Source organism: Stegodyphus dumicola, chromosome 5 (genome assembly GCF_044657685.1).
Source record: "Stegodyphus dumicola isolate Sdum_Otavi_A_Nest chromosome 5, ASM4465768v1".
In the NCBI taxonomy this organism is placed as follows: Eukaryota; Metazoa; Arthropoda; class Arachnida; order Araneae; family Eresidae; genus Stegodyphus; species Stegodyphus dumicola.
This window is the reverse complement of record NC_140772.1, coordinates 79,181,019-79,253,107: the sequence shown is the minus strand read 5'-3', so window position 1 is coordinate 79,253,107 and position 72,089 is coordinate 79,181,019. Positions and strand designations below refer to the sequence as shown.

At 30.4% G+C, this 72,089-nt stretch overlaps 1 protein-coding gene across 1 annotated transcript; it reads right to left on the bottom strand.

The window, feature by feature from the left end:
* Nucleotides 1-22,974: 22,974 nt before the first annotated feature.
* Nucleotides 22,975-67,479, bottom strand: LOC118190207 (uncharacterized). The gene is made up of 7 exons (XM_035360882.2): nt 67,267-67,479; nt 66,441-66,602; nt 54,775-54,857; nt 48,813-48,957; nt 37,313-37,462; nt 32,209-32,382; nt 22,975-23,228 (listed from the first exon to the last, which is right to left on the bottom strand). The coding sequence occupies exons 1-7, from the start codon at nt 67,370-67,372 to the stop codon at nt 23,152-23,154; spliced, it is 897 nt and encodes a 298-aa protein (XP_035216773.1). The 5' UTR covers nt 67,373-67,479; the 3' UTR covers nt 22,975-23,151.
* Nucleotides 67,480-72,089: the final 4,610 nt, after the last annotated feature.

Below are 72,089 nucleotides of genomic sequence, written 5' to 3'. Positions count from 1 at the left end.
AAATAAAGCTCATTATGTCGAAAATGCACCGGGATTCAGAAAAATCTTGAAAATTTCTTTCAGAAAATAGTAGAAATTGAATATTCAAAAAATGATAGCCAAGAAATAGCAATATCTATTATCATTCCTATCTTAAACTCTATTCAGCTGATCTTAAGCCAGTCTATAAGCGTGAACGTTAATCTAACCCGTAGGTATGGAAATAGTGCCTATTATTTTACATTCAACACGAAATTGAGGCTTCCTTTAAAAAAGGCTGTAAATTTCTTAAGCAAAGGAAATTTTTTCTGAAAGAAATTTTCAAGTGTGCTCGGTTACTCGTTGATATGTAAGTCTTGAAAGATCGTATTAGAAATGAAATGATTTCCAGGCCTTATTCTTCCAATTTCCTCTATCCTCTGTGGAATGTTGTACACACCAGGGTACCTAGGTGCCAGATCTTCCCCTAATCGAATAGAGTTATACGTTCCTAAACAATGCATAAAACTTAACCTAAACTCAAAATAATAGATTTTTTTAAGAATAAATTAGCAAAAATAATATCTGAGCTGAAATAATGAGTAAAATGAACTTTGAGAGTAAGAGAGGTAATAGAGCTGTTGAACCAGGAAGCCGTCGACCTGGTGTGATTGCTGAAAACATGTAACAATAATGAACAAGATGAGAGGATTTTAGTGCTTAGAATCTTCTGATTTCCTGCACATCGCATTCTGTGAGCAGAGCTCAATATAGATTTCTGTTTCCGTTGACGCTATTCTTGAATAGTATTATATAATTTGTTTCACTAATAGAAACAAATAATATGATACTATTATGATTATGTAACAAAAAGCAGGATTACTTCAGTTATTAATCCTGCTTTTTGTTACATATGTAAGCGGAAGTGAAAAATTATTCAAACAATAACAAATATACAGTAAACGATCTCTGAGTTTCAGTTTGAGTTCCTGTTCTTGAACCTCGCTAAGAAATAGATTCAAGAATTTCGTACTAATTTTTGGAGAATGAGAATTTTAATATGCATAAATAGCTTCCTCTCTCCGGATATTGCACAATATAAATACAGAAAATAGTTTGTTCTTCAAGTTCATTAAACTTTAGGAACACTGCAAGATACTACACTGCTGACCACCGTAAATGCAACACCCTGAAGGAAGCATGCAAATAACATGAAATTTACGACATGCATTAGCGGAGGTGAGATATGCAAATGATTAGAATTTAAGAGCAGACGCACATCAAGCACGCCTGTGGCGCCACTTCAAAGCGATATTTAAGGCTTGAAGTTTTCGACGATTCGGCAATTGTGTTTTTCTTGTGGTTTTTCAAAAAAAAAAAAAAAAACGATCAATTATGTCTCGTAGTAAATAGCGATCATCGTTTGATCAAGTATCCGAGTTCGACAGAGGAAAGATAGTGGCCTACCGAGAGTGTGGATTATCTTTCAGGGAAATCGGTAGTCGTGTTGGACGAAACCAAACAACTGTAATGAGAATATGTGACCGTTGGATGCAGGAGGATAAGACGGACCGACATGTTCGATCGCATCCACCTCAGTGCATCACTTCGCGTGATGACAGGTACATTGTGCGCATGGCAGTGACGGATCGCTGTCCCATCACGAACCATATCACAGCACATTCAGTTTGTAACGCATCATCCAGTGTCTGCGCGTACCCTTCGACGTCCTTTACAGCAGAGTGGTCTGTCCGCAGGACGTTCACAGCTTCCTCTACCCTTGACGCAGAACCACAGACGTCTCCGCCACCAATGGTGCGATGAAAGAAAGATGTGGACGGCAGAATGGAATGAAATTGTCTTTACTGACGAGTCACGCTTCTGTCTGCAACACCACGATGGTCAGATTCAAGTCTGGAGACACCGTGGAGAGAGGATGCTGAACAGCTGCGTTATGCACCACCACACTGGTCCTGAACCGGGTATTATGGTATGGGGCGGTATTGGATATCACTCTTGCACTACTCTAATACGCATTGCCGATAAACAGCCAGCTCTACATCTCCGAGGTGTTGGAGCCAGTTGTCCTTCTTTACCTTCATGGCTTGCCCACAGCCATATTTCAACAGGATAACGCGCGACCACTCGTGGCACATATTGTCCAAGGGTTCTTCGTCAATCGCCGAATTGAATTACCTTCCTGGCCGGCTCGCTCTCCGGATCTTTCGCAGATAGAAAACATGTGGTCCATGGTTGCTAAACGATTGACCCAGCTTACCTCCCAAGCTGCCACACCAGATCAACTTTAGCAACGTGTGGAATCTGCTTGGTCTGCTGTACCCCAAGAACACATTCAAGGTCACTTTGAATCAATGCCGAGGCGTGTGGCAGCGGTGATCTCCAACAACGGGCGGCTACTCTGGCTACTGATTCTGGAAGGAACCACACTTCACAGAAGTCTATAAATTTAATCATTTGATACTTGGTCAACATGTTATCCATTAAATAAATTTTGTTGTGATATCTCTTGTCTTTCTTGGTGTTGCAATTTGGGTGGCCAGCAGTGTAATAAACATTTATTTTGTTTCCTCTGGATACTGTGGAAGTTTTAGAAATAAGAAGGTAATGCTTCAAAAAATGTATTATTTGGATTTTAGGAAAACACATGAGGGCTATTTTCCGAGAAGAAAGATTGCTTTCGTCGAAAAGATTCTTTAAAGATGTAAGCCACAAATCTTGTTGTTAATCTAAATATGAATTTCTTTATTTTCAATCAAAGTGCAGTTTCAAAAAAGAATACAGCCTTTATTGGAATAATGAATATTTTACAGCTTCCAAATCTCAACAAGAAACACTTTTTTCACGTTATTAGAAAAAGAATCGATTTCTAGGAGCTTTAAAAAAAATTCAGATTTTCACAGGACAAAGCAATTTTAAGGGTTATTTAAATTGATTTCCGCTTGCTCCAAACAGGTTATACAGCGGTGAAGAAAATCTTTCCGCAATTATTGATTATGTGCGCTATGTTAAAAAACGGATTTATTCTTCAGACTACTTCAAAATACCATCTCAATATCTTAGCCATCCTTTTTTTTCTGAACATTAAAGTTACTTTTTTTCTTCGTTTCAGACTCCGATTAATGTATTAAGAGCTTTAAATTTTGTTCATTTTTTATGATTCATCTGTCTTTTGTTCCCTTTCAATTATTTTAATTTTGTAGCAGTTTGTATATATGCATTTACATTAGTACCCTAGATTAATCCTGTAAGCTTTGTAGTATATTTTATAATCATTTTCCCCTAAAATAAAATTATCTCTCCTTTCCTTAGGTTCGCTATAATGAAAACTAATATTGTTTAGATGCATATGTCAGATAAATTTTATATAATTTCCATCGTATTGAAGTGCAAACTTACATATATTTCTTAGAATATTTTATGGTAAAAATAGAGAAACAGAAATCTTCCTTAATATTCTTTACAGTTAAAGTCCGATTTTTTATTTATTGGAACGGAGGTTTCTATTGAATTCTGTGAAGAAACCCCTTTAATTTTCTGTAGAACCTTTACGGAGTTACGTATAGGGATTCTATCGAGATATGTAGAAAGCTATCACAGAGAAATTGTATACGCTGCAAAGGTATAATTTTGTTATGTGCCTTTTAAAGGGACACAGTAACACACAAGATTTTCCTATCAAACTGACCTATAACCTAATCCAAAAAAAATCATTGCGTTGTGTAGTAACCGGATTAACCCTGAAATAAAACTAAGTAGTGGACTGGTGAAAGACATGAGCACAAATAAACATACCATTGACTGATCCAGTAAAATATGAGTATTTATTTAACTCTTAAGCAATTTATATTTTAGAGAAATTTTAATCAGTTAGGGAGAAATAATTGAATAAAATAAAAGGTATACTTTAACAAAATAAACTCACAATTTTCTTCCAAAACATTCTGCAATATGAAACATTATATTGAATTCATACTGGTAAGCATAATCATTTACATTGTATGATAGAATAACATACCCTCCCCGGGGAGGAAAAAAGAAAATAATATTTAATAATTTACACTTTGCAAGAGCATTCCACACAGAATAAGCATTTATGAACTTAGTTACATAAACAAAATGATACTAATTTCTTATTGCACATTTTAATTTTTGAGTTTTGAGATGAGAGAATAAACCGGGTAAAATATTTAAAAGTAAAATCAGGCTTTACATCTTAACAGACAACTTATTCCAACAGCGTAGTAATGAAACCCAATTAATTGCACCTGATATTAAAATCTTAACGATAAAAAAAATTTTACTGCTTTAATTAAATTATTTAACTAATAATATATTTCCCTAGCCATTCTAATTTACTTTATCTCAGCAATCAGAATTTTAGGAACCGCATAACAAGAAAAAAAATTTCTTAAGTACAGAAGAAATAGTGTATAATAAAATAATCAACCATTAACTATTGAGAAAAAAAAAATAAAATCACTTAGCTGTGGCTTCTAGAAAGCCTGGTTGGTGAGATGGTCATCCAAAGAATTTCTTAATTTAACAGGTCACAACTTAAAATCCAGAAGGCTTGTAGAAAAATGGAATATGGAATAATGGTTCTATGGAAACTATTGTCATTGAATTTCTTGAATTAAAAGCGTAAAAATTACTTAAAACCCAGAAGGCTTGTAGAAAGTTCTATGGAAACTATTGTCATTGAATTTCTTGAATTAAAAGCGTAAAAATTACTTAAAACCCAGAAGGCTTGTAGAAAGTTCTGCGAGAGTCCATTTTTCTTGAATTTCTTAAATTAGAATCGTCACCAGCATTGCCATCGGTTGAAGAAATTTTAGTTGGATGAATTCTTGACTCCTTAAGGACTAGAACTGGAACAAGTTATCGATAATTTTCAGCAATAGATAGCATCCTTGAAGATGGCTCTGCAACAGGTCATCAGTTTTGACGAGATTTTTGGTTTTGTCTGAAGATCACTGAGTGTTGGACATAAGCCGTTGTTAAACTATTTCATGTGGGTATTCACAGCAGATAGAACATTTGAAACTTATTGATTGTAAATTAATTTGAAACGTATTGTAGTTATTTATATGCCTAAAAGATTTTAGACGGCAAAAGTTTTATACTCAGATTTCTGTCAATAAATTTGATGTTCAAGGACATTGACTATACCCAAGTTTCTAAATGTCATACACAAGCAGAGCATATATGTTATGTGTCTCACTTGTCTAACCTTCGAGAAGCTATGTACGATTCATTTGCTTTCCTGTACTAAATATAAATCAATTCTTAATTCTCATATGTTAGACAAATATCTAGAATATAGTTTCGGATTCCTAATCTTTATAAACAGAGGCAAGAATATAGTTTACCAACTAGCAAGCTCGATATCTTTCTAAAAAAGAAAAATGCTCCCTTTTCATGAGTGCTGTAATGCAAACAAAGGTTTCTGTCATTCAGCGATTTAGTAAACTCTTAAAAATGTGAAGCTTACTTTAGCGAAATCAGTATTCGCAGGTATATTGATATTATAAATAAATTAATGTATAATTATTACCGCACATGATATCGAAATAGTAAGACAAAATTCGAATCAGTTACATTATGAAATCAATTAATAATAATAATTATTATTATTTTTTGTAACTGGAAAACTTTACACGGTGAGCAACTGACACAAAATCATGCCCATTCGAATTTCAATATTAAGGATACGGTACGCATCAGAAGCGAGAAAAATGCATTTCGAAGAAGGATACGAACAAAATGGACAACAGAAATTTTTTACAATCCATAAAATTATTCGCTGGATTCTTGTTGTCTGTAAACTGAAAGACGTAGCAGCAGAAATTACATAAACGTATTTCTCAAACCAAAGGTTGCTGACTCGATTAATTATCTCGCAGAAACATTTTTGAAAAATAGAAAAATTGAATGTTTTATATTTTGTGAAATTTCGAGGATGTCTCAAAAGCTTCAATACATGAAGGAGAGAAGACAGAATGATATAAAAGACCCATACATCATACTTACCTGTCATTTGAACAAAAACTATCTCTCTTCGTCACGCTCATAAATGATAACTGTATGCATAATATTTTCCCGAAAAATAAAATATAATAATTTATCGCTCAGCTTCGAACACCGATAGTTTTAAACGGTCACTACGATTTCTCTCTAGTGAACTTTATTTATTCTCAGATATGGCATATCGTCCGAAATAACAACTTATTTGAATAGATTTTGAGTGATGGAAAATTATAAGGTAGAAGAATTCCGTCAAAGACTACTTACTTATCCTTCTATTATGATTGGTTTGGCTTATTGAGATTATGGCAAAGCACACTAGGGCTATCTGCCTAAAGGGAGGGATGCCTTCGTGGAGGACTTTCTAAGGGAAACACGCTCGTAAACACGTTACACATGGGAAAAAGGCCCATGCAGCCAGCCCGTTCGCGGGATTCGAACCTCGAACCTATTTACCAGTGTTCAGCGACTTTACAGCTCGGCCGCTGATGAGCGTCTTCTATTATGAAAAAAGGTGCTCTGATCGATATAGTAGATAGGACCGTTGGCCCAAAATATTAACTGAAAATCCTGTTCAAAGATTTGGTAGCAGGAGAAGAGGAGTTGGAGACTCTCGGATCGAAACCAGGGAGACATTTAGGGCTGACTTTTACGACCAGTTGTGAAATTCTAGTGCCCTGCCTATTTGTGCCTGTACGTCTCATGAAAAAAGTTACAATTAAGAGAGACGAATGCTTTAAAGTCATCTTGTCCGTCAAAAGTGATCATAGTCTGATCATATAACATTGCTATGTGCTGGTTTTTCTACCTTTTTCCGTATCACGTTTATCATGACTGCAGTGTTATCTTTGGTACCTGTTGGATCAAAAGGAAGAGAATCCTCCACACCAGTGACACCTGTTTGATCTTCTCAACACACTCACTCGCTTATACATGACTCATATACTAGCTACCGCCCTGATTTCTTATCCAAGAAGTTAATATTGAAAATTTGAAAATAACTGTATAGTTTTACGCTTTCTCTAAAAAAAAAATCTGATAATAGTTCAATGCTTTTGATTGATACACTACTGCAAAGACGCCGCAATCCTGACAAACTTTTTTCTTTGAATGTGTTTGAAGCTTTTGTGCTGACGTTCGTAGCTCACAAAATAGAGGATAGTTGTAGTAAGTCACTGGATAGTCAATATAGTTGTAAGTTACTGCCATAAACAAAAATGCATAACAAACAAGGATATTGTCATGTGTTAAGTTAGAATACAGTGCCACCTATTGGATAGGGAGAGAAACTCTCACTTGGCCATCTGGATTCGGCTAAGCAACATGCCAGAGCATGTATTAGATCTGAATAGTTAATTACTGTAAATAAATTAGTTAGTTCTTTTGCTATACAGTCCACTTATTAGCTTAGAATCATAGTACATCATGCATTCAATTTTAAATGTAGCTTTTTATGGTTTCTCACTGAAAGGTCCTATATTATAATAAATAATAGTTTCATTTATTTTAATATTTATATTTCTCGTTGAAAAGTTAATATTGTCGGTAGATATAATAGCTGTACAAATAACTTTGACTTCGTCTGAGTGATATTTATTTAAATCTTGAGAAAGAGCCTTGGCAATATTGCTGAATTTTATAAGAAAGATGATTTGCTTCATTAACATTTATCATTAAAATTCGAATGTTAAATAAAAAATAAATTTTCAAATCCTTGCCATAAAGGTTTTCACTTTAATTTCAATATCACATTTATTCAAGACTTTCAGTAACTTGCGGAAATAAACAGTAAATTAACTAACCTAATTTTACAACCTTTTCTTACAATTTACTTGCCTTAAAGAAAAAAGAAAATTTTAATTTCTTACTAAAAACAGAATTAAGAAATAAAGCCTGTAAAGATTGGAACATTTACATATACTTATATTATGGAGTGTATACAGGACTTTGGATAAAATACAGGTAGATTTCTGAAAATCTAATTTTCTAAATAATTTTACCTCCAAATTTACTTTAAAAAAATTAGTCACTAAAACTACTGCGAAGTTCAACCATTTCTACAGTAGAGGTATGTCATTGTTCCTCCTCTGGCTAAAATAAATTGCTACTTGAGATTCCTAATGACACTGTGTAAATAAAGACTCATAAAAGAAAATTTTCCTGTTACTCTTAATGCCTAAAATTTATTAGAATAATTTAAACCTCAACTATCTGCTTTCGGTACTTAAGTGAAATTAGTCAGTAATTCGAAGTCTTGCAGTTTACACTATTTTGTCAAGAACATGAAAGTTGATTTCCAGAGTTGATTTCAAGGACATTAAAAGGAAATCGGTATCAGAAGCCAAATCACGTCACCCAAGGATTTCTTGAATAGTCACGCCCTTTCCTAGAAAGAATTCGCATTCGAAAAAGAAATATGCAGTTGTAGGAAATTATTCTAATCAGAAAGGTTAAATTGGATTACTCTTTTAACGGGGACCGAAGTTGTTAGAAAGGAAATTGGTAGTTTACCGCATAATTCAAGTAAAACGGCTTCCCTAGAAGATGTTAGAAAAGTTCTATCTCATTATCTGGGAATAGAAAAGTCGCGTTATCTAAATAACGCTGGGAATAGCGCACCACCTTGGCCTGTGACGTCACAAGATGGACGTCGTTTTTCTTATTCGTTGCCAGATTCAATTTGCTTTCCTTACATTAAAGAGATTTTTTACGAGCGAAGTATTAAAATTAAGAGCAATGAATGGCACAAAGGATTATAGGGGGCGTGCTGATTGCCTGGTGTAGCAATAAAGTTCCGAAAATAAAGTAAAATTAATTTGTTCGAGGGGGAACGATGCTTTTAATTAAAATTATCAGCATCGTACAGCAGAGCTTTAATTATCTCGATACCTTATGAACGTTCGGTCGAATAATCATTTAAAATAGCTACAGAATCTTGGTTACAGTGGGAAAAAAGGAAAATTTGATAATCACAGAACTAATTCCAGGATACATTTCAAAACGGGGATCTTTTTTTTAAAACTTTTATGCTTGTGTAGAAGAATAGAAAATTACATCAATAATTTTCCTGCTCCTTTAATATGTGCCGAACATTAAAGTGAAATAGCGAATTCGAAGTTCAGTTTCCAAGTAATTTTCTGCCTATACATAAAAATTTGTGCAATTTTCATTTAAATTATTACTTAAGAAAATTGAAAATAAAAGAAAAGTAATAAAAGAAATGAATAAGTTTCAGATCATTTTGAAAGTAAGAAGGAAAAATTAAACTTCGTTTTATGTTCACATATTTTTAACTGCAATTCTCTTGCACCCAATTAAATCCATTAAACGATGAGCTGATTATTTTATTTCTCGGCAAAAACGTTATATTCATAATTATTTTCGTTTTACTAATTGTGCTTTGAAGTACAATTAGATAAAGTAAGGATGCTTTTTAGCAAATTTTTAACTTTTTATTGACTTAAATACTTTAGATCTAGTTCGATCTTTTAATCGAATTAACATCTTCCAATGCTTGAAAATTAGTAGAGTTCAGAAGCTTTTAATTTTACTGGAAAAATTCGTAGATTATTCCCTTTTGATAAGAGTATTCCCATTGTTTTAGAACTGCACTTTCTAAATAAAGTACGAGAAAATAACATATTAAACATTTAACATCTGTTTTAAATAAAACAAAGCCTCCACTTTAAAGTAGCTATAGCATTGCATTTTAGAGGATATTTTTGTTTGTTTTGTTAGTGCTGACACTACGACTTTGACCAGTAAACCATCATTTTTGATTGATAACACCTTAAGGAATGTCGTTCAAGGGTCTTGCATCCCTCTTGTTCTGACACCAGCCACACAAAACTGTTCGGAGTTCAATAGACGTTACATATAATCCACTCATCACAGACATGTCAGACATAACCAAGATTTTAAATTCAGATTTATCTATGTACAAAGCGTTCTTTTGAGTCGCTGTAGAGACAGAATAGCATAAGGCAATATTAATATCAACAATTCAATTTTTTCTATTCTTTGTATAGAGTGCATTTCCGGAAAGGGGAATACTTAGCAATAATCACAATTATTCAGTATACCTACGAATATTGCAAAAAACTAAATGTTCTGTATATTTTTATAAATAAATCAATAATTTTATTAAATGATTATGAGGACGAATGCAGAAAATATTCGATAGTTCACGCACTTGAAAAGCAGAAATGTAAGTAAAGAATATGATTATATGAATATGAAGATATACTACCATGAAACTGCAGGTTATTAATTTTTTTTCCGTTTAAATTCGTAAAAGTTTTAAAAGCAATCGATTCACTAGAGACAACAAAGATGTTATTCTATTTAAGCCTTCTTGAAGAGTTGCTACTTTTTGGCTTTATTAATAAGTACCATTATTATCGGAGATGCTAAGACAACAAGAATCAGCATGATATTCATAAATTTGCAGGACTAGTTTCGAAGGTTTAAATATACAAAAAGAAAAAGGATACTAAACAAAAAGTGTTTAACAATCTGAAAATTGATTATGCATGAGGCTTGAAGGAGATATTAAATAAAACGACGTATATTTCGCACTTCGCAATATTTGCCAAAGCTAGTGAATGGTGTGTCAGTACAGCTTAACATAATGCAATGGTTATAGTAAACGTTAGGGCAACAAAAATCGGTGTAATATTCATAAATTTGCAGAGCTTGTCTCGGATATTTGAATATAGAACGTTTTTTCTTCGTTTGTAGAAATGTAAATGGCGAAAGGGAAGCTTGTGTTCGAGTGATAACAACAAGAAGGAAATCAGGCTACTGACGCCATCTCTTGATGAAAAATGAAAACAAGTATGAAATAAGTTTCTTATAAGCTGAGAATTAAGAAGGATTGGGAATGGGTCGCTAATTGAAACCAAAACATATTTATGAATGTGAAAAGCGTCTAGAAAATCTAATTCGTTAACGTAAAATGTTCTTTGAATAATTTTGTCTGTAGTTCCAATCAACTATCTCAATTCCAATCCGTCTTTATCACAAATTTTTATAGAAATTACTTTATAGTTGTTTTCAAATTCTATCAATTGATGGAGCTAGTAGCTTAGCTTTCTTTCTCTCATTGTTATCTTTCAGATGATAACAATGAGAAGAAAGTAAAGCTATTGACACAAGCTTCACCTTCGTCATTTGTGCTCCTACAGGTTCTTTATTGAAACCTTCGAAACTGTTCCTATAAATTTAGTAATATTACCCGGGTTCTTATTGCTTTAGTTTATGATTATTGGAGGTACTAAAGTTTAGCACCTCCATTAATCATTATTCGCGTGTTATTTTAACTCAGATATATATATATATATATATATATATATATGTGTGTGTGTGTGTGTGTGTGTGTGTGTGTGGTGTGTGTACCGTTTTAATCACATATTTTCCCCCTTTACCTATTAACCCTGTAAAGGACACCGGTATATAAAATATACCGGTTGAATTGTCAATTTTTAAACCTCCTAAAAAATGTTAATTTTTCTACACCAAAAGCTATAATCGTCAGTTTCTAATGTTTCTTTTCGATTCTCAATGGTAGCACCACCCTATGAATTCTCAATATTTTGCATTTATGAAATTAATATACTTCGTTCCAAGGTATCTACAAATATATGATGTACACATGCTGAATCTCATATATTTACTTCATTTCAGTGAAGTGATAATTAACAGAAGATTATTTATACGCTTTTAAACCGATATATAATATATACCGACGCCCACACTGAGGGTACCACACCAATAGATGGCAGCACCAGTCTTCTCCTTTTCTACTTTGTGAGATGACAGAATTTCTTTATATTATAGCATTTTATGATGTAATAATTTTTTTACGATTAAGTTATAAGTTGTTTAGGATTCAATATTATGCTGATGAAGGAAAAGGCAGTTTACTGACCCTGCGCTAAGGACTGAATTACAAGTATACTAGTTTCTTTCTATTCTTTGTTTACTCCAGTCGAGTTTCATTAATCTCTGCTTAGCGAAAATCTTAATTTCAGCACTTCACCCTTTCCCAAGAGAAAGACTCGTCGATTTCAAAATTATCGTCTGGGGTCAAAACTTTACACAATTGTAGGGGTTAAATGTGTCATGTTAGCCCCCAAAGACACCCGTTGCTTCGTGTTTCCCAAAATCCTAGAATGCAGCGAAAATGAAAAGAGGTGATTGACAACGAATTTATCATTCGGGGGTCACGTCTTTTTCCCTTTGTGTGATAAGATCAACAAAGGGAAACCTCACTTAAAAATACGGAAAATGAAAATGCAGTTAAAATCCTTCTCGTAGTGTAATCATAAAAACTGCTTATTTGAGAGCATACTTTTATTCTTTAGGGTTTTGTTAATTTCAGATGAAAGACTAGGGAACGCAAGGGAAATTTACTCTCTGGGTTAGGACACCAATAGGTTGTTTCCGAAATAAATTGTCAGAGTTGGTGAAAGGAGCGAAAATATTTCTAAGGCCCGTTTTATATGCAAACCAAAGTTTATTAATAAGTTGAAAAAAAAAAGGCCTAGGAGGCCAGAGGGGCTTAAAATCGAAATTTTTGAGGTGTATCAAATAATAAAATTGTTTAACGGCGTTTCTTTCCGAACAAAAGAATATACCACAACCTATATTTACAAAAAATAAAAAAGGGGCCTTTACGGTCCTTGATAATCTAAAGTATGCGGGGGGGGCGATTCTTGGTATCATAGCATGAAGCATGGTCTTTTTACACATTATCTAAAGCATAAAATATAACTTCAAAAATGCAACATACTTTCTCAGCTGAGTCGTAGTGTTTCATTTCTCATTTTTTTTTTATTTTTTTTTTATTTTTTTATTTTTATTTTTCGGCTGAGTTACATCTCTTCATAATATTATACTAGTTCAGTTACAGCATGATACAGTGTTATATTTGCTAAATTTTTTCATAAAGTAACATTGAATTTAAATCAAGTTTAAAATCCTTTTACATATACTTTACATAAGTATGTTCAGCTGGGTTGCATCATCAAAGTGCATAAAAACATAAATTTTACTTTTACAATTTTTTAAAGTTCTAGCAAAATTTAAGTTTTTGTCTTCAGACTTACATAACTGTATTCAAGCACTCAGTTCTACAGACGCACATCAAAAGTACGCAAAATTAATTTTAAAAAACAAAAATAAACAATTGGCAGGTACCTGGAAAAAATTGTCTTAGAGGGACACTGGTATAAAATATATACCGGCTCTCAATATTCAGGAATTCGCTCTAGATTTTTTTAAGTTTCAATTTTGTGTCCTTAGGGTTCATAAGTTATACTTCATACAAATTTTTACTACAATTTAAATTATTTTTATATACCGTCCCTCAAAGGCTTAATTTTGCCGCTTGAAAACTAGGAGGAGAAAAATACGCGGAACTTACTGTTTCAAAAAGGCAGCTTAAATGATAAACATAGCATATTAAGAAGCAAGCTAATATTATTATATTATGTATTTCATTAATATTATTTATACTTACAATAATAAAAAATTCTATTTGTGCACACATTTCACATTGTTATTATAAATCAAAAGTTTTTAAATTATACTCTGAAAACACTAAGGGATGAATATACGAATATATACAGCATTAAAATAGATAAAGAGGGGGGACTTTTTAAAGCAGAAGGATCATTCCCAAACATAATGAAAAGCATAGGGAAATCAGAAAATTTAAGAAAATAATGTAATATTTGTAGCTAGTCATTTCATTCCACTTTTAGCTAATTTATATACACACTACTTATGAAACAGCTTTGTAATTTGTGTCGCTAAACTTCAGCTGAAGATAAATTATTGTTCAATATAATTCAATAACTTTACACATTGATACATACGTATAGTTATTCACAGTTCTAGAAATTTGCATTAAAATTCTTACAGATTCGAATAAAAGTGAAGCTGATTTTTGAAGACACTTAAAATGAAAAATAATGACGGTTTCTAAATTAGACTCCTATTTGTCAAAAGCTTTATCAATAGAATTTGTAGACTGCTATTAGCTGCAGTGTGAAACTTCAAGATTGGCTTTAATTTTATATAATAATGAGCACTCGCTGACAGTATTTAAATAAGAGCCCTGTCTTAATTTTAAGTAATGCCTTGTTTTAAATGACCTTCTTTGTTTTTTATTTTAGCGCAATATAAATTCATAATTGAAATCATTTAATTGAATGCGTAGCTATTCATTATTTGAACTTAACAGAAGCGATGAAAATAAGGAGATAGGATATGAGAAATAAGTAAAAATCTCTTTCTTGACAATCTTTCTTCTTAATTGGATAACTGCCTCAATTTGCAAGAAAGCAATTCCCCCCCTCCCATCACACGAAGAGGATTCATTTTATTTTAAATACGAAGAATTTTATTCTCGACAAAAGTTTCACATACTTAACGGTGAAAGACAATTACATGGATAATTTAGAAGAGTGAAAAGTTGGCATCTTCATGCATAATTACTTCGGAGGAATTTGAATGCTCTTTATGCCTTCGCCCGTCTCTTGCTATTATTGGGCAAAAAACTAATCAGCTATTCAAATTTTTTTATAGGGAGCTCAAATACATTTTAAATATTGCTAGTATTTTAATGTAATTTTTTTCATATTATAAATGCTGTTATTCACAAGCGTTATGATTATTCAAATTGCCATTTTAATTCCACTAAATTCAAATCAAATTATTATTGATTATTCAATATATAAGCATTGTGTCATGAATTATACCAATATTCTTTTTGAATACAGGAATTCCTATGCTTAAGTACGATAAAAGTTCGTCTTCAAGGCTTTAACTCAGACTTGTACGTAATTCGGATCCCGCATAAGTGCTTGTATAGCGATGATAAGGATGATGATGCTGTTGACTACAATAAGAAAGCATAGTATTGTAATACTTGAATGTGAAAAAAATTGTATAATACCCCTTTACTGTAAAATAAGTTTCAGAAAATTGAACTGTTTGAAAGAAATATTGTACTGTTTGTTTAAATTCAAGCATACAGAGCATAAATTGAACTTAAAAGTTTAAATAAAAAAACTGTAACATATTACGGGATCTAAAACAGTGGCTGCAGATTCTGTTTACGTAGATAGAATGATAAACTTATGCTTCCATTTACCAAGTTTCTCAAAATAACGATTTTGCGAAAATAGTTCTAAAATTTGGAGTAGAAGTATTTCCGCTCATATAAAATTTGATGCTAGAAGCGTCTTTAATGAAGTTTTCCACATTTTGGGAGCGTTGTGCTAGATTCGTTACTTTACCGTGATATTTATCATCTAGGTAATCTAAATGTAACCACTACGCGAGATATAAAACCTTTCATTTATTTTATACGATGCACGGCGCCTCCTAGAATGCTTTCGGTCGATAGGACATAATTTCTAATTTAGCTTTAAAATTTTAAGCTGCAGTTGCGTAACAAACTGAGGTATTTATCCGAAAAAAAATAAAAGTAAACTCTTAGCATAACTTATAACTTAAATAATAGTAAACCCTTAGCAATTTAAATCCTTAATTTAGTTTTTAATAATATATTTAATAACACATCCAACATAGTTCTATAACATATCCGACTGATAATTTTATGAACAGTTTGCAGAGTTGCTGTAAATATAAGATATATCTAAGAGTACACATTATGTATTAGACAATGGAGACTTTTTCGAGGTCTCTTTTAGTAAAGAGAGAACAAAAATTTCTATTGACATTCATAACATTTTCGCAAGTTCGTATTTAAGTTAAAAAGAATTCTTACATTTATGTGAAATATTCAGGAATAGATAAAAGATTTAATACACTGGTTTAAATCGCTGTCCAGCTCATATTCTTTAGCTAATCTGATGCTTTTATCTTAAATTAAAGGATAAATTTTAAAAATATGTTATTATACAGCTTAATGTTTCCATAATGGAGAAAAAAAGCACTCATTTATATTTTCAACTGGTCCCATGAAACGTTTATCACAATACTTTCGCAGATTTTGCGTGTAAATTCACGGAAGATTTTTGCATTATACCTAGTGAACGCAAGCATTCACATTTAAGTTTCTATTACTTAATTGTCATCGAAGTGGCGAGGGCTTTTTAACTGTCGTTAAACCGTTATTCCCCTCTCCTTGAGGACAGGACGGAAGGAAGAGGCTTCGTCTCGCTCTTACCGTCGAAATTGTGTTAGATGATGTCCTGAGTTTTTCTTCAAGCTTACAATTTGTCATGATAGAAATTATTTAACACGTAGTTACAATACTTTGAGAACTCAATTCGAAGGCCTTCATTCCTCAGTAAAGGAAATTTATCCAGTATGAGAATCAATATGTTTCGGAGACGACAACGTTTTGCCATTTTTGACTTTGCCACATGCTGATGTCTTACAAAGGAGCCTGCTCTTAATGTATCAATAACTCTGTTCATGTGTGAAAAATGCCTGACGTTCTTTCAACGGAATGATTTGGTCAACTAATTTTCTTTATTTAAGTTTTCATAAATGAACTTTTTAACAGAATGAAAATAGATAGCTTCAATGCAGGACTTCGTTCTATTCGAACTTACAAGGACTTTTAACAAGGTGATGAATATTTGTAATTTCTTTCTGGTAATTTTTTGCGCGGGCAGATTGATAAATTTGCAGTAGCTACTTACAACATCTACGTTTATCATATCACTTTTGTAACATTTTGGTACGGCGAGATTTTGGTTCTATAATATTTTGCTGTAGTGACACACTTTCTTCAATACTTAGGTAAGCAAAAGGAATATTTTATACCTGGGCATTTTGCTGCACAAGGAATTGTATTGTTGCATTTTTTTCTGACACCATTTTTTTTGACACAATTGTATTGTTACATTTTTTTCTGACAGTTGTTACGTTATTTTCTTCCTTCACGTTCGTACGGAGTTTGAGTGGATTTGGAGTGAATAACGACGACAGCACTTGATGGAATATCGAAACACACTTTATTTACCAATATTAATCAGGACAGCTCCAAAACACTTTTACAGTCGTCGAAGATCTACTAGTATAAACACACTAGAACAATCAGCGACACAGCCTTCACACTGTCAGGCAATAACGGTGGAGACAGCTTCACTGCAAAGCACCAAAGTACAGCTCCCGACTCTACTTGGTCGTTCTCGGAACTCCACGTACTCTCGAGAATCTCCACGCTACAACTCACGATGCACTCGACGGCACACAGAGCACGGCTCCCGACTCTTCGGTTCAGTCGTTCCCGGAGCTCAAGAGACTCTCTCGACGATGCACTAACCGCGATACACTAAGAGATTCTATCGATGTACTCGACGACCCACTCGGCACTCGCTGCCCGGCTGTCAACTCGATCGACTCCGCACGGACTAACTCGAGACACTAGCTATCTCGGACTCGCACTCCGCGTACCAGCAGGGTTTATATAGTTTTCGGCTAATGTTCGAGAACATTCTGGGCTCAACCGGTAGGAATTCGTTCCAGAAGGTTCTCCATCCGTCCATGGCATATCGCCAATTTTGTCGCCGAAAGGGCGATTTCTCACCAAATGTGGCACCCTGCCGTTTCTTGCCATTTTATGACAACCCTAAAAGTGCTTTGTGGGGAAGCTATCTTACCACGCCTGGACATTTCATAATAGTATCATAAATTAAATTTTACATTTACAAAATCGTTTTACACACCGCCATGCCCGGTGCTCAGGCGAGTTCAGAATTTTTCTGTTTACTTTCAGGAATCTTGTAATTGGAAGTACAAGCTTAGTATAAAATTTTAAGGAAATAAATTTAGCTGAACCCTTCTTACATTATCCCTCATATTTATATTGCTAACTAATATTATATATATTCTAATGCTAACTTAATGTTGCATCAATATTTTATATTTCTGGGACACGAAGATGGTTAAACTTTAATCTAGAGATGACTTCTCAACATTTAATATTCATTCTGGAAATATTTTTCTTTTCCTTGTGCAAAGAACTGTAGCAGGGATTCTGAAGAATGAGGATTTGATTCTGCTATTATAGAAGGTGAAATTTGATTTGATCCTTCTATTAGTAACCATAAATTATCCTGTTCAATAGCTTTGGAAGCCTTTCGGTAAATACAAAATGTCATGTACTCCATAAATCACGATTCGCTTCTATATTATTTTCCAGTTTAATAAATACTTTATCGCTGTGTATATTACATATTTGTTGAGTCTATCCAATTAATATAACAGATTGCATTGCCTTGGCAACAGAACATAGGAAATGTATATTGGATTTTAGATGGATTATCATAGTGTCTTGTAATAAAAAAGTATTAACAAAGATTTTTAAAAACAAAACTCATTTGAAATCCTGAAACATGACAGTCAGTATCGAACTTTGAGCAGTTCGAATAAAAATTCAACTTACGAATTTGTGCATAAATCAAATATGGAATTCTTCGAACTCCACTAAATGAGAATGTGGTCGAAAATTCGATCAATATCAAGCAATTGTTCATTGTATACATAAAAGCATCTGGTAACAATAAAAACGAATCTGAAAGTAAAGTTGTAGTTTTGTTTAATTCAGTCGGTGAAATGTTGCATAACTGTGAATCTAATGATCAAACTGGTAGTGTTTGTTCTAGACAGAATTGCTGACAAAGGGCTACAAGAGAGAATTTTAAGGCGAGAACTTCTTTTTCTTAAGAGCTGTAGAAAGATGTAAGCCCAAACTAAGGCTCAGATTGTGTAATCCAAAAGTATTAATTAAAAAAAAAAATCTTTAATGAGAATGACTTTTAATGCAAACACTGGTCCTCAAAATTAATTTGGATCAAAAAGTCTCTCTTAGTGCTAGATATACTATTGGAAATATTAGCAGCATGGAGAATAAACTTTCCTCCGGATTTGGAGGGGGAAGAGGCACGGAACACGCCATATACTCTGCCTTTATTTCAAATCCTTCTATTCATTTGACTTCTCAAACAACTTGAGACCTTTCAATCCCATTTGTAACATAAAACATGAATTTATTCAGAGCCCGCTTCTTAAAATTTCAAAAAGGAGATTAAATTTTAAAAATCTGATGTGTACACCACATGATCTCCTCGTACGGTATATTAAATTATACCATTGTTCCTGCATTTCATTTAAACATATTGAATAAACAATTAATGTATTTTGAATTAAGTCTACTTCGTCGACAGCGCATAAACAGGGTTACATCTAATTCCTTTTTTAACTCAGAGTGCACAAAAGTTATATCATCTGAAGAATTACCACATATTCTATTCAAATACTATAACAAATCTAAAACGTTGTTTAAAAGAAATTAAACAAATAATAAAAAAAAAAAGTTTTTCATAGACAATTCAGCGCCGCTTACATAATGCCATAGGATACTAATTAATACAGTTCTCGCTTCGCGGCAAGGTAAAAATACATAAAAATTCAAAATATTTTCATTAAAAATTGAAAGATATAGAAAAACATAAAACACCAAATACAATTAAAAGCAATATTTTTTTTTAAAATGTACAATTAAAATCGCAGTTTCTACGGAAAAACAAGTTAATAACTTAAATGATAATTCTAGAATGAATTAAGCATAATTTAATTCGCAATAATAGGCATTACTTTGTTGTTGGGAAGCTTAGTTTCTCTAGATTGGGAACAAATCCACTATTTTGCTAAGTTTCAAAGGTAAATACATATGGCTGCCATGCTAAACAAAAATTAGGCTTTGCTGCACTTAAAATACTTTTAAATTGTTAATAATTCCAAAATCATTGCATGCAGATAACCTAAAGGCATAATTTAAGATCATACAACATTATATATATACACTTTTATATAATTTTGGTGCGTCCGATTGCAACCAAAATGGGAGGTACACATCTACATGTTATAGCAGTGCTATATACAAAATTTCAACTGTCAGACTACTCGTTTTTGAGCTGTGCGAGATACATACATACGTACATACAAACGCCACGAAAAAGTCTGTTCAGAATTCATTTTAAATCAGTTTCATAACTTTTTGAGTCCTTTTTTATATCCTTACGTACAGATGTCATGCAAAAACATCGTTAAATTACATTCGATAGCGATCAAAATGGATATTTCCGTTGAAATATGATACCCGAAATTTTTCGCGATTACAATATCTTTTACTTTTTACTTCGTACAAGGAAGTAAAAAACACAAAATTATTCCAAATGCGAAAAAATGGCATCTGCAAAACGAAGGTTTCAAGCTGTAATTAAGGCCCACCCGTTCTGCAGGTGTCCTTAATTAAAGCGGGGAAAATATAATGACCCAAAAACGGAATGCACTTAATTAAGAATAAAAGTAAGAAAATTAGATTTTTGAACAAATTTGATTTAAATAAACTGATGGAAAATGGAATCCTAGTGCTAAGAAAAAATCAGTTAAGGGTATGAAATATAGGCAAAGCATTTGTTTAGGTGACATATTTATTTGATTAATGTTTCAAGGTCGCAGGTTAAACTGTACGAGAGAAGAGCCATTTGAAATGTGAAATGGTGGCATATTAATAACCGCTTTAGTCATCACGATATTAAATGCAAGCTTGCAAACTCACATGCATTGTGTCGTACAGGTTAAATATGTCATTTTCTGGTATAGAGTTCCATGCCTGTTTCATTTGTCAGTTAAATCAGCAACGGTTTGTGCTGGTTGTGGATGATGCTGGATTTATTGCCCAATCATATCCCAGATATGCTCGAAAGGAGAAAGATCGGGTGATCTTATAAGCCGAGGCAATCTGTTGGCACTCTATAAAGCATGTTGAGTAATAGCAGCGGTATGGCAATGAGAGTTATCTTGTTAGAAAATGACTCTGACATACTGCTCAAGAACGACAGCACAATCGAGCAGTCGCCATCTGAAGTACAAATTTGTTGTCAAAGTGTGTGGGATAACGACGAGTCATAGGAAATTGCTGTCCGGACCATAATTCATAATGGATTCCATTTAACAACAAATTAATCAAGGCAAAAGCTTTTGATTTAATATTGTGCAAAAGGCTTTTGTAACAGGTATAGTGTACCTGTATACAATTGTAATTAAATTTTCCTTTATCAATCTGTATAATTATTTTTAAAATATGTCAATTTTATTTAATATTTAGGATATGAATTTATTTTTTAGAACCTGATAGCTATTGAATTATGTACTTGAAAATATTTATTTCATTTGCCATAGCTGGGACTCCTTTTGCGAACCACGTTCGACTGAGCCAACGAGTTTGCAAACATCTTAAGAATGATTACTTCAGTCTCCGTACTGTCCTGATATTCTTGTATACAATTAGTTGAGCCTGCGACTTGTGCAGTTTTCGATGAGAGAATTAGTTCTGGACATCACCAACAAGGATGCAGCAAAATAATAAAGAGTATGATCATTTCTATTATTGTATTCCCTTGTTAATTTTTAGGACCAAGTGATCAGCCCAAACATTTTAAGTGTCATGGATATGTATTTTAAGTAGATATGAAAAACAACTTGCTTATCAGCGAGGAAAATTTCCGACAAGGACCTTCAATTTCATTTATGAACTTTCTTGTGTTCTGAACCTGTGAGTGATTTATTTTCCTTTGCTTTTTCCATATTATTTAATTATGAGGATTTTTGAAGGTTAATTTCTGTGGAGTGATCTGTCATTTTTAATGTTGAATGAAATATGAAATGATATTTATTACTTAATAAATAATCGAGAAAATAAATTTTAAAATATTTACTTGTTATAAGTTATACCTTAAATTAAATTAATAGATGAGGAAAACATTAATGTTTCATAAAAGAAAGTATCACTGATTTAATGAGTATAGAATAAATATTATATTCAGGAATTCAATTTAATTAATTACTAAATGTCAGAGGATGCAATTTTTTCTGTATTACTGGTGAGGGAAATTTGTATGTCCTTCAAATTTAGTTTTAGATGTGGTTTTTTAATTTGTGTGTGCTTTTAAAATAATGCTCATGTAGCAACTTGGATCCAGTTACCCAAATTAACAGAATGTGTCTATTAATCGAGAATTAATAAATGTATTTTAATTGTAAATGTTTGCTTCTGTTTATTTTTTAGTGGTCTATTATATCTTCCATGTGATCCTTAGGGAAAACATAGATCTTCTAAAATGAACCTGGGTAACTTATTGCAGTCTAGTATTGGAATTAATTATTTATGTGTATTTGAATTTTACAATTTTATTATTCTATTTGATTGAATTTTAATATGTGTATTTTTCACTGTTGTCTTGAGAAGTTTTTTTAATTAGTACTTCAATGAAAAGGTTTGTGTTTGTTTACCTTCAAAGCTTAGGAATTATTGTATTGAGATTTACATATTTTCAGGAAAGTCAGAGGACGTATTATTTTAAAGGGAGACAGTATTTGTAGAATTAGAAAATGAATTGCATTTTTTATTTCTTACTGAAAGTTGATATTTTTTATTTTACCAAAGCACCAGAGAGGATATTATCACATTTCAGTCTCAAAGATATTTACATAAAGAGTTTGCATTAATATTAATTGCTTTAGGATTTTATGTAAATTAGTAAAAATGCAATCACCAGCTTGTAGCTTTTCAGATCTCAGGAGTTTTATTTTAATATGTATATCCAGAACCAGTTGTTGTCAGTTATTCAACAGTAAGGTTCAAATTAATTATATTCAAAAACTCTTAAACTAATTTTTTCCCACATATAACAATTGGAACCTATTTTACTAATGCTCCTGAAATGCTGCAGATGGAATTAATCAGAATCCAAATTCCAGTCATGAAATATGATTATTTTAAATAAGCAAAGATAACTTTGGACACTAATCTAGATAAAATGTTTCAAAACTAGCTTTTATGAAAAACAAATTATTTGTACTTAACAGAAAGCAGGAAACATCTATACACTTCACACAATCAATAATTCAAAAGGAAAGAAATTTATAGTACACAAATTCTTTTTATTTATTAAGGTACACAATTTTACGCCTATAATTTCAAAAATATCTTTTATTTTTAACAAAAAAATTTTATAACTGCAATAAAATGACACAATGATTACAAATATTTACAATTATTTGTTCTATCACAAAAGTTACTAAAAATCTATATCTGCATCATTCATCTTCATCTTTTGCAGCATCTAAGTGAAATTTGCCATGCCTTCCTACACCTTGCATAAACGTTTCTGCTCCTAAAAAAAAAAAAAAAAAAAAAAAAAAAAAAAAAAAAAACTGAAAGGTTTCAGAATTTAAATTACGTCCAAAGGGGCATTTTTTTAAACATTTTTTCTGTTACCTTTATTTATTAAATATCAAGTTCTTCACACTTAAACCATAAAATTCAGTTCAACAGCAATATAGCAAAATAATTTTTAAATTGAGCATATCTTTAGAATTTTCAATATGCAGTCTCATGCACTGGAGATAAAAATGTTTTTTTCTGTACAACGTTGCCATCGCTTGCTTTGAAATCATTGCAAAATATGAAATCGATAATAAAACAAATTCCAAATTTCAAATTTGGTATTTCAGATGCCCATATTCCCAGCAGGATTACATCATTCAAAATCGGATGGCTCTATGTACCATTGTTTTATCACAATGCGAGAAATGTACATACATTTATTCAGATTCTTCATTATTTGATTTCTTCAAATATAATACAGGGCGATAGTATTTGGTGGCAACGATTTGAAAAGTGATACAGCCATTTAAAGTTTTCAAGGCAAAATTGCAAAACGAAAACAACGGTCCTTCAGCAACAAAGCCCCGTTGGACTAAAAATGTATAATTTATTCATAATAAGGGAACATTTATTTGCTTTGATTATCAAAATATATAAAAAATGTTTGAACTTCTCTTCAATCAAAAATACCACATTTACTTGACAATATGACTCCCTTTTTGTTATATTTTTATTACAGATCGGAAGAATAGATGACAGCAGATTGGCAAGCAATTTTTTTTAAAAAAAATAATAATGCTGAAATGGATTATATTTGCCTTGGAGAGATAACCTTTACTGAGAATTTGAAGAAATATGAGTCAGACTCACGTAAAAAAATTAAGATAACAAAAATCTATGCTACTATATGATTCAGTTGCCAGGAATTGAATCATGATCAAAATATTTTATATGATTAGCCCCTTACAAAATTATTTATATTTTTTTTTATTAAATTTTGTAATTTTCTGTACTAATTTAAAATTCAAATTTAAAATATATCCAAAATAAGTATTTGTTCTCAGCATCGGTAAATCTGCAACACTATTAACATAGATAATTTGAAACATACTTTTATTAGCTTGAAGCAAAGAGTGTTTATTAATCTGGACATATTCTTAAATATTGGAAAAGCTAAGGATTTTATAAGACCCATAGTGCCAACATTCATAATTAGCTCTCCTTTGTGCACAGAACCTCCTTTCTACAACACTCATAATTATCTCTTAATAATCTTCTTTATTCTGTATACATCAGGCTATAATTGATTAACTTTTTTAAGTTTAATTAATTACAAAAAATGTATAAAAAATTGTCTGCCTTGAAAGAGATATATCTTAGTAAATTTACTAGGATTCCTAGAGAGACATTAAAATGCTATGTTACTTGTTATTCACATTGCTAATTTTTGGCCAAATAAAAATAAAAATAAAAAAAAATAAATAAAAAAATGAATTAAATCAATCTTTTAAAACTAATTAATGAATGAAATTATTAATTAAATAAATCTGTATGTATAATACACATATGCAATAGAGGCAGAGGGCTTTACGAAAATGTAAATAAGGAAGAGCTATCAAAAATACTTAATAAACTCTCAAAGTATTTCTGGACTCTTGTTATAAAATGCAAGTCAGCTTTAGAACATAGAAATACTATTTAGTCAAAAGGTGAAATACTATTTTTATTTGCATGATTACTACACACGTGGAACATCTTTTTCAGTAACCAGAACTTTCAGCTTTTCCCTATTAGCAAAATATAGCCTTTAGTGGAAATGTGTCACAGAACTCCAGAAGTTATGCTTGATCTACCCTTGTCAGTAAAGTGATAGAGCAGTAAAAGCTGTTAAAGATATAAGTGATTTCCTTTCCTTTATTAGTCATACCCCTGAATACATCAAAATATGCTTGCTATAAAAATTTTTTTTGCATCATCTTATCTTATAATTTTTATCAAGAATCGGCAAAACACAGCATATTCTTTTGAAAAACTAAAAGTTACATTTCATGAAATGGCATAAACAATTAAGAAAGAGATTCTAAACTTTTCAGAAGATATTCCATTAGAAGATATTCTAAACTTTTCATGAGCAAATTAGTTATAAAAAAAAAGATCCATTAAACCTATGTTTCTAAATGTAGTTATAAATGTTAACAACTATGCATCATTTGTTTGATGCACAAAAACCGACACCTAAAATTTTCATTACACATAAAGAGAATTATTGAAATATATGCTATTTTAGAAACAAAATTCATTTATGTTTCTCATATAGCATAAGACTCATAAATTTAATAAAAATGAAAATGTAATTTTGTTCAACTTAAAACATAAAATATGAAAATCAACGTCTTCTTTTTTTCAAAAATATCTTAGATGCTTTTAGTTTAGAATATAGAAATGTAAAATAGATTCATTTTGCTAAAAAAGGATTGTTTCTTATTATTTTAATTAAAAAATAAACATGCAAGAAACAAACACATATATAAATTTTTAATTGTAACTTTTTTTAACTAAGTCATATGCTTATAAAACATTTAAAATAATGCATTATAAATAATGACATTTATTTTATTTACACCAACTGGCTATTAGAATATGAAAATGTGTATCTGAAATTTTTCAGTTATTCAAAGTAAAAGTTAATGTAAAATATGCAAATTTTATCATTGAAAACTATCTCCTAAGGGCATTCTTCAGTAATTAAAAATTTATTTTAGTAATTAAAATTTACAGGGGAAAATAGTCACAGAAACTTAATTTAAATAATTTTAATTAAAATCTTACCATACAATTAAATCAAAAAAAAATATTAAAGCAGTTTCTTTATCGATTTCCAATACCATTCTGCATAAATTAAGATATTCTGAAAACTCAGAAATTTCAGGCAGAAACATGACCTTACAAAATAATAGACATCAGCCAGTACTCCTGTTCTGATTTGTAATACGAGTCAGCTTTCCTTAGAATGTTTCCAGAGAAGCCGCATTTCCTAAGCAAGAATTCCTCAGCAGTTTACCAGCAGCAATGAACAATGTTTCACAATAAACAGATTATTGGTTGTTTCCAGAAGACATTGCTACAAGATGATTCATTATTTATTGAGAAGAAATAATTCAAATAAAACATTGACAAATTACATGTTTATTAAGGTTAATAAAAACTGCCTAAATTGGAATGCCAGGTGAACCCATTCTAAGGCGATCATTTACTAAATGAGCTATAAAACTGGTCGTCTTAGAAAGATGAAATTTAATACCAAAGTTTTATAAATATAGAGCTTACTTTTCAAGGATGTCCTTCAGAAGTAACCAATAATCGGCTTACTGCAAAAGATTGTGCTATATGTTGATAGGCATATATTTGATCATGGCTATTGCTAAATTGTCAAAGGATTATTGCTTAGAAAATGGGGCTTCGATGAGAACACTCTATGCAAAATTGGCTCCTATTAGAAATTACTGGCTAATGCCTTTTAGTTTCTAAGATCATGTTTTTGCTTAGAATTTCTGAGTTTTCAGAATATTTTAATTTATGCATAATGTACCAGAAATCAATAGCAAAATTGCATTACTATTTCTGAAGAGATTTAATGTTGTGATGACTCTTTGCCCTCAGAAATATTTAATTAATAAGGTGACTATTTGTTCCTGCATATTTTTATTAAAACTAAATATTAATAAAATAAAAACTTCATTAGACTGCCCTTAGGAGAGATAGTTTACAAGGATAAAAACTGAATATATTTAACACTGACTTTTATTTTCAATGAATGAAAGGTTCAGATTAAATTTTTTATTTCAATAAACAACTGTTGAGAATAAAAGAAATGTCACTATTTATAATGCATTACTTTGAATGTTTTATAAGTATATGATTTCGAAAAAAATCATAAAAGTCACTTTTTATCATCTGTTATTTTAAATGACAATCATAATAAAAATTAATATCCATGTTTGCCTCCATAATTACATTTTTTTTAATTAAAGCCATTAGAAACAATCCTTTTTCAATAAAATGAAGCTATTTTTTGCTTCTACGCACTAAACTAAAAGCACCCAAAATATTCTGGAAACAGATATTTTTAAAGAAGGCATACTGATTTTTATATTTTATGTTTCAACTTGAATAAAATTACCTTTTATCCCTCTTTTTGGATGCATGTTGATATTTTTTTATTGACCAAACATTGAACGAATCATGATGCCATTGAATTCGAACTCAATTAAATCACCTATACAGTTTAACGACTTGTCTACACATACCAGAGCCCCCACAGCCATCATTACTATTTCCTTTTCATGCTCATTATTTTAGACTACTTCCTTGAGTCATTGCATCTGTCTTGATCTGATAAAGCCCTATGCACTTCTTTTTCCTTTTTTTCTCTTTCCATACTTTCTTTCTTTTCATTCACTTTTTCAAACCTTCAAAAGTAATTTCAATGAAGCGTGACACTATTTTCTTTACTGAAAGAAACCTGATTACAGTTTCAAGGTTCAGCCTTTCCAGCCATTAATGATAAACTTTAAACTTCATTTTGGGCTTTAGCAATGAGATTTAGTGCATTAAATATATGAATTTCTTCTAAAATAATTGTGAATTCCTTGTCTTTATTGATAACCTGAGAGCTTCTTGAGAAACAATGATCAACTAATTTGCAAAACTGATAACTATGAATTTGGTGTAATGTTATGTGGGGAAGAATACAAAAGATGATGCTATTTCATGTAATATGTTAGATTGCTTTCATCTAATTGCATAATATTATTGTAAAATTATTGCCAGTACTACTCATTCCCTCAGAATTAAGGCCTCTTGCCCCCTTCTTGACACCTAATAAAATGTGGTCAAAGAAGAAATACTGCCATTTTTGAAAACTTCCTTACAGTTATTTTCAAATACCCAAATTTTCCAATGTTAATAATTATTATGATGTAGTAATGCATTAATAAATTAAAATCAGATACAATGCAATTCCTGACAAATTATTTCACAAATGCATTTTTCTTCTTAGGCCAGTGTGTTTCGCCATAATTCAATAAATCCAAATTCTTGAGTGAAATGTTATGTAGCTACCCCCTGACATGTTTCACAATAACTAATGAATCAACATCCACGCAATTAACTGCATACTGTACATGAAAATGTTAAGAAAACGAATAACTGAAACAAAAAGATTTTAATTTTTAGTAAAAGAATATCAGATTAACAAAGTGAAAGAAACTAATTTTAGAGTTTGATAATTCATCAAACAAATTTAATTTAGTTACTCATCTACCTTTTTCTAATCTTTTCTAGACTATATTTTTCACAAAAAAAAAACTGATAAAAAGGAATAACTAAATAAGGAGATTTAATAGTCATATATGTAATAATATATAATAATTTAATAGCTAAATGCATAAACTTAAAATTCTACTGACAGCCATATGTAGCATCGGCTATTCAATTTCAGTTTCTGCAATCTATTCAATTTCAGTTTTTGAATGCTTCAGTTTCCTTCTTGCTTTTTTAGCAAAAAATATGAATTAATCCAAAAATATGAAATACCAACGTAAAAATACTCCTCATTCCTTTTTGTGCTCACAAACCATTATGTGATTATTTACATTTACTATTTCCTAGAACCTATAAAACACATTTCACTAATGTTATCATCATGCGAAGATTTGTAAATGCTTTATTTTTTAGCACAATATTTTCTGCAATGATGTTTTGAACCATTTTATTTTTGACAACGATGTTTTCTCTTGTGTTGTTTTGTAGTGCCTTTTAATTTCTCTGAGAAATTTTCGTCCACGATGTTTCTGACACACACCAATAAAAGTAAATGTTCCAACTCAGAACAGCCTTTCAATAAATAAATTTGGATGTTAACAGCCAAAAGGCATGCAATAAAAATGGATATATTGCAAACTATGCTAATATTTAACACATTATAATTTCTTACAGTCTCACATTTTTAAGCCTTACATTTTTTCCTTATAAAATGTTCTACTGAAAAATTATCAGCCACACATCATTTGAATGTGACAACCTAATTTCTAATTTTATTCACAATAAATTAATTTTTTAAACAATGAAATTTGAAATTAATAGAAGATTTCTCAGTTTTACTAAAGCAAAGGGTTCCTCTAATATTTTTCAAAGCTAAAAGTCATAAAGCAAAGAAAATACTACAATTATTTTTTTACAGATAAATATTCTAGGAAGGCTTAAATGAGGTAGTATTAAGGATGGTACATATGGACTAAATTATCAGAGATCCACAACCATCAGATTTCAGACTAGAGTATAGGGAACAGAAGATAATCTATTAACACAACATTCTCATTTTTATCTGTAAGGTTATAAAGTTTAAGAGCTCTAGCCTTTCACAAAATCGAAAGTCAAGTTCTGGTTCTGTCTTGACATGTTCAGCTACTTAGACTGACAGACTTACTGTCTTACAGTGTCTAATAGGCACAAATCTACATTAAATTTGGCTGCTCTTTCATTGATTAAATTTCCATATATTTACAATGATGGTCTGTGGTGACAGTTGCCTGTTTGTGGGCAATCTCCGCATAAAACAAACAATGAGTATTATTTTATTTTACTTCATAAAAGGGAATTTCCTCTTTGAATTCCTTTAATTTGCTAAGAAGGAACAAATAAGGCTAAGAAGAAATAATTTGCAGAGCAGAAATAAAATAAAGTTGAGAAAAATGAACTTTAATACAGTGGAAGCTGTCTATATTTCCATGTTTTTTACAACATTCTCAATAAGTCTAGTAAATTTCAACAAAACATTATTGCAATTCATTTGATGATGACACATCTGATAGGTGTCACTCTTTTTTCAAACAACTGTGACACAAATTCTAGATATTTTAAGTAAGCATCCTAGCAGATGAAACATAATTAGAAGAGTGAGGAAGAATTCTGGGCAATAATAAACATTTTAGAAGAGTACAGCCACTTACATCAAAAAAGCACCAAAGACTGCTTATTCATAGATAAATGAATTTAAACATGGATAGATATGCTGAGAAGATGAAACTCTTTAGACACCTATTTGCAATCATCACAGCAATTATTGTTGAAAAAGCCCACACTATTATTATAGAAGATTATCAAAGGAAAGTGCTTGAGGTTGCTGAGACTGGGGAATCTTTTATGAGTACATAACATTGTGCATAAAAAGTTAGAGATAAAAATACTATTTGCACAATGGATACCGAGATTATTGGCTCTGAATTAAAAATGATCTGAAAGGAAAACAACAGTGATAATTAACTGCAATCTTCAAGAGTTTGGGGACATATTTTTGGCTGTGGATGAACTATGGATCCATGCTTAACCATTTAAATATAAGCATCCATACTAAGAAAGAAGTACACTAAAGAAAGTGAAAGCTGTTTCCTCAGAAAGTGATGACGAATTTCAAGGAATCATCATGGTCGATTACTTACAGAAATGAAAAATAATGACAGGAACCTATTATACAACATTACTGGATCATTTGAAAGAAATGAAACAAAATATCCAAGACTAGAGTTAAAAATGTGCTCTTTTACCAAAAGAATACACCCTTCTACAGAACAATGGTTATATGGCAAAACCGTACGAGTTTAAACTGAGTTTATTCCTATGTTCTTTATACTTCACTCAAATGATTTTTAATGCCTCCCAGACCTTAAACTCTGGCTAGATGGGAAGAAATCCTCATCAAATAAAATTATCATTAATGCTGTTGATGCATATTTTTCAATCTTTGACAAAAGTTATGTTTCTAATGATAGGTAAAAATTGCTAATTCACTAAAAAAAAAACACATATAATGCCTGAATAGAAAATGTGGTGAGAAATAAAATAATTTTTTGCTTTTTATCACACTTACCTCCCTCGCATACTCTAAACAGTTTCAACTACATTTTTAGAGACCCGTGAATGTCAATCAGAACTTGAAAATGTTAATGCCTCATTAACATTTATATAAGTCTCAGATAAATGTTAATGCCTCATTAACATCTATACAAGTCTCAGATAAATATAAGTTATTTACATAAATGTTATAAATAATTTGGTTCTCTTAAATCCGTACAATTTTGCTGCTTAAATTTTAAGCTTGGGTTTAAGTATTAAAACCAAAATTATTTTCATCAAGTTTTGCTATGATTTAGGAAAAAAAAAATTACTTTATTTTTTCTTTTAAATTAAAAAAAAAAAAAAAAAAAAAAAAAAAAAAAAAAAAACTTACAACCTACATTCTTTTTACATGTTTTATGAGTACTGTTTAGAAAGTAAGATCCTTTCATGCACTAAATTCACAAATGTTAAAGTTGAAAGAATGCTAAAAAATTCAAAATACTACAAGCCACTCAGAAAATGAGAAATTAAATATGCCCTATGATTCATTTTTAAATGCTGTAAAAAATTCAGTTTTGTGTGTAACTCAGTAGCTCTCATTGGCAAATATCAGTGGCACTTCTAGAAAAGTAACCAAATAGAAATATATTAATATTGTGAATACTGTATATGAAGGATCATTGCTATTTACAAACAGTTATTATCTTTATAATTACAGCCAAACATGCACTTTGCCAAAGTTATTGTCTTTATAATTATAGCCAAATATGCACTTTGCCAAAATTTAGTAACCATGAATCATCAAATTTTTTAATAAGAAATGAATTCAGAATTCATGGTGAAAGAAATAACATAGCATTAACTGGCAGCAAAATAACATGTAGTGAAAGCATACAAAAACAGGCAATAATATTCCATGGGTATAAATGCCTATACTTAGTGAAAAAATAAATAAAAATATATAAATACTTGGAATTAAATTACTTATCCTTATATAGTATAACTAAGTAATTCTTATTTATAAAGCAAAGTCTAGATAAACTTTATCCTTGGAATGGAAGAAGTCAAATTGTTCACACTTATGCTCATACCTTTTACTGATTCTTTGGCCAACACTGGAGCAGAGTTTTTAAATTCAAATTTTAAGGCTTCTTCTAATGAAGGTGAATTGTATGCTGCATGATATGCTGAATATCTATCTGCACGTAAACATTCTTGAGGAAATTTACAAAGACTATTTGCCAAATTAATTGCATTACCAATTCCTAAGAGTGAAAATAATAATAATTATGAGAATACATATATATATATATATATAACTGCATACAAATATTACCACAATGGGCAATGTAAAGGCAACAAATACATTGGAATGCAGTTTCAATAAATAAGCACTATAAATAAAAATAAAATAGGAACAACTATCATAAATTGCAATTTACATAGTAATGCTAAAAGATTCCTAAGTTGTGCCTACAACTTAACTTTAATGAACAAAATCTGCATTTAAATTAACTTCCCTTTTAAAGTACAGAGACCTTTTTGCACATAAATCTGATTTTTTACAGAGTAGATTATCATTACAAGTTACTTTCTACCAGTTGGTTCAATCAGAATGCTTATTCTCCAACACAGGCACTGATTTAAAACAAGTTCTGTTAAGTGAAGTTCTTAAAGACTTCAGATAAAAAAACAAAACCATACAGAGTTCAGTTAAGTGAGCAGGAATGTTAAATCTAACACATTTTCTTCTGAAATGGAAAATCACTTTTCAGCCTCTGTGGTTTCTTTGTTCTTGTTCTCGGCAGAAAGGTTTTCAGAAATATGTGATGTTTCACAGCCTACAACAGAAGCAAAACCTACAGCTACAACAGCATTTGTTGTTGATGCATTTGAAATCTTTCTTCAAAAAGTACTTGAAATCAGAAACAAAAAAAAAGTTTTGAATTTAGATTTCTTTTATTCTGAATGATGATGGTGTTTTGGTGACACATTTGTCATTGTTTTATACTATTAAGTACTACAAATGACTTTTCAACATATGAAAAATAGAAAATATACTTAAATTGACTTTAATTACTTCAGGAATCAGAAGCCAAAAGAAAACTCTGAAAAAAACATTTTCATGTTCAAGTTTCTGTGTTAATTTTGTCTAAGTGTGTCTTTCTTTATACATGAGTCTTCTTTCAGGTTTTCAGATGTATAGGTATCCTAAACATTCAACTGCTCTCTGCATCTTTTCAAACTTTATAATCTTTTTTGAACATATATGACACAGATAGACATAAACCTTTTTGCCTTAGAAATTTAATTTGGCACCAAAATGGATACACTAGATGGCCCACCCCTTGTGGTCACATAGATACACAAATAATAAAAAAATAAATAAAAAAGCTAATTACTTTTGTCTGGATTATCTAACAAACTTATGCTCACAATCAAAGCCCAGATTTTGACGACATAAACATTTTCTTTGCATTTTTTTAGAATTTTACTATTTTACAGCATTTGTTACGATTTTTAAGCATATTCCAGGCTTTAAGGACATTTCCCGGTCATTTCAGAACATTATCAACACATGGCAGCTTGAGAAATTACTCATGCAGTGATGTCTTAAATGTATTTTTTTTAATATTAATAAATGAATAAAAAGAGCACGGCAACTTTGTATTTTGACACTGCACTTGGTAAAGTTTACAAAGTTCAGCTAATTGCATTACAAAGTGCTGTGTGTGTTGACAAGCAGATATTTTACAAAAATTTCTTTCCATGTGCAAAAAATAGATTTTGTAAATGATACTCAGAAGCTAAAAGATTACATCTAGTGCTGTTTGAATTGAGAATAACTGATCTGTTGATAAGCTCCAGGACTGGCGTCAGAGCTGGTGTGGCTGCACCAGGTGGCAGAATTCAGGGAAGGCAAAATTTTTAGAATTTAGAAGCACTGAGAAACAAAATTACGAGACAGTAAAATCTTCAAAATTTAGATAAACCAATGGTATAAACAATTTTTAGAATTTAGGATATGCATGACTAGGACTGGTGCAAAGACTGTTCTGAGCTGCAAAATGTCTAATGCTGGCCCTGAATAAGCCTTAAATATGTATAGGAATTTATTCATTTGGGAGTCAGATAAGCTTTATGCATGTGTGGGAAATAAGCATATGTAACATAAATAAACTAAGGTAGTTCAGGCTTAACTTGTCAGCATGCGATAGAAGCAAGATATAATTTGGCAGACCAACATGTATTTAGTCACCAATTTCATGATGCATAGCCAATACTGTATAGCAAACACTAGCTAATATTTATGATGGTATCTGCAAATTTGAGAATTTCTAATATCACAAACAAAGAGCAAAATTTTCCAATTTATAGAATTTGTGAAGAAGTGGTAATAAATGAAGATGATATAATATTACAATGACAATGCCATAAACATCACTCAACTAATGAATGGCAAAATCTGCAGAATGGTTCTAGACCAGAAAACATGACTCTAGTGAAGAAAGCTGCATGGAGTTTATTAAGAATGAAAAAATTTCAACTGATGATTTAGTGGGAATTTTGAACATGACAATTATGGGATTTGAAGAATAGGACTTAATAACTGCACAAGGAATTAAGTCCTCTACAGAATTAAAGAGAAGTATTAGCACAAAACACAAACAAATAAATATTGAGCTTTTTTTTAAAAAAAAAGGGGGATCACAAAAGGTTTATTATTTTGCAAACCATCATTTCATATTTTTTATTTATAATTTCCGGATGTTATTTCAATATATTTAAACTGATGATCTAATATTCAGAAAAATCTCAAATCCTGTATTGCTGATGTTTCAAAAAGTCTGGATCCACACATATCTTACGGTGTCTACACTTTCTTATCTGAGTTTTAAAACATAGCAACATCTTAGGATCATATACTGCTTATAAATTATGCAGTATAAACCTGGTAACATCTCAGAATTTCTAAATGTAGTTATTACTATATAATTGAACATTCAGAATGCAGTTACAAATATTTTCATAAAGAAAACATAACATAATCCTTATTTTATATTAATATATCGTCTCAACACTTAAAAAGGGAACTTTTATTTTAATCTAGAATTTACACAATAACAATACATACATGGCGTTTGACTGCAAATCAACATGGAGAACACATGTAAAGGACTTGTCCAACTGTGCTACGAAGAGACTCAGTGTCCTTAAACGCCTTGCTGGGGCAAGGTGGGATTGCATTAGACAAACCCTGCTCCAAACTTATCATTCGTTTATCCTTCCCTTTCTGACTTACTGCTGTGAACCACTTGTTGTGGCCATGGAAAATATACTCTTTACTATAGAAAAATCCAAAATCAGTGCTTATGTATTGTTTTTGGAGCTGTGAAGACCACCCCAATTGATGCCATGTTTATGTTAACTGGTGATAAACTCTTAAGAACTATAATTCAAGAGAAGACCTTAATTCTCTGGGAAAAGATCATTAGAGTTCCTGGATGTCTTTCACTCTGGAATAAAGTCAATCAAGATCTAACTAGAAATCTAAAGACCCAGATGGGCTTTCTACAGAGAGTTTTTCAGTTCAAAAATTCACTTGGTTTAATGAATGAACCAGAATTACTTGTTCCATTACAAAATCCAATAAATTTCTTTCAGGATTAATCTTGACCTGGGTCAAAACGCAGCCAAACATAATATGGATCCCTCTATTTTGAGAGCCCTCGCTTTTAAAGTATTAAACATTTTTTACCCTGAGTCAGAGTAACTTCGGATCTTTACTAATGGATCCTTCCTGTCTGATGGCCCTAATGCAGCTGCTAGAGTTTTTTCCAAAATTTTCTCTTTCTACATCCCTGTGGGCCAAGGCTCTACGTTTGATGGTGAAATTGCCGTGATTCGCACAGCTCCGTACCAGCTACCATGCCACTTGGAAAAATTCACAAGAGCTGTTATACTCAGTGATTCCCAAGCTGCTCTGCTGGCTATCATTTCAGATAAAAATCCCATATCACAGGACATATTGGATCGTTGGCATTATCTACTGGCTTCACTTGAGAAAACTGTAGTCCTCCAGTAGGTTCCTGCTCTCTCTGGGATTCCAGGTAATGCGAAAGCCGACTTCTTGGCAAAAAAGGGTACTTTAATCATGCAGAATATTTCTCATCCTTTGCTTTTCCATACTGTTAGGGATCTTATTAAAAGATCTTTCAAAGTATGTGCTCAGAAAGATCTCTATTATGATGTTTCTCATAAGTCTTGGAAAAATGCTATCCTGGATTTGTGTAATGGCCCAAGGCGTACAGCAGTCGCTGAATGCCGCCTTGCCAATGGACATGACTACCTACAATATCATCTTCATAGATTCAAAATTGTTTCTTCTCCGATTACTCTGTGCACTCTGGAATTATTCTGTGCAGCTCTGGAGAGGTGATGGATGCCGCACATCTACCACTCTGTGCAAGACTTTTCTCACCAAGCATTACTGGGAGGCAAGAGATATGTTAGATTAATGGACTTTGTTACAGCTGGGTTTTTTTTTTCATTGTGCTGCTGTATTCTATGTTCTTTGTTCTTATTTTTTTCCTGTAACTGTTCATAATTTACCATTGAAAATAATAGTAATAATAATAAAAAACAATACACACTCATGATTCCAGACACATGAATTCATTTGCCCCATTTAATTGTTTAAGACCGTAAAATTGTTATCAGTTCACTAGCTACTTAACAGTAGTTATTTCATAATTTGTCATCTTTCGAAGTGTTATTTATTTATTTATTTTTTTTTTACTTCCCTTTTTTCCCAGTAGAATGTAAACATAAGTGATGAATATACACTATCCATAAACAAGAAAAACATTTACTGCCTTCTAAAACATTCACTATTCACACACTTATGAAAAACCAAACAAAAGTGGTAATTATTATTACAAACATCAAAAACCTTTGCATTTATACTTATCATTAAATTTATACTAATAATAAAATATTATATTTCTATACATATCAGAAAACCTTTTATTTTACTTCCTCCCTAACCTGGATTTGTTCTGGAAGAATATGCTCATTACATTCAGTTTCATATTTCACATATTACATATACATATAGAGATGCAGATATAAAAACAAAGCAAGAATAAGCCAAAAGAAAGAAAACTGTGGAAAGATTACTAAATAAAAAATTACCTGTTCCACAGGCTGTAACTTTTGTGGCAAGTCCCATTTCATATGCTTCCTTAGCATTTATAGCCCGTCCTGTAAGTATCAAATCAAGAGCACGAGACAGACCTATAAGATGTGGAAGCCTTGCTGTTGAACCATTAACAATAGGAACTCCTGTGAAAATGGTAAAACTAAGCATAAGTAAAAAGACAATATTAAAAATATAAATTATAAGCCACATTTATACAACTAATAACAAAAACACATATTTTTATGAATATTACATATTTAGAAATAAGTTTTGAAACAAAAGCATCTATATGTTTGCACTATACAGTCACTTGCATTGATGAGAAAAATTTAGAAATGCAATGAATATAACACACAGCAGGAATAAATAAATGCTTCCCATATTGTAAAAAATATGAAATTGACTTAATGTATGTTGGCAGAAAATTCTCAAATAGTATTCATTATCACTTGATTACACTGAAATTATTTCTACATAGTAGTCCTTCACTTACATAAAATCCCAATTACATATAAGTGCACAAAAGACATAAACTCAAAACTATGAATTAGAAATAAGGGCTCCATAAAGAATTACTTCTTTTTTCAATCAGTATTTCTTGCAATCAGATAACATTTTAGTTTAGTTACTTGTTCATTACTACTATTAATCATAGCTTATTTGCCTCTAAAATGAATTCAAAATGAAAACGTAAATGTACTAGTAATAAATCTAAAAAACAAAGGTCCGCATTACTTTAGAAGAAAATTTGAAAGTAATTTGAACAAGATGCACCCACAAAGTAACTAAACAAATTAAAAGGCCAAAAGATAAAATAAAAAAGTGATAGAATAAATGCATGCTTAGAAGGGCATATATATGCATCTCAACTCTTGCTAAAGCCAGTTTTAACTAGTTATTTTGTTACTTGCATATCAAAATGAAGTCAAACTTCATTTACTGAGAAGACACTACAAAATAAAATTTACTTCAGGATGGAACACTTTAAAACATTAAATTTTGTTACAAATTAGGGAACTGCTACCTAAATGTTAGAGATGATTTAGACCAGGGATGGGCAAACTATGGCCCGCCAGAAGGTTCTATCCGGCCCGTGGATAGAATTTAAATTTACCGCTCCGAGAGAAGATGATCTTTTTACTTTCTCTATTTTTGTTCTAAAAACATAAATTGACAGTAACAGCAAGCACAGACAGCTTTCAATTGGTAAAGTGTTAAAAGTGAAAGTTATTTGTTAGTTATAGCTGTAAATTGGCGCCAACAAGTGTTATCTCTTTCTCGGGAAGCAGACATATGGGAATCTAATATAGGTGAATTAGACCTCTTAGAAAAAATTTAATCTTAACTTAACTATTTTAACTTAATAAGAAACCTTAATTTGTTTGCTGCACAGCTATCTAAGAACGACTTGTCTCATTTCCCGAGGTTAAATTCATTACCCTCAATAAACGAAGAGAAGCTTAAGAATTATAAAGACGGCTTGAAAAAAACTGCATTTTGAGTTCGAATGAAGATTTCAAGATTTCAGTGACGTTCAAACAGAATTAAATAATTTTACCATGCCTTTCAACATAAATTGTGAAGCAGTCTTAAGCAGTTTTATCTAAGTGTGACAAAGTTAGAGTTTTATAAACCATTATCGAAAGTAAGTTTCCCAAATTTAGTATCTCACATCCAGAAAATCAATGCTATGTTTACTTCATCTTATATATGTGAACAAGAGTCTTCAACTATGAACCTTAGAAAGTATTATTTCAGGAGTAGATTGACAGATGACCATTTAGCCTCATCTCTTAGAATCAGTACATCACACTTCGAAACTTAATATAAGGAACTTTTAAAAATGAAATCGCAATTTCATTTATCTCATTAACATATTTAAATTGTAATAACAATTTCATTCATCTCATTAACATATTTAAATTGTAATAACATATTTAAATTTAAATTGTGCATTTGCTAAAGCAGAAACATCTGCAACTTTAGCATATGAAATCACTTCATCATTGATTGGAGATTTATGTAGTGTATAATTAGACTATACTCAGCAGAGAAGTAGTTATTTTTGTCTTATAAACAAATAATTGCAATGACAAACTTATTTTTGTCTTCCTCTGAAAGTTCTTCCACTACTTTGTTAGTTGCAGCCCCTATTACCGAATCTTCAACTTTCTTCAGATTTTCTATTTCACCATAAAACACATCATATATAAAATTTGAAAAAAAGTTTGGTTTTACAAACTTTGATATAAGCAGATTATAAATCATCAATTGCAAAACATGAATTAATAATTTTCTGCTTTGTAGAACTGTGTTAAGAACATCAAATGATGGCAAAATGAAGTGTACAAAAAGGCAAAAAGCGTTGTTAAGGTCCGAAGTCAAAAATATAAATATTCATTCTTCACAAAGTAACCGGAAAATGTTTCCCCTCGTGGAGCATTTTTTTTTTTTTTTTTTTGTGAGAGAGAGAGAAATTTGTATCAGCTTTATTCTTATATTTTGTAGTAGTTTTTTTAGAACTACTCAATTAAATTGCTCACTAGTGCAGAAATTACTTTTCTGAAACCTACTTTTAGCAGTAGAAGTAATAACTACATCTCCATTTACTTTAGGTATTTTATACCTTTCAATAAAGCCTTTTATCTTAAATCGAGAAGCATTTATTTCTTCCTTAAAGAATGGAAGAAGTGGCTTCCATTAGTCTAGGATTCTAGGTAAAAATTTCCTGAAAGATAGCCAGCATATGCAAACAAGTTTAGAAATTTTTCTTACTTTAGTGTTATGCAGCTGTTGGAATTATTTCAATTTTCCTTTCCTTTCAGAACTTCTTTCAACATAAATAAGTATCAACAATGTGTTCATCCACACTTTATTGGTAAAAAAGCTTCCTCTTTTTTAGTTACTAACTTTAAGAGGTGACAGGTGCACCTCTTAAAATAATTTGCAAATTTGAATTTTCCTTTTTTAAGATGCCTGCAACACCAGTCTTCTAGCCTACCATGTCTAGTACATTATCAGCACCAATTGCTAAGTAAGTATCCAGAGGAATTGCATTTTCTTTTCAAGTTTTAAAAATCACCTGTGCCTGTATTAAAGCCTGTTGAATGTCCTTCTAAAGTGGGAGCAAAAAGGAAACTATACTCAAATTCTGGAGACAATGATTAAAAAAAAAGAAACCACAATTGGATAGAGTTTTGAAACAGTATTATTGCTTCCACTCATAGAGAGGCAAAATGGAACTGTTTTAATGCAATCAATAACTAAAGATTTATTTTTCATACTCATTTCTTTAACACCTACAGCTGTTTTGGTCCTTGCACTCGAATATTTCTTAGCAATTTTGCAACTGGGGAAAACTTTGCTAAGTAAAGCTGCAGCATGATCCAATGCATTTCAGTGGCAGGTTGTGTTCCAGTAAAAAGGCAGAGAACAGGCATTCTGCACTAATAAATTTTTGGTCCTTTGCTTTCACAGAAAAATTTAATTATTAATTCTTTTCAATAGAACTCATGTTGTCCTTGTGTTTTTGTGTACGCACAATGTTTGAGAACATTGGCCCTTATATGCTAAATAAATAAATAAAAAAAAAAAAAAATAAAAAAAAAAAAAAAAAAAAAAAGCAAATGTATGACATTTACTTAAAGAAATAATAGAAGGAAAGTCATCTATATATGATTCTTGGAAAGTATATGAGTATTTTACCCTTTTTGCAGACATTATCAAGTCTGCAAAAGGTCATAATTACTTGAACTGTTTCTTTCTTGAAAGCACATGCACTCACACCACTCAATGATAAGATGAATAAAAAACAACCTTGATCTTGTTTTGTGCTCATTGGCTAATATATGTCAGATGACATGCAGTGACGTCCGATGCTTACTTTAGAACTGCAATATGAAATTTTCAGACACATGTGCTCCTCACAAAGCAGAACTGATGCAAATGAAGCATGATGAAACATGATGAAACTACTTTGGTTTTCTTTTATATATAATCTAGAGAAAAACTATGCGTTTTCAGATGCACAAAATACTTTTTTTTAAAATTCCTTTTGTGCAAATAACGAAGTATTAAGCTAAGCTACATATAAATCATAAGAAATTTTAAGAATAACAGAAAATCGGGAGAAATATGTCCCAAATTGGGTTAGTGGGAGAACAGTCGAAAATTGGGAGCCTCTTGCTTAAATCAGGACAAAGAATGAAGTAAATGTAGAGAAAATTAGTTCTTTGTAAAAGTTGATAGACATATAACAACTCTGCAACTTTCGCACATGCACAGGATAAGCAAAGAAAGCTGTAGGTTAACTTTAATTGAAAATCAGAAAATGAGGGAAGTTTATGTTTGATTTGTGCCTAAGACAAAAGCAAAGAGAAGATAGAAAAGCTTGCTGTGAGTATTTGCTAACTACTGCAAAACAGGACAACAATTTCTTAAAGAATATCATTACAGGCGATGAGACCTGGTGTCTATACCACACGGGAAGGGGGAGGCAAAGTGCACAATGGAAAGGAAAATATTCTTCCAAATATATAAAAGAGGGGCAAAAAATACCATAATCAAAGATTATGGTAAGCTGATTGCATTTTTGATTACAAAGGACTTATTTGCCATGAATTTGTCCCTCAAAATCAATAAATTAATCCATATTTTATAAGGATGTGCTTTTTTTTTTATTAAGAAACAGAACAAGGAGTGCTAGGAAGGGACTTTTTAATTCTGAGCAATGGTTTCTTTCACATGATAATGCTAGAACACCAAAGAACACTGCCTGAAAAACAATACCTTGCTAAGCATTCAAGTGCAGTGACACCCACCATATTCTCCCTATATATAGCCAGCTAATTTTTCCTTTCTTCGAAGCTTAAGATATCCATAAAAGGACACAGATTTGAAAAGGTCTCACATTTTAAACCACATGTATTTTGTGAATGATTAGTTTTAATGCCTATAAACAGTGTTTTGATAACCCAAAGAAATGTTAGAAAAATTATATAGATTTCTTTTGTGATTATTTTGAAGAAGTTACTTTATGGACATGCCTTGTATCTATGAAGATGGGGAAATTATATTAAAAATAGCTTGAGATATAAAATGATCTATTTCAATAGTGAAGATGATAGTGAATGATAAAAGTTTGCACTACAGAAAGCATGAAAAATGTGGTATGTTTAAGGGCACAATCAAGACAGCAAAGATTTCACAGAAGGAGAAATTATTGTCTTAATGGATCAAGGATCAGACACACAAAATGGACATTGTTAAGTTTTCTAATTATCCTGGAAAAAGTCTGGTCTTTACACCAATATTTACAAGGTATCATGGACACAACAAATGCACTTAAAGGACTAAACTAAACACAAAGTAAAGAGAGCAGACATGGGCATGGCAAATAAATTTTAAAAACTGCTATCAGAAACAAAAGAGGAGTGAGCAGAGTCAGTGCTAGGGTTTTTGGCAGCCATCTGCAAATTCAGAAATGACATCATTGACAAATTTTTAATCTTAACCTTCTTTGTGTATTACAGATATTTTACGGGCAAAATTATATTTGAAAGCAATCTGTTGCTTATATTTTGAGATTTCTTCTAAACTATTAAGCCCTCCCCAATTCTCTAATGAATTGAATCATTATGAATAAACCAATAATAAATTAATTTAATAAATTTTGTCGGAGTTAAACTTGTTATTTTCAGAATTACCGAAAACTCTAGTTTCCTTTTATACGTTTGTTCCTGATTATAGATGTTTGTCTTTTTATCATAGTTGAAATACCTGATATACTGCAGAACGAAATGTTTGTCTTTTCCCTTTTTAAATTAAATATACTCCTTTACTAAAGTGAAAGTGGTATGTGATAGTGGAAGTGTTTTTACTTCCTTGTATGAAGTAAAAAGGAAGTATTGTAATCGCGAAAAGTTTCAGGCAGCATATTCCAACGAAAATATCCATTTTGACCGCTATCGAATGCAATTTAACGATGTTTTTGCGTGATATCTGTACGTAAGGACAGAATAAAATACTCTTTTCCTTCAAAAAATTATAAAACTGCTTTAAAATTAGTTCTGAAGAGAATTTTCCGTGGCATCTGTACGAATGTTCGTGCGTACGAACGTATCTCGCATAACTCAAAAACGAGTAGCCTCAGAACGTTGAAATTTTGTATACAGGACTGCTATAACATGTAGATGTGCACCTCGTATTTTGGTTGCAATCGGCCACACCAAACATATATAAATATATTTATATATATTCCACTCTATTACCCGGCTCAGTGATCTCAGTTTCTTTACTCTTATATGTTTGTACATTGTACATTTTTTTCTTTAAAAATTATTGAATTATATTATTTTTATCTTTTGGTTAAGGATTTTATGCCTTTAGTAAATCTGTGTGCAATATTTTTAGAATTATCAGCAATTTTAAAGTTGTTTAATAGCCGCTAAGCCTGTGTTTAATGGCGGCCATTGATGTTTACATTTGAAACAGGAGACTAGTGGATTTGTTGCCAATCTAGAGAAACTTAGCTTCGCAACAACAAAGATAACGCATTCATTTATTATTGCCAATTAAATCATGCTTAATTCTTTCTGGAATTTTTTCGAGGAAATAAGCGTTTGAGATTTACTTGGTAATTTTTAATATAGATATTTTGAGTTTTTATGTATTTTTGCCTTCTCGCGAAGTAAGAACTGGATTAATTAAATGAGAAATACTCAATCGTCTGTGAAAAACTGTTTCTTTTTTGTTTTATTTGCTTAATTTCTTTTATACACAGTTCTAGCTTTATTATAGTATTTGAATAGAACATGTGGCAACGATTAGATAATTCTTTAAATGATATACATTTTGTGCATTCTGAGTTATAATATGAATGAAATATAATACTGTTAAGTAATCCTAGCGCTAGAGTGTCGCTATGGTAAACAAAGTGAATTTTAAAGAATGCATTTATTCGATTGTGGTTTATGCGCTGTCAGCGAAGTAGGTTTAATTCAATTTAATAAGTTTAAATAAAATGCAAGAAAAAATGCGTATAATTTAATATTCTGTACAAAGAAGTCGTGGTGTACACATCAGATTTTTTTGTTCCTGTACCACTGAATTGGTGGAAATACTTAATGACTTTGACTTAGTCTTTGATGGCAGCTCACATGAGTTGAGGCAGTTATCACAGAATGATTGTTTATGGACAGGAAGAAATTTGAATCCTAACATATTCCATTTGATAATTAATTTCCAATTAAATAAAGCTGCAATTTCAGCAGATGTGGAAAAAGCAATTTTGCAGATTGCTTTTGAAGAAAAGGATCAAGATGCTGTGCGAGTCCTATTTGTGGAAAACACACAATTAAATTATCTAAACTTAGCAGCATATAGATTCAAGCGTGTAAATGTTGTAATTAAGTCAAGTCCATTCTTGTTGGCTGCAGCAATTAAAGAGCACATACAAAACTATCGAGATGAGCAGCTGGATGCACTTGAAACACTGAAGTCTTGCATTTATATTGATGACTCTATTACAGGACAAGACAGCACAGAGGAGGCTCTAAGCTAATCGCGGGAAGCTAAACAAATTATGAGTGAAGCAAATAGGAACTTGCATAAATGGGTATCTAATGATCCTGAGCTGATAGAAAGATGGAAAGAAGTGTTTGAAATCTATCCACATAAAGTCAATGACTCAAACGAGACACTTAAGATCTTAGGAATATTCTGGGATACTAATGAAGACAGTCTTACTATAGATACAGACAGTTTGATCAAATTTCTTAAAAGCAATCGTAATACGAAACATTGGTTATTAACACCTAACAACTAAAGTAGAAAACTCATATCTTAAAGTTCAATTCATTTCATAATATCTTAAAAATAGCATTAAAACAGTTTGCAGAATGCTAATCATACAATTAAATAATAATAATAATAAGGATTGTAACATCCTTGTATTATTAGACTTAAATTGTATTATTAGAATCTTAAAATGCACTGATTTAAATACATAAAAATAACATCTAAACTTTTTTCTGAAATAAAAGTCTTAAAACTTAGGATTCCACTTTAAATTGCTTTACAAATTGCTGTTATCCTCAGCTTCAAAACAAAGAATGATTAAATTAAATATTTTAATATTTCCCAATATTGATTCCCAATTCCAATTTTTCAAATACTGAGTTAGCATTTTTCTGTATTATCAGTTCATATAAACTTTGCAAATAAACATGCCAGAAGAGAAGGGAAAAAAATATTAGAAACAAATTTTACAGTTGAAGATATCCGGAGCAAATGCAGAAATTGTCATCAGTTTACATCCCAAATATAAATAGTGCAGCAAATATTAAAAAAAAAAAAAGCATAGCGACACTTAACACTCTTTAAACATAAACATTGATCAGCTAAGTGCGTCTACCAAACACACAACTTTCCTCTTTGCCTTTTCTAATTTAAGATATCTAATTTCATGCATAAGAAATTTTTCATTTGTAAGCCATACAAGACTTTTATTAACCTATCTTTTAATATTGCCATATGTATGATTAATTTTTAATAATTCATTTTTTACCAAACATAACTCTGGTTATCATATAGAAACAGGAAGAAAAGAGAAAGAAAATTATTTGTCTCTGGCATCCCAGTTGATACTACAATTTCTCAAATTGCTGAATTTTTTCCAAAAGCATATCAGATAATTCTGAATTTATCACCTACATATCGAAAGCTACAGTAAGTTACATACATGGAAAAGATGTAGCTGAAGCTTTGAAGCTTTTTAGACACCAAAGAATGCTGAAATAGCTAGTGAAGCTAAACGAATGTGTTATTGAAGCTAAATGGAACATATTCTGTGTAAAAAAAGAAAATATAAGACAGCATAAAAAAACATTGCAAACCTGCCAGTAAATACAAGCTCGGAGACCAGTGGCAATACAATGCATCCAGTTCTGACCTGGACTGAAACTTCGTCCCAAATTCTTCGGTCCTTATGAGATAATGAAAGTTCATTCATCTGATCATTACAAAGTACGAAAAATAGGATGGCGTGAAAGCCCCACAATAACATCACCTACTGCTGATAAGATGAAATGGTGGTGCACAAACTGAACATTCACAACCAAGACATTGATTTTTTACCCCTCTTTTGCTTGTTTTGTCTTATAAGTAAGAATGGCAATGCGCTTACCAGCAACATCACATGACAACATCTCAGAGAGATGTGAGACGAGTGCAACAATGAAGTTTGAAAATTGAAAGAACACTGAATTATAATGTTGTTATATTTTTTATGATGCTATGGACTGATTTTTCTCCTCTTCTTTCTTTTTATGTGTCATCTTCATGTTAATTACATCTGTTATGTTCCATAACAGACGTAACTCTATAACTCCATATGTTATATAACTCCTGTCGTCTTCTAAGACAGTTGCACCAGTTCGGATATACAACTACATCCTACATACATAATATTACACTATTGTACTTTCTTACTAAGTTTACACTTATGCAATTTACAAATGCAGCTCATGTAAAATTTAAAATGTAAAGGAATTTACAATATGCATGTCTTACGCTACTTGGGGGATACTGTACTTCCTACATTTACTTCAAATGATGTACTTAATTTCTTTTTATATCTCTTCGTAAAATCTTAGCAATAATTTAGAGATAAAATGGGTTGCTGCACAAGCAGCTGTGCATTAAAATATTCCAAAACTTGATTTCTTAATATTATTAAGTATAAGTAACATTATATTCTCCCCTCCCTGCTACCCTCTCCCCCCCCAAAAAAGATTTCACATTTAAATGTTCATTTCTTTTCTTTAATCTCATTTTTTTCTTTGCTATATTTTTTACTTTTGATTTAATGTGCATATTTATAGAATCTTCAAAGCAAACCAACACAACTTTTCATTAGAAATTATGAACTATGAAAAAGTATTTTTTTCTTTTCCTGTTTTACTATATATATATGTGTGTGTGTGTGTATATATATATAATTGAGACTAAAGTTTTTGACATAGTTTATTTAATTCATTGAAAAATGTTTCGTGTACAGTTTCAATTGTCTGTTTCGGCGAAATACACGATAGAATTAACTTAGTTCGAATTTCATTGAAAAAATTTCCCCTCACGTGCCAAAAAGAACTTCGAATTGGGCTAATCATCCATTTACCGCTTTTTAATTTTAATTTTATTTTTATTTTTACTTCGATTAATTGATTAGTTGTTTTACTATGTTTTAAATATACTTAATTAGTTTAACATATAGCTTACTACTTTTGTTAATTTTTACTTGTAAATATTCAAATGTTGTATATTTCTCTTTTAACACAATTCATTTCTACTAAATTTGCTTATGTTGAAGTTTTTGCGGAGTTACAGTTTTTAGCAACTTTTTAGCGTGCATACTAAAATTTATCTTCTAATTTCCTTAATTTTGCAGCACAATGCGCAAAATTTTTTATCACATAGGCCTTTTATCATTTGTTCTTTCTACTTTACTTTAAATTATATATATATATATAGATAATTACAATGTTTGAAAAAAAAACTAAGTGATTAAGTTTTAAAATAGCATTAAAATTTTCATTTTATTTTATACTGAAACTTTTTTTCTAGCACATACAATCTCTCCATGCATCACATATTTACAACATGAAGCTTATAAAAGTGAGCAAACTAAAGCACTAAATATTGCAAGCATTAATAACATCAAAAACAGATATTTTCATCAGAACTTCCATAGTTAGTTTTTAATCAATAATAAACACAATGAAACACATTTCAAAAAGAAACTGATATACAGCATAAAATAGCATCCTTTGTTGCTAAGCCATTAGTTTTTCGAAGTTTTAGAGCTAATGCTTTCACAGTTTCAGAGCTAAACTCTGAAATTTTCAAATACTTTATGTTTGATGGAAAAAAAAAAAAAAAAAAAAAAAAAAAAAATTTTCACTTTTCTTTCATGTGTGGGTATACAAATAAATGAATAAATTTTTATTGGTCTGTATCAACATATAGCATTCACGACAAAAATTTAAATATTAAACTTAATTACATTTCTCTTATGGATACTTTATTATGTATATATATGTTAAACTATTTCTCTTATGGATACTTTGGTCAGATTTTTTAATTTTACTAAAGGTTTCTAACTTATATTAATTTTCTTAATTTAACACAGAATTAAGAGAAATAATGTACTTTTCCACAAAGGCATTATTTTGCTAAAAAAACATTAAAATTTTATGATGACATATACATAAAATATTTGTTTTTTTTTCTTTTTATATAAATATTACAGATGTATATTATTTTTTTAAAGATTATTCAGAAATGTTTTTGAATGTTTCAAATACTGTTATGATCAAATATATCAAAGAAGGATTTTATTTCTATTGATATATTTCAAATCAATGATAAATCTCATGGTTGTCTCCCATATTTGAAGTTTTAAAGATTAAACATTAAACTAAAATAGCATAAACTAACCAAACCTCCTGTTAAAGAAACCCATCACAGCATTATCCTCAACAACACGAAGATCACACCACAATGCCAGTTCAAAACCTCCAGCCACTGCATATCCATTTATAGCAGCAACAACTGGTTTCTTTAGAAGTTTCTTTGTCGGACCCTAGAAGAATAAAAATGAAGGCAATTATGAAATGTAATATCAAAATTTAAATGTTTATTAAAATTTTAAATAGGGTATACTTTTAACAAGAGGAAGAAATAAAGAAGTATATTTTCCATTTTTGCAGCATGTCAGATAATAATTTATGACAAACTGACTTTTTTTTTAATTGAGAAGAACTGTAAAGAAATGTTTAGAAGATAAAACTTATGAAATTTTGTAACTCGCATACATAATTCCTTTTAATTTTTCGGAAAGTTTAGTTTCCTTTCTGTCAATAAAATAAGATACTATAAATATTAATGTAACATATAAAATTTCTTCAAAAAATTAAGTTTCAGACAAGCTTTATTGCAATTCAACATTTCAGTATGAATAAATAACAATTCATTATACTAATATTGAAATTTTATATGTCATTTCTTCAAAAAATTACTTTGCACATTGTTAAGAAGTATATTCATATAATATTTTAGTAGCAATTCAATGCATGAAAGCATTTATTCATTCATAATTTTTATTTAATATGACAGATACATATTCATCATATTCTAAAGAAATTATCAGTCCTTGTAAAAATTATTTACTATCACACATAACACAGTTACTGTATACATACATAGAGTATGCCCTCTCCTTTGTTCCCACTAGTCAGTTCTTCTAGCTCTTACAATTATGCATAGTCTTAAAGTTTTAAGCTATGCACTATTTTAAGCATGTAACAGATAATGGGTATGTTTGACTGCTGCAAAAGCATTTCATGCTGATGAGGGCTCATTAAATGCATCTGTTTAACCTTGCAGTATTCATGAGAAGGACCAAATACTATCTATTGTGTTGATCATGTCCTCCTCATTTACACTTTTTGAAGACAGCATGCATCATGTTTAGTATGTTTCATTTCAAATCAATCTTAACACTATTTAAGCAATTTACAAACAAGAATAAAAAAATTTATTACCATCTTATTTTAATTTAGAACTTTTATTTTTTCCTTCTTTTAAATTATTATCAGCATAAGTATTATTTAACATTATTTTATCTTTCAGCAATTATTATAATTTTCAAGAAACTGGCAATTTTCTCACCTTTTTAGATTTATGTTTACTTATCAATGAACTGATAAACAGTGCTAAAAGAAAATTCAGTTAATCCATAGACAAAAAACTTTGCAATAAAAATTGTATTAATTGTGGTATAATTCAATCACTTTCCCTTATTTGAATTAAGGTATAGTATTTTTATTCGGTACAACTAATTAATCCTCAATTTTTCCCTTTCAAAATAAAAGGAACAGAAAATACATAAATTAAAGAGTGGCTGAATTTATAATACGAAATTTGCTTTAAAGAAAAGTGTGGATAAGTAAAGAGCCCCAAAAAATATTATGATAAAGAATGATAAATAAAGAAACATCCAAGGAAGAGGGCAAAAATTATGAGAGATAACAGGAATTACATAAAATCATTTCATTAAAAAATATAAGTAGACATGGTGAAATAAAAAGTAATCTCCTAAACAAATGAACATCTGCTTGTAGTATGACATTTCTTCTCTTAAATCATAAGAATGAAATACATAAGAATAAAAACACCAAAATTCTTTTACGTATAGCTGAATGAATAACAGAAGTCATCTATAAATACTCTTACTTTATGAATTTATGACAGCTTTTACTGATTCTTATAAGCATCAAATTTATTAAATGCCTTTAACAAAAATTCATTAAACCTTAAGCTGAGACAAGAAAAGAAAATATTATTAGAACTATAAGCTCAAAAAGTTTTAATTTCTTAGATTGTCAAAGAATTATTTCTAATTTAGATTAATTGTGATTACTTAACTAGCTAGACAAATAATTATGCATATAGCTTTGATAATTAGCTAATACAGTTAAATATTATAGGTTAATATGATTTTTTTTTTATTTGGCAAATTTCTGTACTTATCTGAAATTATCATACAATATTTTCTCTATTTTTCTGGAAGTTACTGTTTATCCCAATTCCAACTTTATAATTTAAAATTCAAATCTTATAAAAGTACCTACATAATCTAAGCGCATTTTCCATTTAACTTTTAAAATAACAGAGTAAAGACAACTCTATTAAAATACAGACATTATATTTAGAAGAGAAATATTTCAAAATAGTGATTGTTTCTTACAAGGCTTTCAGCATTTCCCTTATCTTGCTGGAAGGTTGTTTCTTTGCATAAGCTATTTTTTAAAGACTCCCCACAAATTCATCCTCCATCCCTGACAAAGCCATAACAGAAAAAATCTTTCAACATACTTGAGAATATGTGGTTATTGCATAAAATTACTTGTAACACCCTTTGAAGCATCAATCTTCTTTATCTTATCCTTGTTTTTGAGGACAGCAGAAACTGCTGATGCAGACTGATTATATATGCATGTTAACACCATGTCAACCATGTTCACACCTCTTTCTTTCTCTTCTCAGTGACTTGGAGTTTGACTTCTACAGTGATTTTTCTTTTCTTACCCATCTTCTTGTGGCCTTTTCTTTGGGAACAATTATGAAAGCATGCTTAAATTTTACATTAAAAAATACATAATGATATGTCTGAATACAACTTTCACAAGCAACAAGTAAGTGCTAAACAAAGACTGACAAGAGGAGATGCAGGCAAGATCCTGCATGGTAATGTCACTATGTCTCCATGCCACTCATTCTGCAAAACACTGCTTATTAAGGAGGTCATTTTTACTTCCTTGTACGAAGTAAAAAGGAAGTATTGTAATTGCGAAAAGTTTCAGGCAGCATATTTCACCGAAAATATCCATTTTGAACGCTATCGAATGCAATTTAATGATGTTTTTGCGTGATATCTGTATGTAAGGACAAAATAAAATTCTCTTTTCCTTCAAAAAAATTATAAAACTGCTTTAAAATTAATTCTGAAGAGAATTTTTTGTGGCATCTGTATGAACGTATGTATGTACGTGCATATGTACGTATCTCGCATAACTCAAAAACGAGTAGCCTCAGAACGTTGAAATTTTGTATACAGGACTGCTATAACATGTAGATGTGCACCTCATATTTTGGTTGCAATCGGCCGCACCAAACGTATATAAATATATATATCCACTCTGTTACCCAGCTCAGTGATCTCAGTTTCTTTACTCTTATATTTTGGTAAATTGTACATTTTTTGCTTTAAAAATGATTGAATTATGTTGTTTTTATCTTCCGGTTAAGGATTTTATGCCTTTAGTAAATCTGTGTGCAATATTTTTAGAATTATCAGCAATTTTAAAGTTGTTTAATTGCTGCTAAGCCTTTTTTAATGATGGCCATTGATGTTTACATTTGAAACAGGAGACTAGTGGATTTGTTGCCAATCTAGAGAAACTTAGCTTCGCAACAACAAAGATTACGCATTCACATATTATTGCCAATTAAATCATGCTTAATTCTTTCTGGAATTTTTTCGAGGCAATAAGTGTTTGAGATTTACTTCGTAATTTTTAAAATAGAATTAATTAAATGAGAAATACTCAATCGTCTGTGAAAAACTGTTTCTTTTTTGTTTTGTTTGCTTAGTTTCTTTTATGCATCATTCTAGCTTTATTATAGTATTTGAATAGAACATGTGGCAACGATTAGATAATTCTATTCTTTAAATGATATAGATTTTGTGCATTATGAGTTATAATAAGAACGAAATATATACATTAACTGTTATATAAATATTGGATTATATAACAGTTAACTTAGTTTCCATTTTATAATTATTATATAAGTTAACTGTTATATAATTATTAATACTGTTAAGTGAATCTAGCACCAGAGTGTCGCTACGGTAAACAAATACTAGAGTGAATTTTAAAGAATGCATTTATTGTATTGTGGTTTATGCGCTGTCGGCGAAGTAGATTTAATTCAATCCAATCAGTTTAAATGAAATGCAAGAAAAAATGTGTATAATTTAATACAAGGAAGTCATGTGGTGTACACAGCAGATTTTTTTCACTTTTGTTTTGCTTGTTTTGCAAATCACTCATTATGGGAAGTGCTTGTTAAGTGAGGTTTGACTGTATAACACATAATTGAAGCAACATAATCAGAATTTTAATTTTAAGAAGTTCTGCTATATGATGTATTGCATTTCACGTATCAGTGATATATGATATATTATATGATTAATTTAAAAGAATACTATTTCCCAGAGTTAATATTAGTTTTGACATACTAATCTAATTCATTTAATATATGCTAACAGTATATAAGAATGTAAACACTGAATGTTTTAATTCCACCTTCCTCAACTTCAGAAACATTCACATTGATTAAATGGAATTATAAAAAGAAAAATTACATGCTAAAATACCTGCTTTTACATGCTGGTTTTAAGCAAAAATAAATTATTTTAAAACATGATATGGTAATCAGTTTTAGATTTAGAAAAATATATCTGAGTAACTGGAGCTATTCCCATTTTGTTTCAACAAGTGGATGTCTTCTGCTGCTGCTCATGGCTTTATATCTCATTTTGCGAATGCACGTAACAAAAAATTATAATCAGTTGGAATTTATTCTTTATTCTTTCTAATTTTTAAGTCAGCACTTCCTTTGCAAAATTCACGACAGTGCCTATACAAAGGCTGACTGAAGAGTTTTAAGACTGTCTTTAAAATGCTTTCTTGATATTACACATGATAACCCTCTACTGGGTTTTGCGAAGATCATAGATAAATGAATCTGAACCCACAATTTAACAGCAACTGCCTTCATAAGGAAGAGAAATACCTATAAAATTTGACTGTGGCAGGTGGGAAAAAATCTCTGAAAATATGGCAAAGATGTGATTGAATTTTGTATTAAATGTAGAAAAGACCAGTAATGAAGCACTTAAAATGTTACAGCATGTTTGAAATTCTGAAGCTCTTAGTTGTGCATCAGTATTTCAAACATACTCATAGTAATATGCAAAAGATTGGAGTACATTCTGGAGGCTATCTGTTTTAGTTTACATGTGCCAACACTGTCAATGCACAGACAGACAATGAATGATTATGATAAAAATCACCTGAAAACCACTTTGCATATAGCTACAATTAACAAATATCTGATTTGCTCAAGAAAGAGTGATTTTTATTTCAGGGAAATGCCCAGTAATCAAAATGCAATCACTAATTCACATAACTACAATAGCTACTGGAGATCTCAAATCTTTTCGTCATGCCCAGAATTCTTGATATATTCTCCTCAAGACATTATGGAATGATAAGAATGAGATTTGCTAGATAAGGGACTGGTTTACTCATTTCAATTCAGTTTTCCATAAATGTTTCACATGATACATATAGATATGTTACAATGAGAAGCTTCCTGTCTAGCATGAGAATGCCTTCTTGTCTTACGAAAAGATCAAAACCTTAAAAAAATATGAAATTCTATTTTCAGTTAATGGAAGAGATGAAGTGAAGCATATCCAAATAAACTATACACTAAAGTTGTTCTCCACAAAAATAGAAGTCTCAAATCAAAATTTTTAATTTACATCCCTAAAAACTAATGACAATTTTAACATTCAAATCACTTCAATATGTTTAATAATTTACAGTTAGTATGCTTTTAAAGCCAAGCACTATTTCCTGCTAACCCTGTATTTATATGAGAAATGCATACCAATAAATTGCTATAGCACTTAAAAAAAAATCCAATATATGATTTCCGACCTAAAAATATTATATTAAAAGAAATTTCATTTACAGATTTTTGATTAAATTTGGTATTAATGGGCATTATATGGAAACAAAATAATTTGAGATATAAAATTACATACCATAGGACCATGTTCACTGCAAATACCATAAAAGTTTCCTTTTGCAACTTCCTTTAAATCATAGCCTGCACAAAAATTACCACCTGAAAAGTGCCAAAAATTAAAATTTACATACACTGAATTTCATACATAGATAAATTTGTCATTTTTTATCTTTAAAAACTTTCCTTAGAAACACAATAACTATTAACAAGAAAAAGAAAGCAGCATACACATATGCATGTACATCCCTTCCTTAATTGTAGCTATATGCAAAGTGGTTTTCAGGTGATTTTTATCATAATCATTCATTGTCTGTCTGTGCGTTGACAGTGTTGGCACATGTTAACTAAAACAGATAGCCTCCAGAATGTACTCCAATCTTTTGCATATTCCTGTGAGTATGTTTGAAATACTGATGCACAACTAAGAGCTTCAGAATTTCAAACATGCTGTAACATTTCAAGTGCTTCATTACTGGTCTTTTCTACATTTAATACAAAATTCAATCACATCTTTGCCATATTTTCAGAGATTTTTTCCCACCTGCCACAGTAAAATTTTATAGGTATTTCTCTTCCTTATGAAGGCAGTTGCTGTTAAATTGCGGGTTCAGATTCATTTATCTATGATCTTCGCAAAACCCAGTAGAGGGTTATCATGTGTAATATCAAGAAAGCATTTTAAAGACAGTCTTAAAACTCTTCAGTCAGCCTTTGTATAGGTCCTGTGTGATGCCCTGAACTTCAGGATATCCCATACTCTGTATTGTTATTAAAAAGCACTACTTAAAATATTAAAAACATTTTTATTCTAAACTACAAAATTTTTATTCAAAATGTGAAAGAGAATGAGAGGACTAAAATGACTACATATACGAAAACAAACTCTTTCTTAATCAAATCAAAGATTTCCTATAAAAGATCTATTGAAATCTATATTTTTAAAACTGTTCAAATCTGATACTTAATGTAAAAAATTTTGTAAAAAGTAGTTTCAAGTTTCTGAAGTTTTTTTTTTTTTTTTTTTGTTCAAAGGGGCTTTGTCCCTGAAGGACTATTGTTTATGTTTAGCAATTTTGCGTCAATTCACTACAAATTGCGAATCACTTTTCAAACTGTTGCCACAAAGTATTATTGCCCTGTGTTATATCTAAAGAAATTAAATAATGAAAAATCTGCATAAATGTATGTGCTATATTTCTTGCATTGTGATACAGCATAAAGGTACATAGAGCCATCGAATTTTGAATGATGTAAACCTCTCACAAATATGGGAATGTGGAAGACCAAATTTGAAATTTGGAATTTGTCTTATTATTGATTTCCTATTTTGTAAAAATTTAACCAATTTTTAATTAACAAACTCAAGGGTTTCAAAGCGAGCAATGGCAACGTTGTACAGAAAAAACATTTTTATCTCCAGCACGTGAGTCTCTGTATTGGAAATTCTAAAGATATACTCAATTGAAAACTATTTTGCGATATTGATGTTGAACTGAATTTTATGGTTTAACTGCGAAGAATGTGATATTTAATAAATAAATGTAACACACAAAATGTTAAAAAGACGCTCTTTTGGACGTGATTTAAATTCTGAAACCTTTCAGATTATTTTTTTTATTTAGTTCAAGAAAAATACATCTGAAATTTAATTTAATTTTTAACTATATTTTTTAATTGCAGGTTACGATCAATGAGTATTTATTTATTCAAATGAACATGAGTACTCATATGGCTAATGAGTGTTTATTTCAATCATAAAATATAAATAAGCAACGACATAACTACAACTCTATCATAAACTAAAAGTCTGAAAGGAAATCCAACTACTTACATGTTTAGAAAATTAAGTAGTTAATCAAGCTATGATATTATCATCTTATTACCTATAGGAGTATTAAGACCATAACCTCTGTAAAACAATAAAGACATGCAATAATTGGAGAAACTGGAGATTCTGTATTATTACTCCACAGCGATGAATAGAATAAAATTTTCAAAAACAAGTATTTTTCAGAATATAGAAACACTAGTAATAAGCTGATAGAATCTGATAAATATGATGTATTTTCATTATAAGACATCATTAGCAGATACAATGTGCTTAAAGAGGGGCTACAGGCTTTATTCCTTAAATACTAATCTCAGACATGTGCTTCTAGTGCAGAATAATAATAATAAGAAGAACCTTAATAATAAGGTACAAAAGTTGAGAGAAGTTTCAACACTCTATGAAGATATCACAGAATGAATTTAATGAACTAAATCACTGTTTGTACTAATTTCATACTGAGTAAAATAGCACTCATTATTAATTTCAGTAGATGCAGCTCCACAAAATAATCAACTACAAGGATTTTTGGAATTGTTAATATATTTAATTACATAATGGAATATTTTGTTTTTATAAAAGCATGGTGAATGAAAAAATATTTTACACATTAGACTTCTTGTTCTTTAGGTATTATACAAAAAAAAAAAAAAGTTAGTTTCTTTTTTTTTTTTTTTTTTTTTAATTACAAAACTATTTTTTCTCAGTACTGAAAGTATTTTCATAAAATGTTCCAACTTTTTTCTGGAAACTTTATAATTTAAACCTTAAGATTACATTCTGGCAGAAGTCTGCTCTATAAAAAGGTTGGTATTATTATCTTCTGTAATTTTAATGAAATTAATTCAAAACTCTTTTCCCAACTATTCAAAACTATCTGATTTTAAAAACTACACAGTAAGAGATTCGGGCTCTATAGCAAGCAGAGGAGCAACCAACATCTGTTTCATGGTCTTAATTGACATTAAAAAGCTCAGTACACAGTTTAGAATTTTCATCAAGAAAGCAATAATATTCCATGTCCATTTGTGGTTACTGGCATCCTCCTGTATTCTTTATTCTATCCCTTGTGCTGTGAATTAAATCTTTTTCCATTTGATATCTGCCATTAAAGTCTGATTTTAAATTTATTGCACAAATTTTAGTATTTCGATTTATGGATGTGAATGAGTCTGCAATGGGACCAACATGAAAACATACAGTATAAAAGGAAGAAACAGTATGGTAAGTATCTGGACAGAGCATAAGTTTACCAAAAAAAAAAAAAAAAAGGTACAGAATATCTGAAGAAAAATTTACTTAGAAGCTTTGAGTTTAATCTAGAATGGTGCACGATGATAAGAATGCAGCAGCTTGCAGGATAAATTTTTGATGGTACAGGAAATAAATAGTTCATTTGGAATCTTAAGTAAAGTGACAGTGAGATGAATTAATTCAAATTACCATCGAAACAGACAGGAAATAACAAGATATTGGTAGATTGAAAGGGACTTCAGGCATTAAGGTAAGCTTTATTATTAGAAGGTAACATATTTTGAATAAAATTTAAAACATAACTGTTAGTAGAAAGTCAAACTGCAGAGCTTTCCAGTATAAAATTAGTTTTGTATGTTCTACAATTAACTCTATAGTATGGATTAAACATGTTTAAATTTGAAAGCGTTGCATGAAAAACCCCAAAACAAAAAATTCTTAAAGTCTGACTAATGAATATACAACAGAAAACTCTTTGTTTATAATTATTACTGTATTACTGTTTGCATTTTAGAAATCTGAAGTTTCCTATTTAAATGTAAGTAACCTGCATAATCAGGACCCAAATTTAAATTTTATTAAGGGTCCACAAGAGGCTTTATCTGGCACTAAGTTCGTCAAGACATTGGCTAGGGTAAATGTCTTCAAAAGCAATTTGTCTTAAATGTTGGAAGTTTCTGTAAATTATAAACTTTATTATTGATGGTTTAATTTACTGTTTCCATAAACATACAATAAATATGCATTTTGAAAAATAACACAGTGGTTTGGATCATGAAATTTTAAAACATGTTTTGAAATTTTGTTATTTTTAATATTTGTTTTCTTTTTCTTTTTAAGGTTGTTCCATTAGTCTGTGCAGCTATCATTCCCAATTAATCTGGAAAATAAGATTTTATAAATGAAGCTTACTTTGTGAATGGGAATTGCAGTAATCTAGTAAAATATACACATTCACTGTTACAATACAAATTTTTATGACTATGAACCTTAATTTGGTATTTAACTTCACTCAAAAAGATAGCTCAATGTATTTTAAAAAGAACAGATCTGTTATATTAGGAGAAAAATGTATGCTATGCACATACACTGCTGGAAGATAAAATTGCAATACCATGAAGGAAAGCAAATATAAAAAAAGATATTTATTGCATGTGAACAGTATGGCATGAAGACAAAATGATTAAATTTGTAAGCAGTTTGAGGGTTTACAGAGGTGTGAAATTAGTAGAAACAGCTGCCAACCTGGCAGCTAGAACAAACCTTACCCAGTTAAGCATGGTATTGAACAGGGGGCAGAAATGGGCAAGTCATTCCATGCTGCTTTAAGTCTATGCCACACTTCATTAATCAGATTATCTGGAGAGGGGTGGCGGACCAGTCGCTCAGCAACCATGACCAGGTGTTTTCAATGGGTGACAGATCTGGAGACTATGCAGGCCAGAACAGCAGTCAAATACTATTATTATTGTATTGAGGAACGTCAGAACACAATGTGCAACATGTGGTTTTGCCAAATGCCCTTGTTGAAAAACGGCATTTGGCAGGACTCGAAGATAGGACACGACCACTGGATGTAGGATGTCAGAAATGTACCAATTTGCATTCAAATTACCACTGCTCTGAACTGGAGATGTGTTTGTTATATACACAATGGCTGCCCAAACCATCACACAGGTAAAGGGCTCTTATGCCAAAATCAAATGCAAGCAGGTAACGTGTGGTCTTCTAACAACTTCCAGACGTGTATACAGCCATCAGAACACTGCACTCAGAACTAAGACGTGTCTGAAAAGACAACATTGTGTCACTCCTGTTTCCAGCTCTGTTGTTCAGCACACCAGAGTCACAGTCTCTCTTTATGTTGCATTGTCAAGGGAAGCTGAAGTAATGGTCAATGTGCTGATAGCCATGCTGCCGCAAACGTTGATGCACCATACAAGTGGATACTGGGCGTGATTGAGATCCTGCATGCTGTTCAGTATGACCCTCAGCAACCCACTGATTCCATATTCACATGACAGTGGCTGGATGTCAACCTGTGCGATGGGCGATATCATGGAATGATAATCCACATACACAAAAGGCAACCATCCTTCCTCTATCGAATTCCAACACTTGCTGGCAAGCATGTCGTCTTCTTATTCGACACATAATACGACATTCTGAACAAACTCTGATCTTACAAAGTACTTTCCAAATGAGAAATCCACTACACAACTTTTCTTTTATCCAGTGCTTCAGATGTTGTTTCTCCCTCTTGCATCATCTATATGCGGTGAAATACTAATTCTTTGCATATCCCAATCTCTTCTTTCTTTCATGTAATTTTTACGTTCATCAAATCATTCCCACCTGGTATTGCAATTTTAATGGATTGCAGTGTACAATAATATGAATTCCATATGATATAATGGCACTATCATATGGATAACTATATGCATAAATGCATAACCATATGGATGGAAGTATGTACGAGAAAATGCCTGAGGAAACATGCATAAAAAGAACTGGATAATAAATGCTGCAATTATAACATTCATAAAATTGAGTAATTTTAGCGAATATAGAAAAATTTCAATGAAATTTAATCCATAAAGAGAACAATTTTTAAAAAACTGAAACAATCATTAAAAGGTTTTTAATCTTTGGGGTTCTGGGCTTTGATGGTTGTAAGATCCTTAAAAAGATAGGGGTTATTGAGACTTATGTATTTTTTTCTTTAAAAAGTTGTGGGCCCACCAGCGGCCAAGCGGTAAAGTTGCTGAACATTGGTAGTTCAGTCCGAAGTTTGAATCCCGCGAATGCCCATGCAGCCAGATGCTGCATGGGCATTTTCATGGTTTTCCCCATGTATAATATGTATACGAGGAAGTTTCCCTTAGAAAGAGCTCCACGAAGGCATCCCTTCCCTTAGGCAGATAGCCCTAGTGTGCTTTGCCATAATTAAATAAACCAAACCAAACCTTTAAAAAGTAACTTCCTGTTTGCAAGAACAGACCTTGTGTGTAATTGGATTCATTCTTAGAGGCATGTGTTTATTTCACAAAAGGGAAATACAGGGACTGGTGACTAGATTGCCTGATATTTTTCCTTACAGAGGGAAAATTCTGATGAGCAATTGTTTCTAAATCAGATTACTTAGACATACACAGAGAAGAATGTATATTTCCATTAATAAAAAGGAAATATCTTTCTGTTTTCGTATATAATGGTTTACAGCTTTTAAAAAAATTAAAACTGAATTTTTAAATAATGATTTTAAATTACCTTACAAAATTAAATGATTTTAGAAAGTGTTTACAAGGATTAATTCTGCTGTATGTTGTACTATAAAGTTACTTTATTTTGTTATTTTATAGATATTCTTATTCTTTTAGATTTATTTGATCTTCAACTCAGATTTTTTTCCTTTTTTAAGATGGTTAAAAAATAAAAACTGAATTATATAGATATAATTAAAAATTTTAAATTTAAGGAAATGTTAAAATTTTAAATTTTTAAAAGATTTCAAATCTAAACTCAATTAAGTGAATGTCAAAAACCTGCATGAACATGCTATATTTCTGGACAAAAACTAGAATCTGGAGAATTTAACTCAAAAATAGCTTATTGCAATGCTCCATTGCCTGAATGCTTCTAATTTATATTAATTTCAGTCAAAAAATATCAGCAGAATAAAACAAAAGCTATGATTATATTTTTGGGTAATATAATTTAGTTTTAAAAATTAGAAAATGGAGGATATTATTATAGATCTCTCTCTATATATAAAAAGTATGTTAATTAGCAAGTAAATGTTATTTTTCAGTTATTAATAATAGATGGAGGGCAACACACCAAAAATATTAACTTATTTAGCAAAAAGAAACCATAATGGAAAGCTTTAGATTTATATTGGAATTATCTTTTCCTTTTTATAATTATTATTGATTTTACAACCTTACTAAGAGAATGAGGTTTACTGTATAAACATATTTTATTACATTATAAAATTTCCAACAATTTTCTACAACAAAAATCTTTTAAATCAGAACGGGAAATTGTGCAGAGCATACAGCTTTTGAAAGAATGGGAAGGAAGTTATATTACAATCAATACCTTGTGTTGTTATTCTATCATGTGCTATAATTTAGCACTTCATGAGCCCTTGAAAAAGTATTCATATTTCTTCTTCAGTCAGCCCTCGTTCCCTTTCTGGCATATTGCAATAAAATAAAGCAAGGTAAATGCTAAGCAATATTGCAAAACTGAAGAACATGCCAAAGCAACACAAGACTCTGTTTATAATTTATAAACACAGTAAATGCAGATTCTGAAGCAGCAACAATAAAAAGGGAAATCTAGGGAAAACTGGATACTTTAGATAAAATCCTTTAAAAGAGATCAGTAGTTAAGTTGCCAAAGATACCAAATTTGACATTTCAGTCTAACCCAGTTTGTCAGCTCAGAAAAAGGACAGAGACATGACCAGTGAAGTTGATATCCCCTCTTTTTGAACCAGGAATACTATGACCATTATAATGAACTTTCCAGCCAGAAAGGATAATGAGGACTATCTTCTTTTTTTCAGAACTTGTATTTATGTTCCCCCTTCTTTTCTTTTAATTTTCATTTTGAAAATTTTCCAGTTTGACAACTACACAATAGACCTCAGGAAGCAAAAGATATTATACATTTAAAAATGTATACCTAATATATAATCTTTATCAGATCCAGTTTCTTGATTTATTTATAAACAAAAGAAGGAAAATATCATAATATTATAACATGGAAATATATATATACTCGTACATGTATATATGTGTATAAGATAAAAAATATTTAAAACTTTATTATAATTTAAACTAGTCATAACCCCTTAATTCCCTCTCTTTATTCTAAAAATTGTAATAACATAGCCTTAATTTTAAAATTTTATATTTGAAGAAATTTAAAATTTTATATTTGAAGAGTTTTAAAAGCCTTCCCTAAACACATACAATTATGAAGTTTTTTATTTTCTTATTTTACATTTACAAAATCATATGGTCCATATTATTATTGTAAGGCAATGTAGAATTTCATTTAAAAATTTAAAAGACATAACTTGAATATACAAGTTATATGTTTTAAATTTCAATACTTGTATATTTTTTTAATATCAGTTACCTAATATGAAATTTTTTATGGCTGTAAGTTATAAATGCAAACATGTAAGATAAAAAATATGTTAATCAAAATTAAAATTTGAACTAGCAGTAACCCCTTAATTCCTTTCCCCTATTAAAAAAAAATCGAAATAACTTTAGCAGATTGCATCATTTCTAGATCAATCCATCTTGCATGGGTTGTGTAATCATGATGATGTAGTTTTTTCAGAAACTGAACTCAAAATTTCAAGAACTGGAACCTTTCTAATTAAAACCAAAATATTGGATGATTGTGCACTTTAGCTTTACTCAATTAGAAGCTATTTCAATGTGTTATCTTTCTATTGTAACAGTATCAATGAAAATTTTCTGGAAATAGGCAATTGTGATGACAAATGTCAATTTAAATAAAAATGGAATTTAATCTGCCTTGACTGCCAAGTTTCTTCTTCAGTACGGATCTATGTTTTATGCTATTTATGTTCTATGAATTCTACATGCTACGCCATCCACATTTGCTAAGACTTATCTATTTTTCAGTATATACATACTATATATATATGTGATATTCCAGCTTTAGTTGTAGCTTAAATTATCAGACGATAAGTTTTAAAAAAAAAACAGGATCCATTTATTATTATTCAGGAGAAATAGCAGTTACAAAATCAGATATCCAGAGTAAATAAAAAGAATTACTAATAACTTTTTGTATGAAGTTTACGGCATCGTGACATTTAAGAAAAAGCCCCGATATTCTTTTGCGAGTCCTTTTATAGCCTCTGGAAAGGCGGAGCTTCAAGAATTGACGTCAGCCAATCCAGTTCGCTTTAAATATTTCCAGAACATTATAAAACTGTACGTGTAGAAAAGGCGGGAAAAACAACTTGACTACGGGGCTGTGGATTTAATTCCATGTACTTTCAAATAAGAGAACGTCGCCATTAAAAATGAAAAGAACATACAGTTAGAATTTTAAGTGTATTCTTGACTATGGAATTTTATTATTACATACATATATATATAGCTTGGCAATTTATCACAGGAACATGCTCATTAAGGCTAATAAGTTAATGGAAAATCAAATGAATTTTGCACTTAAAGTAAAATGAAAATGATTAATTTCATTATTGTATATTGTACATATTATATTATTATATTTATATTTCTTATTGTACACATTTTGATAAAAGAATACCACATAGTATGTGAGAAGTAGTTCAGTTTCTTTATATAAAAGTGACAAACCAAATTAATCAAAAAAAATTAATTAAAATTTAAAAGAGAAGAATTATGAGAAAACTAATAAAACCACTTCAAATTCTTCATTATTTAATTTTTTTTTAAATAAAATACACAGCGATAATATTTGGTAGCAACAATCTAAAAAGTGATACAAACAGTTTATAGCAGTTTGAAGGTAAAATGCCATTTTGAGACTAATAGCTCTTCTGGACTAATCCCTTTTTGGGTTTAAAAATAAAAAAAATAATAATAAAAAGAAAAGATTTTTTTTTTTTTTTTTTTTTTTATAATTTACATCCTGAGAAGTATAACACAAATCCTCAAATTTTATCATAGGTTTGATTCTAAACTTCTTTTGCTTTAATTAATTGGTTCAGTCTTTTTGCAATCCTTTTCTAGACCTGAATTCCTGAAGAGTTTATCATATCCCTTTGCTAGTTAAATTTATTGCAGATTTGTCATATAAGTATGCTCTGAAATTGGTATTTATGACGTTTTGCCAAAATTCTAGTCGCGTGCCAGGTAAAACTATTTTTTCGGGTGGCTGAAAATTCAACAGGTATTTAGGAGAAGAAGGTTTTGAACATTTATTTGTAAAAGATGGTATCAATTTTGTGGGTAGTGAGTCTGGCTGTCATATAAATACGACAGAGATTATGTGGCGGCATGTTAAATCTATGTTGCCTACTTATAATCGGAAATGCGATTTTGTGTTTTATATATTTTTCCATTGTTGTTCTGAAACGCGAGAAGATGTTTTTAACAAATTTGTGGTGAAATTGTTTTGGTGATGTTTAAAATTGGTATTTCTGCTGTTCGAAGAAGCATTCATTTATGGTAAGTGCATTTTATTTTATTCTTGTTCTTATTTTGTAGAATGTTATGTTCATTGTTTTTTAGTGTGAATTTCTGTCGTTATTGTTGCTTTTTGAATTGTTTGAAATTTATTTTAGTTATTTTGTTGATTAGTGCACAATGCCTAGACTGTGAAATTCGTAGATGATTTTTTTTAAAGTTTAAACAGAATGTTGTGTACATGATATTCTTGAAACTTATTGTTATGTTAATTTATTAAAACGAGTGTGCGTAGTTCACAGATTCCTTCGCTGCCTAGATTGTGCAATCTGTACATGTTTTTTTAAGTTTAAACAGAATGATGTGTACATGGTATTCTTTGAAATTTATTGCTGTTATGTTAATATACTTAAGCTAGGTGTGTGTAGTAAATTCCTTCGCTGCATGAATTGTGCAATTCTGTGATGTTTTTTGAAGTTAAAACATATCACTGTGTACATGAATTCTTGTCAAATATTTTTGGTAAAAAACTTTATATTTTTGCTATCTAAATTTTTTGTTTTTGTTTCAGATTTTTGGCTTAAATTGTGTGTTCAATACATGGTTTTTGCAAGTGCGAAAACCACGTTTTTGGAGATATTTTAGGCTTAAAGTTTGAAATGTTGAAAAAAAATTTAGATAGTAATATGACACCGTGGAGTTTCTCGCCAAAACTATTTGGTGAGAAATTTGTCACCAGATGAAAGGCATATATAAGAGTAGTTCTCAGTCATATTAATAATAAATCTTTTTAATGTAATTTTATTTGGAACTGCTCTACTTCCACAAAACAAAAAAAAATTAAATAAATCAAAAATATAACATTGGGAAAGCAAGCACTCCAACTAATTTCACCGTTAAAGCAATGCAGTACAGTAAAAAACATACAAGATATTACTGAAAAGAAATTTAATTCTAAAGCTTATAGCCAGTATTAGTTAATTTAATAATTTCCATAACACTAAAATTATATCATCCTGCAGTTAAAAAACATATCAAGCGATTGCTCATTTTTATCAGACATTGTAAACTTATTTTTTGTAAATATATTGATACACAGGCTTTTCTTCACCACATCAAATACAAAACATATAAATTTATTACAAAGGTAATTTATATTATGCCCTGGAGCTAATCATATGTTGAAAATTTATGAAACTATACTGGCATTAGTGTACAAATAAGTTAAACAGCATCAAATCATGAATAATTACTAATTAACATAAAATTTATTCGATATCAAATAAAATAAAAGATCTGACCTATTCATACTGCTTTTAACAACTACTGATTGTAATGATATAAATTTAATTTGAAGCTAAATAAAAATATACATATACACATATAAAACAGAAAAAGCAAGAAAGATACTTTTGCATAACTTTGTAATACCTTTTCCAAATAAAACAGCAGCATAAGCATCCTCATCCTTTTCAAAATTATCAAATGCTTGTCTTAACTGTGTGGCTGTTTCATCATCAATGCAATTCCTTTTCTCTGGACGGTTAATTCCAATTAGGTGTAGTCTTTTTTGCTTAGTAACAATTACAAGATCTAGAACACACTCATAATTACACATTTCAATATACATATAAATTGGCTGATTACTAATGCAAGATTTCAAAAATGATCAATACATATTTTTGCATAAAATATGCATATTTTTTTAAATATACTACTATATATACATTAATCAAATATACATATTTTTATATAAATTGTTATCGATTTTACATAAAATGACTGAAAGATTCATTACATATTAGATATTAGAAATCAATAAAAAAATACGGGATTTTAAAAACCTGTTTAATCATATGGCCCTTCAAAAAATAAATAAATAAAATCTATACTATAGTTGTGCACTGAATACAGATTACGCGAAGTTTCGTGAGAATATCTCTCAAGAACAAATTTATTCAAAACATGGGTGTCATCTTCTGCAACATTAGAATTCAATGTGAGCTAATATCTTAATAATACTCCCTCTATCATATCATATTAAGTCTGTTAAAAGTTTCATAAATTAACCGCATTTTCTTTAAGGAACATGACCAATTCTCATTTTGAGATTATATTACGATATAACATAATTCAAATACAACAACAACAAAAAAAAAAAAAAAAAAAAAAAAAGAGCTAATTAACTAAAAACATCTTCTTAAAAAGAAAAAATTCTGCATTTAAATACTTTCCGTTTCCATTACACAGATTTTACCTGATGAGCTATTTTCAGAAAATGATCTGATAGAAGAATTCATGGATATTACACCTCGAAGTTTGTTTACCGATAACCCAAGTTTATACCTGAACGGAGCAGTCATTTTCGAGTCAAGTCAATACTGTGATTAAACTTCTAACATTAAGATAATTCAAATCAGCAATTTCAAGAGTACCGTTTGTTTACAGCATGCTGTTTCACCGGGAGTTGTATTGTTAAGCTCCTCCTCCTCTACAAACGAAAGAGGAAATATGAAAACCATAACGCATCGTTATAGGATGGCATTAATGATGGACTGCGATGAATTCCACCCGATTGACACATGACATTTGAAAAATAAAGAAAATGCTTTTTTTTCGTATTGTTTCAGTTGACTTTAATTTATTTTGCATGTTTACTTTTCAGACGATTATTTGTTACACGATCAAAAAATCCTTTCTGAAATTGTAATGGGACAATAATACGACAAGATTATGTCTAAGAATTAAATATACCAATTTAATTTTAATATTCTTTTATGGTAAATATAATAAAACTGTAAAAGCTTTATCATTCCCTGAATTTCACATTGAAGGAGATCTTGATGACTTTCTTCCATTTCTTCTCTCTTCCACACCATTAGAGGAGCCTTACACACCATGCGTTTCCCATGCATGCTTCTCGCGCATGCATGTGACAATCAAATATAACACTAAAGAATTTTTTTCATTGATCGGCTAACTATTTTTGTAAACATGTCCGATGTCCGCTGATAATAAAACATAATGCTGAACTAAGAGGAAATTAAGTTCTCAACAGAAAATTCAAACCGAAAAGAATTTGTTTAGCCTTCTGAAATAAAGATGTGATGTCTTTATAAGAAAGAAACTGATATGCGAAATTATATTTAGCATAGATCCAGAAATTTCTATTTTTTAAGGTAGGACAGATTTAGGCTTAGGACAGACAAATATCTCGTCATAACCTTGAATATGATCTACATGCACCTCATCTGTTTTAAATCAAATTTTTACGTAAGTTAAAATTCAGTTTGAAAATCAAATAATTAACTTTTTTATCAATAAAAGTTCTAGCTTAAGAATGAACATTTTAGAAGACAAACTTCTTAAAAATAAATTCTTAAGCGAAATTAATGAATTTTACAGCTGATTTAAAAATAAATTCTTAAGCCCAATTCATGAGTTTTACAGCTGATTTAAAAATAAATTTATTTATATATTTCAATTCCGTTATGTAAAAGAAATCGGTTTACTGAATTTAGTTTAATTTAAATTCATTGACTTAATAGTACTTTTTTAGATACTAAATTTTTATATGAATGTATTTCTGCTCATATTTCATTTTCTACTGTATAGCAAGTTTCTGATTACAGTTTTTCACATTCGCTCTCAGTGTGATTTGCAAATAAATATAAGTTACTAAATGATACAGAAATAATTTTGTTTTCCTTTCACATACACTTTTTTTGCAATCTAGTTTTCCCCCACCCCCCTAAAACGTTATTCGAAAAGCTTTTAGTTTAAAAAAAAAGTTTATTCAAAAGGTTCTGAAAATGAACTCACTTCGTTAGTGTTTTGATTTGAAATCAGACTTCGTTTAATATCCAATTTATTTCACTTTACGAACACATACAGATAAATGCGACTATTTACATGTTTAGTATAATGATCAAAATGATCCGTACATCTTAATGATGAAAAACATTCAGTATCTCAGTAACGTAACTTTACTACTGCATACTTAACTGCTTAGCATGTGATCAAATAATCCGTACATCTTAATGATGAGAAACATTCAGTATTTCTCTAACTTAACTGCTTAGAATGTGAACAAAAGATCCGTACATCTTAATGATGAAAAGCATTCAGTACCTCAGTTACGTAACTTAACTGCTTAGAATGTGATCAAATGATCTGTACATCTTAATGATGAAACACATTCAGTATTTCCGTAACTTAACTGCTTAGAACGGGAATTTTCCGATCATTACATTCAAAAATAAAACTGGTTGCCAGATTCATAAATCAAATAAAATAACAAAACAAACTATTAAATAGTATGAAACGGGAAATGTTAAACTTAATAGGAGTCACAACAGTTAGATATCCTCAGCTAAAATTACACTTTTCATGTGCTTTTGTCACGGATTGAACGAACAATTTAGAGTAAGAACGTTTCGTTTTTTCCCCCATTCCTTCTAAGAAGTGCTTTTAATAGAGCTTTGTAAAAGATATTATCATGTATAATTATTCTTTTGTCCAACTCGCTCCAAGCGAGTTTGATAGAACAGAAGTCCGTACAGAATGAGCAGGTTTGACAATTTCAGGACAGTTGTAACCACAAGAGAGTATTCAAGGCTGTATATTTAGGATTGTTATCCTAATATATCTTGAATGTATTTTGCATTCCAAGTTTCCTTGCATACACTTTATAAACTAAATAAATAATAGTTTATAATATTTTTACACTTTATAAAATAATAAATAATACTTTGTTATCAAAGATAAGCAATTTTTTGTATGAAATTAAACAAGTGACTAAATATTAATAAACTAAAATGAATCATTGCAATAAATTGTAAACAATTTTATGGCAATAATGTCAAAAATGTTACAATTTTTTGTGCAAACAAAATAATTAGTAAAAATTATCAGAGTTAATAAGAGGAAATAAAAATTCGCATAAAAGAAGAAGTTATCAAGATATAGAGTTTGGCTTGCTTTGGTATTATAAGCTAGTTTCAAACTCCAAACAGATTTTACATCTGTTAGGAGCTACGTTGGTTGACAATTTTAGCTGTGTCTGAAATCCCCTACGAGATCTTCGAAAGGTTTTAAAATAACCTTTTTATTTAAACTAAAAGTTTGAACATAAAAGCTTACAGCTTTAACTTATGCTTATAGCATCAACCACAACTTGTGACGAGATAATTAAAATAACAGGTGACGGGTGAGAGCAAGTCCCAACAACCGGGCGGCTTGCGTAGCCTAATCGGGTATCGTCCGAATCCCGCAAAACGAAAATAACAGTCAAATTCAAATTTAAAACGTGGACGTGTAGTTAAAGAACTTTATAACTGCGAAGCGAAGCGAAGTTGCTCTAATCTCTTAACTGGCGTAACAATTAAAATGTCAGCAGCAAATAACGCGAAGCTGAATAATTATAAACTTTTAAGAGATGGTATAACTAAAGTAACATGACCTCGAGAGGCATACAATCCAAAAATGCATCAGATTAAATACTCTCAGACAATTTACATTTCTAATGAGGAAACAGAAAGAAGTTATAATAAAGGCTGAAATTATAAATAACTGGTTGTTTCAAATAATAACTCTACAAAGGAATAAATGAAAATAAATGAAATTTTTATTCAAAAAATGTATGAAAAAATACAGCTTAATATTATTATATATTCTGATAGTGTATTTTAATTGATTCATCAAAAGTTCAAGTAAAGTATATCATTTATTAATGTCCTTTCTGGCCCGTATTTTTGTCGAATGTACTAGTAACGTAATTTACAGTAAATTCTATAAAAATATATGCAATGTTTTACGCAATTATAAATGCAGATATCGTAAGTTGTCATAAAACTAAGCAACATCTAAAAGCTTTTCAAGAAATAAATTGTACAAGAAATACACAGGGAGAGAGAGAGAAATAACATATATATAAACACAACAAAAAATTCAATTTTTATCCGTTGCTGTAATGTATTTAAATCAATTTAAACCAGTTTACCCCAGATGTTACAAGCCCAGTATGGTAAGTTCTACAACATGCTGTTATTTTTAAAAGATTGAAGTTTCCTTTTTAGGGTTTAGTTACATGACATCTTTTACATAAATTATTTTTTAGCAAAATATTTGAACATACCCACATATTTTTTTTTTTTTTAATTATGTCTTCAGCATTATGCCCGACAAAATTGTCTAAATGATCAAACAGTTTTGAAGTTAACTGATTAATTGTGGTTGAACAAACTAAATAGCCGGATTTTGTGCTTTTCAGACGAAAATATCAATAACAATTTTCAATTGTTCAGTTGTTTGATAATATTTTAATATTAATTACATAATTAATATAGAAATTGATTGAACATATAATTTCCTATCTTTAATCGTTAGCAAATATATCCAGTTCTTTTTCAAGAATTTTCCTAAATTTTCCTAAATGAAACGAATAACGAATTTAATCAAAAAATAACTATATATATATATATATAAAGTAATAAAAAAATTTAGAAGTTTCAAAATGTAAAACTGTTAATTTTAAGCAATATACAACAGCAAACTAATGTCTGAATATATAAAAGTAATGCATAATGTTAATGTAAATTTTTAAATAAATTTAGCCGAATTTGAAAGACATATACAGTGGATTTCATATTAAATACTACTAGGTGCCTGATAGAATACACTGAAATTTTGAATTTTATCTACACAGAAGTAAAGATTTACTTATGAAATTATATTTTTATGCAGTTTAAACACGTTTTATATCTTGTGCATATAACCAACATTTTTTTTTTTTTTTTTTTTTTTTTTTTTTTTTTTTTTTTTTACTTTTGCATATGCGAATTCTTTGCAATACTAGTTTCAATTTGCTTGGCTTTTCAGTCAAAGTTATAGTTTCATTAATTCCTAGAATTCCCTCATCACATCTTCAGTTAAAAATATAGATTTAGAATAGACTTCTTAACATATTTACATGTCGAACCTCTTTGCATTTAGTAAATTTTAAAATTGTAGAGTTAGTTTTTATGTTCCTTAATCTCTTTTCCACGAAATGAGAAATATATGAATGAAAAATATACGTCA

Excerpts from the sequence above, each read along its gene's own strand:
- LOC118190207 (XM_035360882.2), bottom strand. The coding sequence starts at position 67,372 with ATGACTGCTCCGTTCAGGTATAAACTTGGGTTATCGGTAAACAAACTT. Across the intron at positions 66,603-67,266 it reads TTCTGAAAATAGCTCATCAG|ATCTTGTAATTGTTACTAAG; the intron begins GTAAAATCTGTG and ends AGTGTGTTCTAG. Across the intron at positions 54,858-66,440 it reads TGCTGTTTTATTTGGAAAAG|GTGGTAATTTTTGTGCAGGC; the intron begins GTATTACAAAGT and ends GGCACTTTTCAG.